We start from the raw sequence: 72,089 nt of genomic DNA on the forward strand, positions 1-72,089 counted from the left end.
ACTGGCTTCCTACGACGTAGCTGCCTAAATGTAAGCGTGTACAAAAATCGTCTCATGACCTTAGAATGCATGTGAGGAGTGTATGCTTGTCAAAGTTTTTTTAAATTAGTATCTTTAAAGTATATTCACAATTCAGGATCTTGTATACAAACAGCTTTGACAGCTCGCTATCTAAAAATAGCCCAGGTCAAAAGTTTACATCACCCTGATCATTAATACTCTATGACGTTACCTGCACGATCAATGACAGTTATTATGTTTTGTCATAGTTGTTTAAGGGTTTTCTTAATTTCCCAAATTTTCCAGATTCTGCCAAGGGGGACGTAACTTTTGACTTGAACTGTATATGGTTTTATTAGACACATAAGAAACTCATGTGAATGTAGGAAATTACCACAATGTTGAACAAATATAGAAAAGCTTTGATGCTAATTTGGTATAACTGCACGTTAAATGAAGGAATAACAGTAAATGGCTCATCTTAACAATATTCATACTGTCAGTTACGTACAACAGAAGGCAAAACACTGAAAACATCTCATTTAAACATTATGAATCAAAATGAATGAGTCTTACTCTATATAAGATTATGCACTAATCCATTTAGGAAATGTATGACATTACCCCTTGTTAACTCCTATGAGTTTCTTGCATCCATTGAAGCACATAAAACAAAATGTATTGTTTTATAATTCATTAAATTCATTTAGAAGATATTTGTGTGGGGAAAAATTCGGAAGAAATCTAACTAAACAAATTGATCTCCAGACGTTTAGACATTCATTTATGCAAACTTATCACAACATATTGGGAGATTGTTTTGCCGGCATATGGGTCTATACTGATCTGCCCTTGTAGATGAATAGCAGATGGGGGTCTATGGAACATATTAATTATCTGTCATGTTTTGAGACAAATTAGTGAAGATAGATAGACACATGATAGCCTATGTGAAGGAGGCAAATGGAGCAGATGGAAACTTGGTGATGAAGGACAACAAGAAGGCAGGAAACTGCTAAAAATATACAGCATCTCTTGGGCAAAGACGAAATGCTTATGCTGGGAGTGGTGGAGAAAAATTTGGGCCGATAACTGATAGTGTACTGTTTCGGTCCAAGCTGGTTCCAGTTCTTTATGGGTGGTAAGGGCTAATGGTTTTGTTGCATTCAAAATGTATGTATATTGATGTATTCTCGTCCACTCCTACAAATAATCACAATAACATAGAAGTGTCATTATTGGCCGAATGGTTTCACGAGGTACTGTAACATCCACAAGTTTCACAAGTTTAACAAGATTCTCTAGACTTTAAAAAGATAAGGAAGACATTTTAATATTTTAAAGCGGCCCTAACTCAGACAGTTTCTGTATATCTCATGTTAATCTTGAGTACTTACAGAATAGTATCGCATCCTTCAAATATTCGCATAGTATTTAGTTTGATTACATTCATAAAAGACAGATATAGCTGTACGATTATTTCCGAAAACATGCGATGCGTGGGGCGGAACTAAAGCATGTGTGCCAAGAAAACAGTTCTTACCGCGTGCGGTTCATGTTCAGAGACTTTTAGCTCTGGGACCGCCGCTCCATCTATCAGTTTCAAACGATCTCCAAACCAAGCGTTATATCCACCGTTTATATAACATTCATCACCCAAATGCAGCAAGCAAACAACACAACTGAAATTTGTGTACATAGTGCTCCTTCTCCCGCTCTCCATGGTTGATGCGTGGGCATGCCGCGTGCTTTTCTGGGAGAGTTATCCAATAAGGGACTATGAAAAGTTGTTACATAATGATTTTTCATTTTTGAAAAAATCTTTCCAAAACGAACACTGGGGGAGTGTTTCGAGCACAGAAATACTACGTAATAAGTCCAACTGACAAGTTTACCATGTTAAGCATGAGAAGACAGCACATTTAACATAGTAAGGAAGTCAGAATGCATCGACACCATTGCACCACCTCTTTAATAACCTTTGACTTAATAATTTTTTAGGCATCCAAAAATAGTTATTATGTGGGATCGATGTGAAGACCTTTTGTAGCACAATGCATCCCCTTATAGAGTACTGCAGAGATTACGTATTTGTAGGCCAACCTGGAAGTTAGCACCGTACTGGTTCCTATGATGATAGCCTATGGCTTTGTCCCATAGACTTTTGGAAGATCGCAAAAAGCAAGCAAAAATATTAGCTTTTGGGCGATGGAACCGGAAGTGACTCGCGTCCGGGTTTTACATGCAAAAACATGTCTCTACAGTACTCTATTGACAACTTTTTCCTGGCTTTCTTTAAAAAAAACGTGGAAATTGTTGTTGTTATACAAAATGGTACTTTTTTATATATTTTAAGTTCAAGTGACTTGCAAAGCCAATTTTTTATTTAACTTAAAAATGTAAATAAATACATTTTATAATAAATTGTATAATAAATTTGAACAAAGGTTGAAATAGGTGACATTTATTACAGTGTATGTATGTTTGTAACAGTAAAGCTTTGTAGAAAAAAGCTAAAGTTAGATAAGCGATTTGAACTGTTTATAGCTAGCCACCTGAATACTAACACCAACATTTGAAGGTCATATTATCTCCCCATCGAATGCTGAGATTTGTTACACAGTAACACAAGAATTCATGTTAATAATGTACAGCGGATCATGTGTTTGCAGCACGTTGGCCAAGACATGTCACGTCTGCGTTCACGTTAGAGTGTGTTTCTAATTCACATCTGCTAAATGACATATTAGCTTGTTATAATGCATCAATGATCTCACAGAAAATAATCTGTGAAACTCTAGCAGCAGATAAGCAGTGTCATAAAATAATAGAAGCAGCCGAATAGCTACAGCTGGCAGGCAATGTGACAGCAAACATCTTACAGCGACATGCACCCATGTGTTTGTGTGTTCATTCCATCCATATGAAGTAGCTGTAAAGGATTAGCATTAAACCTTGAGCTGATATCTGGTGGGCAGCGACGCTTATCACAGCTGTTTACTTTAGTCTTCAAACGTAGAGGAGGTTGTTTTTAGCTCTGAATTTCTGTCTTCGGATAAAATGCAATGGATCTACCTGTATTTAAAAAAAAAGAGTACTGCAAATGCTGATGTCTTTGTAGTGTAGTTGAAAGTGTAAAACAAAGTTTCCCCGTCTATGCATAATTCATAGGTTTAAATAATATGCCATTGTAGGCTAAATAAAGCGTTTTATAATGCAGCCTAAGTTAATTACTTTGACTTAATTTCTCACAATTTCAGACAGTTTATACAGGGAGTCATTTACCATTCCATATAATGAAAAGTGAATGCCACATACTTTGTATATAAGGAATTTACAGACAAATTTGGCCAGAGCACACATCTACGCAGTGTCGTTTTTTTGTCAGTCTGCATGTGTGCTTCATTATTACCATTCAACTAAAATAAAACTAATAACAAATCCAACTTCAATGTATATTTAGTTTAAAGTTTTACCATTACACCAAATCAAGTGTGTCTGGTTGTTACTTTCCTGATCTGAATGTTTAACGGGATAGTTTGACCAAAAAACTGTCATCATTTATTTACCGTGATATCGTTCAAAACTTGTAAAATTACTTTTCTGCAGAACACAAAAGAAGATATTTTGAAACATGTCTCAAAGGTTTTGCGTCCATACAGTGGAATTTTGGTTCGGTTACAAATCTTCTTTTGTGCACTTGATCTCGGGAACTCGTAACTCGTCGGCTTGGAATTATAATCTCATTATTTATTTTGTGCTTTGTAGATAAAACCTTTTTCTTTTCTAAGAAAAAGTCAAACACTTGCAAGCTACCTAACTGCTCAGAAACCAGATAAATTGGAATTTGTATACATTTTAATGATGTGAATCATACAAAAACATGATCAATTGCAATACTGAAGCCCCACCCCTAAACCTAACATCACTGGCGTAAAAGCAAATCGAACTAAAACATCAGTAAGATCATATGAATTAGCCTCTTCGTAAATAGTTACAAATCACGCCAGAACCTGTTGGTGTCTTCATAAGAAAGTCATACAGGTTTAAAATGTATACCTGCAAACTAGTCGCTTTTTGGTATAATTCGCCGTTTTGAATCAAAATATGCCATTCTTCAGAATCTTGTAGATCCCAAGAGTTTTTTTCAAGAGCTGTGCCCTTCTTAGTGAGTAGGGCTCTTTGTTGCAATTGATATTTGTCTAAAATTTCAAACACAGAAGCTGTAGAATCCCACTTATTAGAAAATGTTAGCACAAACCAATCGAATTACTTCAAAACACACGAATATGTCGCCAGGAGCCGTGCGGATTACTTTCATGCTGCTTTTATTTGCTTTTTGAACTTTCGGCAACATGGTACCTAAGGAGTTGAAGGCCTCAGAAGATGGTCTGGGAGTGAGTAAATTAACCACAAATGTTCCTTTTTATGCTCTCCGAACAGGTAATGAAACAATAACTGTAAAAGGATGATTGTGCTGACCATAATTATGTGTAACATCAATGTTGTTTGCTAGATATATAGTAGTAATAATGCATTTTTTCAAGTTGTATTTAATAGTCGCGAAATTACAATTGGGTGTTTAATATTTGCGTATGAGCTTCATTTTGGTCATATGTCATGTGATTGGCTGCTGCTACAGTGGATGTCATTTTGTGGACTTGAAAAACTTGTGCAGGCCAAAACATTTTGATCATTGGTCATGGGGGCTGTAGGAGGATCCCCCAAGACCCCCGACAGTGATTTAAATTGTGTGTGGCACCTTTTTCACCTCTCGCGAGTTTGCAGGTCTAGAAATGATATGAGGGTTATAAAATATTTTCTATTATTCTATAAATTCTATATATTTCCTTTAAATCTGAGACATTGCTACACTAAACATGCTGAGCAATCTGATACAGTTGGAATGCCTCCACAAGTGTAAAACTGTGCCAGGTTCTGCCTTAAATTCAAATTCTCTGACAGACTCCAACCTCCCCCCCAGGTAGCTTGAAAGCAAATAGTGAAAGATGCTTGTTCATGTCACCACGACTCTTGTAGACTGTACTATGATGTTTTTATTCAGATTTAAACAAATATTTCGGACACATTCTTGAGGTTTTGTCTCTCCTCATTTTAAAGCATCACAGATAAACCAAGACGTCGTTGGAGCTGCTATTTTTGAACATCTCCGATCATGTCAATCGGCCTTGGCGATAGTCCGCGAGTGGTGCGGTCGGAAACCGTTACGTAAGAGATTGGAACAGAGCAAAGACAAAAAAGTAAGGCCACACGATAGATTGCACACTATAAAATACACCAACGATTGACCCTCTCCGCAAATGGATCTATTGTTCTGCTCACCCTGGAGTACTTTTCTTCGATGAGTATAATCCAAGTCTTTTGGCAAGAAAAATGATTACACATAATAACGGCCTAAGACGAACATCATTGGCACTGGCGGCTCTCCGCGGTGATACATTTCACATGGCTTTCCTTCTGTTGCTGTTCCACGTGTCTTCCTGCTTTGCATGCTCGGGTTCTTTAGGAAAAAAGCTCATGGACTTACAAACAACATTTTACACATTGTACACAGGGCAGTGCGCTACAGCCCTTTCCTCTGAAAATCTCTTGCTGAACAATCCGTGTCTGTGGAAATGAGTTTAAAAACGGCACATGTCAAGATTCAATTTGATCTGTTTTTCTTTCCTCTAACTAAAGAAACAATTACAGTAGATATAATATTTTTGTTATGATCAAGGCTGTGACCATTATTGTACTCGGGTGAGGAATAGCGACAAGTGTTTTTTCTTGGATGAAGTCTTTTTTTTAACGGTTGCTGAATATCTGACAGGGAAAATATACAGAGATGGGTCTGCTTCTTCTGAAACTCGTGGCTGTATTTTGTAGCATGTTGGCTACCGTCGTCCTTGCAAGAAAATATTCAAGTCTTATTCCACTGAGTTCTCAGAACTGTCAGCTTCACAACATCCACGTCACTTTCAAACCTCCGGTGGCTTTCCTCCGTCTCTCTCGGATGGGGCAGTGGTGCTACGAGGAGTCTTTTATAAACGCCTCGTAAGGTTTTGTTGTTTTCTGTTGCGACTGGTTTTTAAAGATGCCGTGTGATACACACATACACACACACATACACACACTTAGAGAAACAGAGAGAGATCAATGTCGTTTTCAAGAAGTTCTGTGATTGAGGTCAGAAGATTCCATCAGATGATTCCTGGAGTTGTGGAGTCAGACTGTGTTTACTGAAGCTGATTGACCAGCACGCAGGCTATCGTCAGTGTGGCGACAGAAACGCTGATTGAAGTCACAGCTGAATGTCTGGCTCTGTTGTTGTCTGTCTGGTGTGACCCTATTGAGTCAATGGAGCCCTCCATATTGGGGTTTAGCACGTTCTGCAGAAACATTACAAATGTCAAGTGCAAACTTTATAAACGTCTATAAAAGAGAATTACCGTTATAAAAAAATGTATTCTCAAAGCATTTTAACTTAAAACATTTTGATGAGAGAAATGAAAAAGAAATGTATGTTGACCCAGGCTATGAAAAGCAAAGCACATTGTCTTCTACATAAAATCATCCTGCATCAACTTGATATATGTAGTTCACAAATATCCCATTAATGTGCATAGCAATAATGTAGAAAACAAGCTGCAATAGTATAATATTTTATATGATTACTATTTAGATTTATAATATAAAATAATATATAATATAAATCTTCATTTTAAGGTTTCAAAATCTTTGCTGTCACACCGTAGGACACATTAACAGTTTGTCATCTACCCATATCTTTACTATTCACTGAGTAAGGACATGTGAAAGATTGCAGCAAACCTCCAGTATTTTTTGTGCAAGTGATAAAACGTAGTAGTTTCTGTGTTTCTCAAATGATAAAGGAAAGTGTTTTTTTCTATGGCTATTTTTATTTTAAGGCTTCTAACCCCATTATTACATTGTTTGACGTAAACCTGCATTACACAGACATGGCCATGTGTTATAGGGTTATATTTTATCTCCCTCCGCGTTTACTTCATTGTGATTTTTTTCTGCATATTTAAATTGAGTTCAATATTGAATACCCTAAATGAAGACATACCATATATGACAGGGACATAAAAATATACATGACTCTTCATTTTGAGATGAATTTGGGTGAAATGTGGCGTACCTCATCAGCACATTCAAAACTGCTGGAGGGAGAACACTTCTCCTCACTGTCCTGTACAAAAAAAGAAATGATTATTAATATTAATTATAATTGATTTATTAATCTAACCATGAACTGTGTACAGTGTCTATTTTATCCCATTCGGGTCATGATCTACACTGAGAAAACATCGGATTCGTAATGAGTATTTTTGTCTTTTGTTTTCTTCTAAATAATATACACATTTCTGTAAAACAAGATCAGCATGCCAAGCTGAACAGCATTAAATTGTAAGAGTTTTTATTCAGAGATTGTACTCTGAATATGAGTTATTTTGTTTTTTTGATAATTTATTTATGGTTCCTTAATACTTCATATTTCACAGTTGGTCTTACGCAGTGACGAATCTGGTGAATTGATCTTGATTTGGGGATGTTAAAGGGGCGATGAATCAAGACATACATTTTAATCTGAGCTTTTGTTATATAAAAGGTAGTCGTATTCAAGTGAACATCATCAAGTGTCAGAACTGAAAAAGCCAAATGTTATTGACACCAGGCCCAGCGAAAGCCAGGTCCTGAAATGCACCTATAGATAAGTTGAACACCACCTCCACAGAAGAATATCAACCACTACTTATCTAGCCCCGCCCACTGGTTCGCGAACAACAGTAGACGACACAAGTGGCGTAGAACCAGATAGAGCGAGCAAGCAATAAACATGCTGTTGAGAATATAGCTAAATATTGTGGAAGAACACCGTTGATGCCTAACCTTCCTTTGGATTCCGACATTAAAATAAAAAAATATCTTATGTGAGTAAAACATATTTGTACTATGCGTCACTATTGCTTTGTTAGAGATCCCTGAATACGTATTTCCTGAAAATGTGTAACCTAACTTTACGTCTCTAACCAAATTCACAGAAGGCTCCAACTAAGTTTACTATGCAAACTGCTATCCAATCATAGCGGTGGCCATTCACTTCCAAGTCTTCAATGCGGCACGCCCATAAAACAGAGCGTTTGTCGAGCTTGCCTCAAAACCCGGGTAGAAAATAACCTATTACTTAGGTTTTCGAACGTAAAAACCAGGCAAACTTCCCAATTGACCTCAGACGACAGTATAAAATAATAAAAACGCAAGTTAAAGACACCTATAAGAATTTTTAGTTTGTGATGCATTGCCACATACTTCCTTATTGTCGGTAATTTTTTTAAGTATTGCCTAATTATATACCAAGCTGTTGTGGGACTATAGAATACAAATTTATAAGGAGTCTAATTTTTCAATGTTATACTTTTTTCATATATACCGGCTTAATATAACAAGACAACTTTAAGGACGGTTGATTTTGTCCGTTACAGCTTAACCAATGGGGCTGACCTATCTTTTTTATTGACCAATGACAGACAGGGGTGGGGTTTCTGTCTGATGTCACTAGTGGTGCAGAAGTTACACACTATAGTTTCAAAGAATGTAAATGTCAGTTATTGGTGCGGTTGATCACCCTGAAGACAGAAATTATGTGTGGCATTCTTTGCCAACTGTCGCTGTCATTTCAAGGTGCTTTGAGCAGAAGATCTTAAAGCACTGGAACTTGTGATATATTAATAAAAAAATGTTCTGGTTGCTATTGTTTATTTAATCACAAAAACAGTCATAAATGTTCTCTTGTGTTTTCTTGTTATTGAAAAATAGCAACCGCGGCATCTTTATAAAGTCAACAACTGCAGCTTATTCACCATAAAACCATAATTAGGACGTTTTGCATAAAACGAAGAAAAAAATGCACAATGGTTTGCCTGATTGATTCTTTGAAATGCTCTCCCCACAAGGCATGCAAAGATTTAAGGTTGTTTTATGGTTCGGAAGGCAGTTTTTCTGAACGCAATCAAACACAAAAGAGAGAAAAGAAAAGCAGGCCTGTGGGATCCACATTAACATCACTGAATACAGAAATTTCGCACGATAAAACATTGACTTTCAGACGGATGATGAGCTGCTTAAAACAAACAACAACTAACAAACACAAACCTCAAGCAAAGCACCATGAGCAGATGAGCCAGAACAGTTGCAGTGCCCTATTTTAACAACATAGTCTGCATCACACCAATCTTGAAAAACATACATTTTGTTTTGTGCTTGTTTGTAACCATTCATTGCATATTGACGTTTGAACATGTGATCATCTGATCGAAATAAACATGGTCAAGTTGTTCTGCAGAGTGAAACATGAACCATTTATCATAACAAAAAAATTAAGTCAAGTAACAGAAACTTTATATAGAAATATTTTTATAATAGAAGGAACAACTTCTATGACGGACTGAAATAATCAGAGATTTGATGTACTGGGCTGCGCGCACTTATTCACGCAGCGTTTTCTTCACTTAGTGTACTGTTGCATAAATTCAACACAATCTTACTGCACCAAATCATCAGGCAGATTCAGGTCTATCAGATTATCACTTTTACAGATTCACTATTTTTGATTCCTACTACTATTTCCTGAGACACAAATTAAACAAGTTATTTCCCCGGTTGACTCAATGATATTTCCATCTGTGAAGTTTTCGTAATTTGTTTCAGCACGGATGAGAGAATACAGTCATTTACTTCTGCACCCAGGGGCTTATAACTGACTCCTGAGGAGTTAAAGGGGGAACTGCAGGGCTCGATATGATGGAGGTGGTCGGACAAGGCGGTATCTCTATAATGCAGCCTCTTTCAAACTCGAATTAGCTTTAGAGTTATTAGAATTAGAGTTTATGATGACATCACTTGTAAGGAAAGACAGAGCTTCACGTGGAGGCCAAATAACACTGCTGACCAAACCAAACATCTTCTGTCCTTCAAACACAACAATTAAAATGCATGATATTGCTGAGTTTTTTCTTCAAAAAAGAGCCAGGGGCAAACCTGTATTTTCCATTTGAGTATACAGGCTTGAGTTTTCTATATGTGTGTGCATTGACCATTAGAGGTGTGTAAACTAAAACATGTTGGATTTTTTTTAACCCAGAGTCAAAAAGGGACAACCCAATCATTGGTTAAATAAACCCTGGAAAATGTTTACATATGACCAAACAATGGGTTAAACAACGGGAAAGCTATTCCAGAGGTGCTACGTATGAGAAAGCTCGACCCCATGGATTTAGTTATTCTGGGTGTTATCAAAAGTCCTGAGTTTTGAGATCTTAGAGAGCGTGATGGGTTGTAGTGTGATAGAAGCTCTGTTAGGTAGGTAGGGGCTAAACCCTTTAAGGCTTTATAAGTGAATAAAATCATTTTAAAGTCAATGCGATACTTAATGGGTAGCCAGTGAAGGGTTGATATCATTGGGGTTATGTGATGCTATTTTCTGGACCTGGATAGAACTTTGGCAGCTGCATTCTGAACTAACTGTAGTTTGTTTATTTATGATGCAGGACAACCACTAAGTAGCGCATTACAGTAGTCAAGTCTTGAGGTCACAAATGTATGAATAAGCATCTCTGCGTCAGCAACACATAGAATATTTCAAGGTGGAAGAAGGCTGTTTTTGTGACATTTCAGATGTGATTTCGAAAAGACAGGTCGCTGTCTAATATAACGCCTAGATATTTTACTGTATTTGTTGGAGTAACATTGCAGCCTTCAACTTGCAGGTTATAATCGGAAATATTCGGCTTACGTGTCTTTAGTTTGATAAGTAATATTTCTGTTTTATTAGAATTTAAAAGAAGGAAATTACAAGTCATCCAAATTTGTATATCTTCGATGCATTCTGCCAATTTGGATAGCTGTATATCTCATAAAGATCATATGATTCCTTCCAGCTGAGTATCATCTGCATAACAGTGGAAGATAATTCCATGTTTTCTGATAAGGTTTCCTTGTATATGGAGAATAGCAAGGGTCCTAAAACTGATCCCTGAGGTAATCCATAATTTACTTGCGTTTGATGATTCCACATTTAAATGGACAAATTGATTCAAAGGACCGGAGTCAATTATTCCACTTATACCATGGTCATTTTTCAGATGTTTTATCTCAAGACATTTTTTTATGTTTTCCACGCTTATTATAATGCCACCGTGAGTGGGGAACTATTTTCTCACCCGAAGCCGCCGGTAATTCTAAATTGCACATGCACATGTGATTGCAGTAATGACAAAACCCTGTGAACAAGTAGGCTTGTCAAAATAATAATAATTCCTCTGTTGGTATTTTATAGTTATAGGCATAATGTAAAACAACGGAACAAGTATTCAATCAATGTTTATTTATTTATTCAGTAATTATTCTTTGCATGAGCTGAAAAAAAGTGGAACATGTCGTCATGATCATTTTCTAAAGTACTGTATGCCGTCATTGGTGTAAAGTGCTTTCATTTTGCTGGAGGTAAACAACTAGTTACCACGTGTTGAGGGGTAAACGCAGACAATTGCTTTTACAGTGGATGGGAAAGGGTCTTGTATCGCTCCCACATCATATTATGTAAGCTGCATTTATAACAAAGAATGGCAAAGATGCTATGTCATGTTAATGCACACACCTTGTACTCTGCTTGTGACGTACACTTCACTCTGTGAACTGAAGAATGCGCTAAATTACGCAGCCTACCGCCATTTTCATAAATAGAGTTTTAGAGAGGCCTAAAGCGATCTCGGATTCCTGTACAAATTACAGAATTACTCAAAAATGTTTAGGGGGGCTAAGCTAGACATTTAGGGTGGCTAAAGCCCACCTGAAAAGGGCCTAGTAACGCAACTGCAGTTAGCATACTTAATTCCTTTCTTAACTTAGGTTTTGTTAAAATTCAGCTTTATTTTTCAGTGACTACTGTATTGAATTTTAATTCATTTCTATGCATAAGGTCCCATTTAATCTTGAATGTTGTCATATCACAAATGTTTTTGAAAATTCTTAATGTTTTAGAGATAAATCTGTTGTTAATTTCATTGTAATCTTGAATCCAGCATCATATACATTCCCTGATTGCGCGCATACATCTCCAAGACGTATGTTTTTGATTGTTTGCTCATCTGCAATATGTCTCTGGGACAGGAGATGTCTGTAAGATGGTTATGATTAAGAATGTATGTAAAACTGCCCTTTCCAGGACGTTTTCCAAAAGGCACAGATACTTCTGTAAGATGTCTGCTAAAGATCTGGAAAACATCAGCCGTGTAAAAATATCTTATAAATGCCAGTTTTACATACAGTGCTTTCTAAAATATTAGAAATCTTACAAACATCTAGATGTCTACATGACATCTCTCAAACAATCCAAAAAATATGTCTTCCAGATGTTAATTCAGACATCAAATAGACTTGTCACAGATGTACATGCATGTGTATACATTTTTCAGATCTTCAGAAGACATCTTGCAGACATAACTGTGCTATCTGGGTACAAAAACATGGGCTAAGAGTATAGTATCAACGCAATGCACAGCCATTCAGCCATCCTCTGTGTTAAAGCCTCAGGGCTTTGCTCATTTTAATGGCCCGTTGTTCTTTCCATATAATGTCATCGTTCCCTTTTGCATTTGCAACAGTTACAATGTGATTGCGTAACTTCCATTCTGGAGCTTGTCTGGTCCTCTTGGTATTTGCAACATTCTGAGGTCAAGAAGCTCCTTCCATTAATAACCATTCAACAATAGCAGAGGAACTGCCATTGAGATTGACGAGAATCGTACCAGACAGCTTTCTGCAGGTATTTCAGAGCTCATTGGTGTGGAGATCCATGCCTAAAGTCCGCTCTGAATAGGCCTGCATGAGCCCATGAATGCTCTAGTTTTATGAATTATTCACCTGCATACTGAATTATACAAAAGTATTTTACCTTCTGCTAGACACTCAGCGTATCTTCAGATAAACATGGATTTTTCCCCCAAAGAGAGATTCTGCTTCCCTCAGTTATTTTAATGACTGCAATAGTTGCTGTCCTCTAGGTTTGTCCTAGATTTTACCATTCAGGGTGTAATGGATTTTTGTGTTTTGTCCGCATTCGCAGAGAAGTGATATAGGTTTTACTACTCTGGGTTTGGAAAATGGGTGTTTTTCTGTGCACACTATTGGTTTCTTGGATCGTAATGGATAAAAGAGACAAAGACAAAATGTGTTTGAGAGCCCCACCGAGCTGCAGTGTTCTTTACACGTTCAACTGGGATCTAAGGCTTCTGATGGAAAATCACTCATTACAGAAACACGCGCAAATAAGGGATCTATAAATTATCTTATTCATTTTATAACATTATTTTTAGATTACGTGCACTAATTTAGTGTGTTAAACTGACAGCTCTAATATGATCAAACTGTAGCTCATCGTCATCATCATCAACATCAATGTCTTAATTTTTATCCATGCAGTCGCTGGGCAAACAACACTGCTGTGCACAAAAATACCTGTAGACTAACCTGAAGGTTAGCGCATGTGGAGAAAACACATGCACTGTCGATTGGCTTAACATCGTTTGAGCCGATGACGTGTTTGTTGATGATAGCCGGCTGCAGGTTGGTCTGTACCGACGGCACCGCTGACTGTGACTCGGTGATGGGAACTATACCTCCATCTGTACCATATCCGAACGCCTGGATTGCATTTTCTGCACATTAACAAACACAAATGATCTAAACAAATCAGAATATGTGGAATATTGTGTCATCATTGACTCTTAGCGTTTTGTCATTTTGAACCGGTGTCATATTCTTACGTGAAAAACAAAGGGAGACATTTTGAAGAATTTTTCTTGCCACATCTTTCTATATAATTACAATAAACAGGGCCGTGGCTTTTTCGTGCAAATATACAAAATTAAAACAGCAAGACACAGTGTTTCTCATTAACATTCTATTGAGGTTAAGCCCTTCAGCATGTCTGGTCAGGGCGTGAGGTTACGTGAGGAACGTCTCATCTCCACTTACTCAGACACGTGTTCTCTCTGAAGTCCCGCAGGAAGGCCTCGCATTCCGCTTCATGATTTCCGCTGCCTCGACAACCACACCAAGGGGAAATGGTTATGTTGGTATGGCTGGAGTCCACGTAGTTAGGAGTCACATCTGATCCTGTAAGGCCAAGGATAGAGATTCTCATAAATATTCATGGTAAGGGAGCAACGTTGCTTTATAGATGTGGCTGTCTGGAGGATAATGTGTTGTTTGGCTGAGTGTAATGGCCAGAGGTTGTTGGTCTGCTCTGTCCTTGAGAGGAATTTGTTTGCATTATGATCAGATTTAGATTTTTTAAAACCCCATGATTATGGTTTGTAGCTTAAGTTCTAAAAGCAGTTGTTTATTCCTGAAAAAAATCCCTTAACTGTCAGTTCACCATTGTAAATTTAGTCATATTAGAGTGAAGAAACAGGCAGGTAACATCATTACGGACCCCTCTCACCCCGGCCACAACTCCCCCTCAGGCAGACGTTACAGATGCCCCAATGCCATCATCAGCTTAAACAGCTACCTACCAGAGAATTGTTACCTGTTTTTATTACCATATGTCTTTGTCTTTTTCTCTACAATTCTTTTCTTTACTCCTAATCGGCACCTCTCTCGCAAGTACTATTTAAATACATATGTACATTTTTTATTTATACAGCGGTATATACTGTAAATGCACACATCTGTACATAGATCTTCCAATTGTATAAATTTGTGTTATCATTATAAATTTTTTTATTATAATTCTATAGTCATTTGTTGCATCAGACAGCGCAAGTGCTAATGTTTATAATCTGATGCTTAACTGTGTGTTCACTTCCGTTCAACAGAGTGATGCGTGAAGCTTTAAATCAGCGTGGAATTGTAAAGCATGTCGATCTACAATGACACAAAAGACGCATGTATTCGGATATGACGGTTCAGACTGATGTCGCATTGCGAAACATCAAGGGCTGCGTTTCCCGAAACCTTCTTAGCGCTACGTCGTACTTAAGTTATACTTAAAGCTGTACCTTATCGTCAATACGTGTTTCCCGAAACCTTCTTAGCGCTACGTCGTACTTAAGTTATACTTAAAGCTGTACCTTATCGTCAATACGTGTTTCCCGAAACCTTCTTAGTTAAGTATACATTCTGTAAGCCATACTTTCGTAACGTTGGTTTGGAGCGCTCTTAGCTATACCTTATCGCCTTTGATGGTTCATACCGCTATGCAATAAGCTTTTCTACATTGCAGTTTAATTTCACTTATAAAGCGATACAGCGAATAGTTGCCTTAAATCAAAGACGGCGCCATCCGCAGAGCCGATTAATTTGTGTATTTGCACCATTTCATTAGAGAACATGTTAGTCCATTGGCTACCATGTCAGAAGAGAACATTCGACATAAATTAAGCCTGCCACGGAAGAAAATTCTGAAACTGTTGCATCTTCTTGGCCCAACTTTGTCGAGACAAACTCGAGGGAGCTACACCCTCAGCCACAAAAAACATGCGGCTGCATGGCGGCTCTTAATTTTTGCCCCAAGGGGAGTTTTCTGGAGGTGTTTGGGGATGAATATGGTCTGTGAAAGACCTCGGTGTGACGGTGCGTTCACTTAGTGGCAAACATCCTGCCACCGATTATATACACCTTTAGCCAGGCACAACGTTACGGAGGCACATGAAGGCTTCCATGCCTTTGCGGTTGTGCTGCGAGTGATTGGCATTCTAGATGAGACACTTATCCCTATACACAAATGCGTGATTTACGCCAATAAATGTGAATCAACACAGATCGTGGAGAACATTAACACACAATGGCAAACTATGGTTTCGCTGGTTTTTGAAAGGGTCATTTATATTCTCAAACAGCCAGTTATAGCCAGCGTTTCTTTATAATAAACATTGTTTTCTATATAAAGAAATGCACTCATGATGCAGGATGCTGAAAACCACTGAGATGAAACACGACTTCTAAATATCTGAGTCTGCATTTGCATATTAAAATGAATTATAAATTAACTAGATAAAAACAATTATTAAAATACAGCAGATTATTGAATGCTTTTGTTTGCCGCAATGTTTTGATGATCAATTCTTTATTGGAGTAAATTTGTAGATGCAATTAGTTCAATCAATAGTATAAATTCACATCATATAAAATTTTTATTAAAATTTGTATATGCTATGACAATCTCATTAACCAGATCACTAAAAGTCGGCGTTATCTATGTGCAACACAGGGTCTTCTGTTCTTCATGATATTTGGCTAGATGTCTCACTGTATAAAAACCTCTAAAGATAGCAACAATACACACCGCAGTTAAATCAGTTCATTAAAATGCAATCGCAAATTCCAGCGCTTTATTGCCGTGAAGCAGATTTCTCCCATAATCACTCACCGATGAGTCCAACGTAGGACACCAGACAACCGTGGTAGTTATCATTAGGACAGCTTGTTATGGAATGCGCCGTCGTCTGGCAATTCATGTGGAAGTCTGCCAGTCTGGATCTAATCCAAACAAACAAAACAAATGATAGAATTCAACATTTTTAACACATTTGAATGAATAGGACTTAGATGAAAGCATGAATAACCCACCAATCCATCCAGATTTAGAATTCTGTATTACAGAAATCATGCATAATCATCCACTCATATAACCGCAGTGTGTACTCCCACCGACGTCAAGCACCTTAGGATAAAGCTAAAGGAAAATACGGGAAGGATTTATTCCCACAGTTATTTATCACCGCTGTTGGGTTCCAATTGAAGGCTGTTTTCTGCTGGACTCTATGTGGTCTTTCTCCAACTCAAGCAATCTGCCTCAAACAGCCACTTCCTAGGGGGCCGCACGCATTCACAAACAGACCCAAGTTGGGCAGGGGGTCACATTAGTACTTATTCTTGAATATGAAATCTCTCCCTCCACACTGAACAACAGCCCTTCCTTCAGATAATGCTGGCGAGATGGATGTCTCGTGCTACGCAACCTCCACTGGGACCCCGATTAACGTCGAATGTTAACTGCTGTACGGACCGCTGACTCCCCGACTCGGCCTGCCGTGAATACTAACCGCGCTGTTTTGACCGTCGAGCGCACTCGGGAGGTGTTGCCTGCTGGGTGTTTACCTCCCGGAACAAAGAACGGAATATGTGTCACTCTCATGGGCACTGGCCAAAAAGGTCATCCTTTCTACTCTGCTTTATTGACATGGAAATGGATGTTGCTGTGATGCTGTTTTTTCCTGTGTTGTTATTTATTTTTAAAAATTTTTTACACAAGCTATGAATTTATTTGACATTGACATTGGCATTTTACAAAAAGAACACAGACACTTTTTCATTATTGAACCTGCATGTATTATACACTTTTTAAGAATAATTTAACCTTAAACCTGTGTACGACTCTTTCTTCTGAGGAACACGAAAGAAGATACTTTGAGAGATGTCTCAATGGTGTTCGGCCCATACAATGGAAGTGAAAGTGGGTCAATGTTGTTTGGTTACTTAAACTAACAAAACCTATTGACAAGGATCATTCACCCAAATAATGAAAACCTGTATGAATGAGTTCTGTGAAACACAATGAAGGATATTTGGAAGAATTTAAGCTACTGAGATTTCTGGGACGTCATTGATGACCATAGTAGAAATAATTAAAATGGTAGGCAGAGGTGCCCAAGAACTGTCTGTTTTTCGGAATTCTTCAAAATATCTAATTTTGTGTTCAACAGAAAGAAAATGATACTATGGTAGTCAACGACGCCCCAGAAATCTTAGTTGTTCACATTCTTCAAATATCTTTCTTCGAGTTCAACCAAACCAAGAAATTTATACAGGTTTGGAACCACTTGAGGGTAATTCATGACTTTAAAAAAGACCTTTAAAAAGATTTGTGCACAGAATAACTCGTTATTTTATGTGACAGCTGTGGTGTTAACATTTCACAGATGTTATTAAGTTTCATATGTGATAAGATATTTTCAAAAGGCAACGCAGGAAAGGGGCACACGGGCCAGCTTGTTTTTCTGTTAAAACCAAAAACATAATAACAGCACTCAGCTAAATTAACAAAGCTCTCAGTGGAGCCGATGATTTACATTGTTAATTACATTCTGCCGAGCTCAAGGAAGCACAAGGGCAGGAGATGTGTAAATGAAGGCCCCTGGTAACAGATTTGCAGGGTTGGAGTGTTAACTGTTATCATCAGCATTAATATTACCATCACCCCCGCCTCCCTCAAGGCACCTGCTATGTCATTAAGGGACATCACTAAATGGATGTCAGCCGTTATTTGCACGACATCGTGCGCAACAATCTTTCCAATCACGTGCGAGTGTGAGACAGACGGTGGTGACTCTCTCTTAAATGGTGGGCAGGGGTTAGAGAAAATGAATGAAAGGGTTTGGATGTCATTTCTCTTTGTGACCAGCTTGTGTACGTCTGGCAATTTAACGTCAAACTGATTTAGCAAATCCTCTAACCGATCTAGCGAGTCACTGAACATTTGTTTCAAAAAATATGCGAAGCACTCATGCGAGGCGGATAAAAAGTTACTTTTGGCTGCCGGCTCTGTTTTTTTATGCTTCATTATCCATCGGACCTTTATCACATTTCCCTGACCGGTAAGGGAAGCAGTGGTAGCAAAGCAACAAAGTTAAATCCAATGGCTGACTCCGCTAACCAGTGTTACTGCAGCAACCGGCTGCTTTAAAGCTGATCATCGACCTCCTAGCCTCAGTTTTCACAATGTCTTGACCCAAAATAATTGAGGAATGCATGGGTGAGAATGATGCTGTGAAATGAAGTGCCTTGCTTTTAAACTATCATGCGGAAGGATATTTGTGTGCAGTATGCACTTGCTGAAATGTTCCTTTAAATAGTATTTCCCATCCAAATTCACATTCTGAATGATAAATGCATTTGTTTCTTTACCTCCTACAGTCCTTGTTTTCTATTATGGATATATGTTATTTGAATCGATTGACTGATAAACAACAATTATGGAAACTACACATGGTTTTAATATATAAAGTGTAGTATATATTTTTGGTAAACCCATGGGTATTTTATAGAGCTTGCATTTTCTTAAGAGCAGTATTGCTTACGTGTGTTGTTAGTCCTTAAAATTGCTGAATATATATTTTCCAATACAAAGAACCTTTTGTGAAACAAAGATTCTTAAGATGTTAAAGATTGTATTAAGAACCATTCAGCCAAAATGTTTCTTCTCTCCCTTACACAGATACAGTATTTTTTTCCTACATACCATATATCAGCCGTTAAGTAATTGTTTATATTATAAAATAATATATTGCAATTATACAATTATATTGAATAAAACATAAATAATTGCTGCTTTTCTTATATTTAAGAATATAAGCACTTGGTTCCAATATATATAAATGTATAATTTAATTATGTCGAATTGTATTTTCAGTTATATTCTCATATTTTTTCATAAGGGTTGGCATCATAACTTTGTTTAGGTTTGCACTGCATTGCTTGTTCGGATAAAGAAATAAATTCCCTGATTCATATGTACCACACGGTAGATTCACTTTATGCGACGTTATGCAGCTTCCCTAATTATAAACGTGGTATATAGATGCCAGAGGAAATATCAATCTCAATTTATTTACTAAATGTGTGTAACATTTCAAAACATTCAACACACGCCTTTAAATAAGGGATGCAGAGAAATGAAAATTCTTGGCTGAAGCCAAATTTAAAAAAACTTGGCCGAAGGCCAAATACTGGACATGGTTTTCCTCATTTATTTTGCCAATTTCTTTACTAACTGAGTGGTCAAAATGTGCTTTTTTTATACTTTGTCTTGCTTTTCAAGATAAGACGGGGAACATTAACATTCCATTTTACCAACGAAGCACAATATAATTTCAAATAAAATTGCGCTAAACAAGTAAATTAACAAGATAAACCAATACGGCCTCTCCCTTCTTGAATAGCCTATATTTGTTCCATAACTGACTGCTGCAAGAATGTAATGATCTCCGTACACCTACAACAAAACAGTTCATTCAAAAGTGTCCTTCAACATTATAAATTAAAAATACAAGTAAACGAAAACTGCTGGATTATTATAGGCTGCACTACAAAATGATTTGAAGAAAAAAACATCCATGCAAGCAATGCATGTTGACGCTGACAACCCTTTCAGTTCACGTCTCTCCTCCAACTAGGACCACTACAGCTGACCGCCCTGCCAGACTCTCAAACCGCCCTCTCCTGTCTGTAGGTCACAAGAGTTAAAGTTTGGAATTTACTCCGACGCCACGTCTTTCTCTGACACTTTAAACTGCTGACGTGTTTGTTTAATTTATAAAGCATGCTCGTCTCTCTCTGCACTGGTTGATGCTTGATCGCATCATCAAAAACTTCATCGTTCATTAAAACATGTTCAGCCGTTTGATTTATTCAGCAAAACATCCGAACATGCTTTTTTGCTTTTTTCAGCTGAATAATCACGGTTACCGAGCAATTGGTGCATCGCTACTTTAATTAGCGTCAATGTAGTTTACATGTATGGCAGCCTGCTCATTTTCCCATTAAAGCGCTTATCACTGATGATCTCTGAACAGATGGTTAATGTTGCTATTTCTCATCATACTCTGGCCTCCGCCCAGTAGGGGTATGTACAGACAATACACGCAGTGCATTCCAATGAGCGGAGTATCAAGGCCAAATATTTCAGGAAAGGGATTATTTTAAGGGTGTGTGTCTTTCTTCTTTACAGCAATTTCGTGCTGTGATGGTAGATGTTCCCTCAGCTTTCATCAGAGAGATGCTGTCAGTACACTTGCACTTTAGCTTTGTCTTCTTCGTAAAGCTTATAGTTCCTTATTCTTATAGTGATTTTCGATATCTTTTCAGCGCCAAAGTGATTCAATAACTGGACAATTTTTGAGGAAAATGAGTAGAGATTTATCAATACTACATTTCTCCACCGATAGCCGATTATAAAGTGATATCTGCCGAAACCAGGTCTGAAGATTAAATCATATTTCTTAACTTTCTGAATGTTATTAATTCATACAATATTAAACATCAAACTGGCGATGTTTCTTAACATTTTGTCTATACAGAGCACAAGTTCATTGCATTTTCCTATCCTCTTTTGATTGACAGCATATATCGATCCTGATCAAATAAAAGATCACGTGAAAGTGTGAAAAATAGCTTTTATCGGCCGACACAGATTATATATCGTTCACCTCTAAAGATTAGCATTTGCATTTAGGGACTTGACCGTTTTCGAACTCTAAACCTAATATTATTTATTTCCTGCATGTGTGCATGTTCACGCCTGTGTGGATAAATAATTCTCTTGAGAAATCTAGTGGTCTGAGGGATTTAGGACCACGTCTGAGCAACAAGACCATGATTGATTTACAGAACTCCTGTAGGCACACAAAGTCTTAAATGAGAGCATATAGGGCAAGCTTTCTCAACATATAGCTTAAGCTTAATCCGTATGCTTGGTCTAAAGGATTGTGGACAATATCAAACACACAGAATGATATTTTTTACAGCATTTTTACAGATATGAAAGAAACGTACATGTAATGTGTTACAATGCACTAGTAAACAGAAGGTGAAAATGAAAGAAAATCCAAATACATCACAGTGTAACAAAGTGTTGTTTCAAGCGACCTTTTTATAGTTCTTGTACAATTCTGTGGTGCTAATTATTGTGATAATACTTATTTTCACGTAGCATCATTGTTTAAGTGTATATTTAGCTCAAGTAAATGTTAAGCTTATAAAAAATTACAATTGCATTTGTCACTGTCAGAAAACTCTAGATATTTCTGTAGCACAGGGAAGGTGGGATGAAGCAATGATGGGTGACTATGTCTGGAGCTTGGTTCGTGAGGTCGCTATTAGTCATAAAAGACAAAAACTATCAAGTGTACACTTCTGACGTTTTGGGCGACTCACTTTTAGTAACTGTTGTTTTGAGCTCAGTGTTGTGCCAGTATGTCTGCGTACGAGTAATAATATACGGGTACTCGGCCTGGTCACTGTGAAATGGTTCGGTTGTTGGATGTCCTCCAGTGTCTTGCTGTGAGAAAGGCAAGGTGACTTGTGAAGGCTATAACAGATAAAAAGGGCAGCCAAAGTCCTAAGGGTTGGCATGGTGGGGGCTTCTCAGTTTATACATCATCCAGCGTTTGAGGACAAAAAGCCGGATGCCAGTGTCCTTTCAGGTAATATAAGCAGGACAAGGGCTGGAATCCAGTGGACAATTTTTTTGAAGGCATGATAGATTAAATCTCATATCAGAACGTGCTTTCTCAAGCTTTTTTGTGTTTTGTATTTTGTATAGTGGTCATTTTTCCTGTGGGCTTGATACCAATTTCCGTCATTACTTTTGTTAACAACGAACAAGTACAAGTTTCTTCAGAATGTGACACCATATTGTTTAGGTGAGAAAACAACAGCGTTGTATCTAAAACACCGCACAATGTTATATAAAACTACATTATGATAATATTAAAGTTTTATAGGAATTGTGAATCCCTCAATGAGCAGTTTCTAATTTAATATAAGTAGCTCCTAAATGGATAGTTCATGATGTCATTATTTATTCACTTTCATAGCGTTGAAACCTCTACATGACTCTTTCTTCTGTGAAACACAAAGAGAGAAAAATGTGTCAGTGGTTTTGTGTACATACAAGGGAAGTCGGTTACCGATGTTCTTCAAAATATATGTGGTCTGCAGAAGAAAGAAAGTCGTGCAGGTTTGAAATGACATGAGGGTGAGTATATGCCTTTTCATTTTTGGGTGAACTATGCCCTTTAATATCCATCCTGTTGCGTTGCATTCTGTTCATTTTTTTGCCACGGTTAATGAAATCTAACCCAGCTATAGTTAATACAGCCCGAGCTTGAACAGAGCATATATCTATAAAAATACTTCATACCTTTAATGAAAACATATGCATATGCATGGTAAATAACAGCAATGTCCCCTAGTGTTTTATAACAACCATTATTTTTCGACAACAATCAGGATTTGTTATAATTGCTTCCAATGTTTCCTCATCTGTAAATCGCTTTGGATTAAATCGTCTACTAAATGACTAAATGTAAATTTAAATGGAATGACATCGACATTTCATTTTAACCAGCACAAACAATGAAATCAGTTCAATCAAATCTTAACCACAACCCTGAACTTTCTTTGTAAGCATGCGAACGATGCGATGCTCTCATTGCTTTTGGAGGAGTGAGATTTGTACACAGGCAGTCTTTAGTAGTCCCAGCTGATGGCTGACGAATGACACGTGAACTGGAGAAAGGTGATTGTGGACTCAATGGGGGGCGTTTCATTTCAATCGATTGATTTTCTCATAGTTCACCACACTAGGTTAATTAACACTCCCTGGTCAATAAAACCTCTATTGCTAACAGATCGCAAGTCTTTTTTGGTTACGTGTTTAATGAATGATTTTTTTATTCTTTGCATTAAGAGATAAGAGATAGTTAAGATATGATATGTGCTGATCTGATAAGTTTATCGTGACGAAACCCCTCTACTTTACCCATGCATTCGGCCGTGTAGATCAATAGTATGCTGTTACTTCTTGTCCATCAATGTGTGGATCAATAATAAGCTTTTAATGGGTTGTGTGTCCTTGACTGTATAGATTATGTATTGGTTACATCTGCAGAATTGCTTTTTGACCGTGTACTGATTCAATCTCTACAATGTTTTGGAGCATATCTACTGCGAATTAAATGTTTGGCATGGGCTTCAGGTTATAGCTCACATATAAAGGTCCAACCTCTTCCAGTTTCAGTTGTCCATTCCAGTTTATGTGGACTTAGTCTTGCATAGCCAGCTTTTTGACTGTGTCTGGTCAAATTGCTGCTATTCTGGCCAAGAACTGCCCACTTAGACAGAAACAGACCCTCTGACCGACATGTTTAATACCCCACCACAGTTCATTTTACTTTGACTCTCTGTTTCGATGTGGGTTTATCTGAAATACATTTTACTACTGTTACTGACCAAACAATTATTGAATTAGCCAAAGTTTCCCAAAATGTTTACATAATTAAAACAAAACCATAAAATAATAAAATAAAACAACTTTATTAAAAAATAAAGTAAAATATTGAATGTAAAAAATTGAATGAAATAATGACATAAAAATAAATAAAACAATGACATAACAAATTTAACGGTTACATTTAAAAAACAAAATAAAACATTTAAAAAAAGATTTAACATAAATTAAAATATAAATTATGATACAAAATAAAATAAATAATATATCAAAACAATAAAATGGAAAGTGAAAAATGTATACAGTATGTACACACCGTTTTAAACCAACTATTAACCTAAAAAACTGTCTGCTAAATATTGAGTTGCTCAAACAAAACTCAACAGTTTATCCTATTGCGTTTTCTTTTTAAAACGCATAACTCTTGCTACGATTTCACCTAGTGTTTGCACTACTCCGGAGTTTTTTGACCCGAAAACTGAGACTTTTGTAAAGTCCCCGTCTTAGTTTGAAAAGTGCAGGGCTGCGTTTCTGTGTAAACGGATGAAAAGAGACTTCGATCATTGACAAGTCATCTGTATCATTACGTTTACTGACCTGATTTGTTAAGCCCCTGTCATATGAGCCATTACATTACCTGAAGCCTTGCACGGACAGTGTAAACAACAGGCTTGTTTGACTTCATGCAGCGCTGCGTACACTGATCGACCAGGTGACATTACAGAAGCACGAGAGAGAATCGAGAGACGTCTGCTCCGTGTGCTTTTGAGAAATGTGTCTGTTGTTTTGTGTCGATACAATGGACGTCAATGGGGGTCAGTGTTTTTTGGTTACCCATGTTGGACAAAATATATATGTTTTGTGGTCTGCAGAAGAAAGAAAGTCCTGCAGGTTTGAAATGACATGAGGGTGAGTATATGCCTTTTCTTTTTGGGTGAATTATGCCCTTTAATATCCATCCTGTTGCGTTGCATTCTGTAAAAAATGTGCCACTGTTAATGAAATCTAACCCAACTATATTTAATACAGCCTGAGCTTGAACAGAGCATATATCTACAAAAATACTTCAAACCTTTAATGAAAACATAAGCATATTCATTTTTTAAGTGCTACAAAACAGGAATGACCCCTAGCGTTTAATAAAATGGTGCCATTATTTTTGTTTCATTTAAAACAGCACAACCAATTTAATCAGTTCAATAAAATCTCAACCACGACCCTGAACTGTCCTCGAGAGCCGTCTGCTCTGTGTGCTTTTAAATCGCTCTCTCTGTACAGCGATGTCTTCTGTCGATCATGAAGTGTGGCGTCTGATAAAAATCAAACATGCCTAATAACATGGACGGAAGTCCACCCAACGACAACCGTGCGCATACAACTGTTTAGATTTGTGTGCGCATGCCCAGCGTACCTGACTGGTCATGTGACGTGTGTTTTCGATAAACAAAGTGTAAACGCAGATTTCTTTCTGAAACGCATGTGAAAACGGCAATATAAACGAGGATCGTTCTCATTTTAAAACCATTTTCATGCAACAACCGGCTAGTGTAAACAGCACCTAAATATCTTGCGAAGACTTGATGCCCCAAACATACATGTAGAAACATGTTTGACATGAATCAACCTCTTCCTTCAAAACATGACTTGTGAAACATAAAAAGCTTTGTGCCCTTACTCACAGTTTCATAAAGTTAGTCAATCAAATCTATCTGGTGCCGTGACCCGGACTCGACCACCTTACCTGCAGAGCGGATCAGAGCGACAGGTCCTCCTTAGCTCCAGGCAATTGGGTTTCGTCCTCTCCTCGAACGAGCAGGCAGGCATGACGGTTTGCCGGCGACGTTCTGCACACGCTTTGTCCCGGCATGAGCAGAAGAGCAGCGGGTAACTGAATTCCGTCTGCACTCGGTCGAAGAACTGCCGGAGGGCCTTATGGCAGCGCTTTCGATTGCAGGGTTCCTGAGCTTGCTGTATCAGAGTGGGACGGCTGCAGGTGGCCATGTACATCGAGCGTTGCCTCTTGCAGGTGTCGTTTAGGTTGCAGGCCTTCGTAGCATCCAGGCAGGGGTTACAAGTCTTACCCGTATCCAAACACAGATTCCCTTTTACGGAGGCCGAGTCCATGGCTGTCGGCAGACATGAAGGGAAACAGTGTGGGTCAGCATGCTTGGTTAAACAGAATTAAACACAGTCAGGTGGAAATACGCCTGCTTATCCTGGCCGCATGCGGTTGCTTCCTACTTTTGACTTGCAGATGTGTTCTTATAATAAAGCCGTTTTTCATTCATGTATATGAATATAATGTATAATTTAAATCATCAAAACAAGCTTATTAAATATGTAGTAACCAAATTTGCTCTCACAATCTTCTTGAAAACTTTGACATATAATGACCTTTTCTGACTTTTTGATAAGATTTAACATGCTCTAATAGCTTTCTTCAGCATGCGCAGACGGTTTTGTGCTAGTCAGGTAGTCTTTGTCTTTTGAAGCGTGTTTAATTAGATTTTACCCAATGAGAATTCTGGGATAAGCTATTGTTAGGCATCTCGGGTGGTACAGTGAGGAATTGCTGCTGCTTGTCATTTAGGAGATACTGCAGGTTTCTTTTTCTCCAGGGTATTTTAAGGAACAAAATGTGATTCCTTTCTTTTCTGAATTGAAAATCCTGTAGTTACAGGCTGCTCTGGGATGGGTTGGTTTTATCACACTTCAGACTAAAACTGGTCACACATGGCATGATTTGAATAAATGTCTTTAAATTCTCTTCTGTTTAGTTAAATAGCGACATTAACAAGATGTTTTAGCTTGATGTACCATTTGACTTGGATCAGAGCCTCGCCAACTTCAATGGGGTCCTCTATAGACCCCTTTGAAAGATGTAAACACTGGTCCAGCAGCACTTTCATTGTTTTTGGTTTTGTTGTAGTTATCTCGCATAATTAAATCTTAAAGATATTTGTTTGACCATACGTGCCATTTTTTCCGGACACATCCTTGTGTGGTCGCATTTGTCCACCGCATGCATCCTCAAGGTTTACCATTTCAGAAAAGCAACAGTTATATTTTAAGGCAGGAATGAAACTACAGTGATTATATGTCTTAAGGGAAATAAATCTTCATTTTATAATGTTTTTTTGTGTGAGAAGTTTTTAGCCGAATTAAAAAATATATTTTGCCCCCCACAATTCAGCTCTTAGCCCAACCCGACTCACAGTTTGGGGTGCGCTGGTTAAGAGGTTTAAGAAGCTGACGTGAAAGGTCTTTGTTACATCTTGTCCCTTGCTTTCCCCTTTAACTATCAGAACAACCATTGCTTCCAAATATACCTGGATGGGTCTCCCGCATCGAGACTGTAATGTCATGATGCATGTCAGAGTGTACCTACTAGGGAGTAGGGTTGGGAATCGAAATTATAAAGCTAGATTTCGTATCCGAATTAAAATGTATTGGAATCGGATACTTGAAATTAAATTTCCATTCCTCGGTGCATATTCTCATAAATGTGCGTGTTAACTAGTGATCTGCTGATATCTCAATAAAAGCCCTCATTAACCTTATTTTTCATATACTAAGCATACTGTAGTTTAACTATTAACTTTAAACTATTAACAATAAACTAGTAACTTTGTATTAGCACCTATCGTACTATTGCTCTTTGTATGAAATATCACTTATTGCTCCCCGAACTCTTTGTAAGTCGCTTTGCATAAAAGCGTCTGCTAAATGACTAAATGTAAATGTAAACTATAATATTTGCAGTAAAGCACACAAACCACAAATGTAACATGGTCTCATTTTAGTAACTATAGTTTGACCATGATGTAGTTAAACTATGGTAATACAAATTGTCATAAATGAGACAAAACATGGATTGCTATGAATGCTAATAAACCAGTCAATAAGAAGGCTAAATGACCATACATGTTGATATCTAATAGTTTTACTTCAACAGTGCAATAAAATTCAAACGATACCCAACCCTACTCTACGGAGTCTTAAAGTTGATATGCGCAATTGCATGTTACCAGTGTTGTAAATGTCGCTGCATAAGCTTCCCTACGGGCAGTGCAATACACGTGGATTTGTTTACTAAGCTGATGAAGCCGGCGAATCAGAAACGTGCACTGTCGCACTCTTCCGCAGTTGGTGGGTCTCTGTGTACCGACCCGAACACAGAACTTGCAGAATGTGGTTGTACCCGCTTTGAGGCTGCTCAGGCAGCAGCGGCAGTAGAATGCATCTGGTTAAGAGTTGTTAAGAGATATTATTTTAAGGTCTTAAAACTACAAAGTGTTCCTCTTACCCCCGAGGACCACTGGCCAGCATCTCCTGAATGCTTCCAGACATATTGTCTAATTTTCAAATACACTGACGAAACTCACAGCCTGCACAGGGTGAAGCTCTTAAAGTAAAAGCTTTTCATGCCTGACGAAGTGCTAAACATTGTTTGCATATAGAAATGCAATGGCCAATTAGCACAACGCCAAAGCTACCTTGCTATCTCCCTGACAGACAAGGTTTTAACAGTTTCTCGGGCTCAGCGCTGTCTCCTGCAGTGTGCTCACACATGTTTTATTAAAGCTAAAGGAATCGGGCAGGGGCTTCAAAACAGATCTCACTGCAGCTTTGCTTCTCACAAGGTCATGTAAGTGGAGAGTGTACCTGTCCGCTGATTGCTTCTCTGGCAAAAACATCCTTGCATCCCTGCTCGACTTTAGCTTCCTCTCAGCTTTCCCACTTCTAAGCACAACGATTGAGGATACAAACACAATCTCATTTCTTTTCCATAAACATCAGGATGAGAGAAACCTGTACAGGTTTGGGCAATGATCATTTTCACTACACATGGCTGGAGGGATGCCGTGGGGTTTAAATGCTGATTTGGGTAACATCATTCTTTTAGATGATGTTGGTTTTTTATTTATCATATGTGATTTACTACATTTAGAGCAGCAACAAGGCATTACTTTCAGTAGCATCCAGATAGTCAATGAACGACAGTAATAATGCTTCTTTATAATTGAATGATATTTCTTATTATTTTCGTTACTGAATGAATGGCATTGCTGACCTTTTTTACAAAGAAGTTGACATGATACACATGTAACACATTTGCTTATGTCTGCTTATTGTACAAGAATCTGAATCTTGACAATCTTAAAACAAACGTTCTTACTGTTTTAATCCATATGTTTCTGTAAAAAAAATTGTAACACATTTTCTATGTGGACCCTATCATGTATTCTAGATTCAAGACAGTTTTTTATACTGTATTTCTAGTGGGATGTTATTTAAAAGACTTTTTAGCATTTTAGCCTAATGATAAACTCATTAAATGAGAATTACACAGTTGTACCTATTTATTTAGCATTTGAGTAGCTATGAGAATTATGTTGTGACTAAAGATGCAAATGTACTTCTGGCATCTGTTTAGGATTCGTAATGGCTACTTTTTCTTCGTTTTTATGTCATACATTTTAGTAAATAATTATTGAAATCAAAAATGTAATGAAGGAAATTCATTCGATGGCACAATTGTATTTTTTTCTGCATAAATTATATTATAATGATAAAAGACAAACGGAGAATAGCGTGGCACCAAACATTAGTCCAAATATCAACACATCAAGTAACTTTTAGGTGCGTAAACGATTTTTGGCATGCTTTTTGTGGCGATTTTGAAAGTCAAAATTTAAGTGAACTTTATTCATAGAAAAGTTCCTATTTGGGCATACACAAAGCTTTACTCACAGACGTATAAACACAAGGGGTATTCGTGTAAGACTACCCTGATTTTGAGTTTGAGTGGACTGTATTTGAGAATTTTTGTGTTTATGTGCTCTTAAAAACTAACAAATGCCTGATCAGTCTCCTTTTCATTCTGACTATAAACCAGTTGAGTGAAATCTGATTATCAAGCATGAAGCTTGTATTAAAAAAATTAATCCCTGCTACCCAGAACCTTTTCTTGCTTTCAAATCTGCTAGCAACTGCAGTGCATAAACACTCTTTTAACATCACTTCCATCTTAGCTGGCTGTTCCGCAATAATCGATTGGCAACAGTTGCTGCAAACATCCTTTAATGTTCCACCGCTTTCTCTCGTGTGGCTATTTTTTTAAAGTCCCATTCTATTATCCTCTTATCTGCCCTTTCTGTCTTGAAAATCTATCATACCCTGGTTGAACAGCATTTCTGCGGTTTAAAGAGGCAGGCAGATATGAGCGGTCATCTGTTCATTGATAAATGAACAGAAATGCCGCGTAACAAGATGTCTGATTATTTTTATGTTATGAATGCTTTTCCAGTTCTGCTTTTGAAGCACAAAGAGTGCTTGGAGGTGTGTTGTTTTGGTCCCGATATTCATCTTATCTCTTGACAGGCGGAATAGGTTCTCTAACAAATCTTCAAGGAGAGCCAGATTACGGGGGCTTCACCAGAGGTGGAGGGAATTATTGGAGTAAAAAACTGTTGATTTAAGGGTCAGTTCTTTAAAAAATGCCCTTGTTGACCTCTGTTTGCTTAAAGGGATAGTTCACCCCAAAATAAATCTGCCATCGTTTACTCACCCTCTTGTGATTTCTAACCTATATGACCATCTATTTTTCAGCATAACACAAAAGAAGATATTTAGAAGAATGTTGGTAACTGGCCCACATTCACTTGCATTGGTTTTGTGTCCATACAATAGAAGTGAATGGGGTCCAGCGCTCTTCGGTTACCAACTTTCTTCAAAACATCTTCTTTTGTGTTGTGCGGAAAAGAAGGAAAGTCATAAGGATTTGAAATGACAAGAGGGTGAGTAAACGATGGCAGAATAAAATTTTTTGGGTGAACTATTAAGGATAGCAACTATATACAATTGCATACATGCATTTCGTTTTTGTTAATTTTATCGATTTATTACAAATAGAGAACGTGAAGCTACGTCACGCTGTGTTGAATATTGCGCCATCTTGGGAAAATGGCCGCTAGTGCGTGCTAGTGAGTTTTGTTTTTCTTGTTTGATTAGGAAATTTAACTATGGTAGGTCGGTTTTGCTGTGTTAAAAACTGCAATAGCATTACGCAGTGTCGTTCTGGAAAAGCCCTGGTTCTTTCACTTTCGATTTCTCCATATAACAAAATAAACGGTAACGGTACATACTTTATCAAAACAATAATAGCAGGGGAGTATGATCCTCCCAAAATGGCGGCGCTGCTGCAACATACAAAAGGTGGAGGAGATTCCCCCATTCGAGTACCCAGGAAAGCTATATAAATGTAATTAATTATTATTATAGGGTGTGAGAGACATCAGCTTCACAATCTCTATATTCACTTCTAACCATACCATATGATGAATAAGTCATTTTGCTTGTAATATACACATAATATAGATTTTTCATGTCCCTAGAGCAAAGATGAAATATTAAAGTCAAAGATACTTAAGATATTTTGATATCTAGAATTCTCTCTGCCATGTCCTGTACATCATTCAAGATGTACTGTATATACAAATATATATTCACATTCCCAGTTGCAATGCAACTTTGATTTATTGTAAAAGAATTATCATATCTGGAATATGTTTGTTGTATTTATAAAGTCCTACATGGTTTATATTGGTCCGCAGTAACCAAATGATGAATGCAATTCTTGAAAATTCATTTTAATCAGAAATGATCTGCCTTTGTGTGAAATATTGTGTTTTCATCAAAAGTCAAAAAGCTCATCGGAAAACAGTGAAGTTCATTCTGCTGCAGTAGAATGTTTGTTAACATTTCTGTGTAAAATGGCCCTAGAAGAGGTGCGGGGGACCGTGGTCATAATTCAAGTATTTATTCATGCGTTACATACACTTTTTATCACCGTTTACGGGTACTTAAGAAGTACTGCACGGTCAATGTACATTATGCAAATACAGAGGGATCTATGTCGCCCCATGTATTCAGGTCACTTAGTAGATCACTACAAACTCAGAGATGTCGAGGGTGCTTTTCATTTCATGTGTCGATCCTTTAACCTTGTTATGTTATTTTAGCAGGAAAATATTTTTAAATATACGTTGCTTGCTATTGGGTTATCATAAGACAAATAAAAGTGTACTACAATTTACATTTTGTGCATTTTGTGGGTAAATTAAAGGGCAGGGCAGCATATATATTTCTTCTGCATTCACATAGGAAAACCTAATCATTTTCAGCATAGATGCACGATATGTGCCTGTATGTATTCTAAATCATCGACAACCCTAGAGATGGGACATCTTTTTGAGATGGGTATTATATAAGGCTCGAGATTACCTCTGCTGTGATTTAAAAAATGAGAAATGTAAACAGTCACATAAGAAATTGGAGGGAAAATAGCTTTTTTGTGGCAGTGTGGGGGATAGCTTTTGTTCACACTCATCAGCGAGACAGCAGAGCGCATTTTATTTTCTCTATTTGCATCCTGTATGCCTCTTTCACCTAAAGCCCACAAACTGGTTGCAGCTCCCCAACAAGCCATATCTGAGGGTGCAGGTGGATTGGAACCAAAATGGAATCCATCTCAAATCAACAATAAATGACAACCAAAAACTTCTTTGAGGTCAAAGCTATGAATCATAGACGCTGCGGTTCAAAAGCTGCAATCATTGTTAATGCATTCATTTCGTTCCTTGGTGGTCTTTTTGAATGGCCATCATGACTAATACACGTAGTCCAATTTACATTGTTTAAAGTGAATCAAGGCTGTGCTTCATTGAACAGTCAGCTAACACAGCACGATTATCATATAGCATCTAATTACCCTGGCCAAGAATAGCATTTGTCCTTTATTTCAAGTGTTCTTATAGCAATGTGTTTGTATAAAGATTGTAATTGTTTGTGATTGCTTCATTCAGAAGCCTATAAAATAGGAACTGTATTTGAAAAACCCTCCACAATTCAAATAAAATCTCTAGCCTGACTACAAGTCTGTCAGGAATATTTTCACTGCATATTGCATCATTTGTTGCATGGCAACATTTCTGTATAAATTTATATTTCATCCCATATGCAATGATTCATCGTCATTCATCGCATCCAGAATAAAAGTTATTTACATAATACATCCGTCTGTGAACTGCGCATATTCATTTTGTGTTTATAAACACATGGACGTGTATATACTTGAGAAAACATAAAATACATAAAGCGGGTTTTTGAGTAACGTATATGTGTGGAGAGTATTCCCTCAACATTGTGATCTTATTTCTGACAGAAGTGGCTTTTGGAGGGTTTTGCATCTGAACTCTTACAATATATACATGCAGATATTTTCTATATGTATACACATGTATGTGTATGTGTTTATAAATACACAATTATTATGCACAGTACACAAACAAATATAATGTAAACACAAACATTAGGGCTGCACGCTTAATCTGGAAAAAGCGCACGTTATTTGGCAGATGCCAAGCTAGTCTTTGAAGTACGGTTAAATGCAGCTGCTTCTGAACGCCAGAGGCTTCCAGTGCTCCATAGAAGAGGTACCACACGTTCTACCAGAGAAGACCCGAAATGCCATGTACATAAACAGGGCGTCGCTCGTGTATGTGTGGCTGGATGCTAGGTTTATTTACATTCAGCCAGCTCAGTCAAGAAAACTGGATTAAATTGCGTCTTTATCCTGAGTTTTCGGTTGCGCCATTTGCCTGCAGACACAAATATGTCGAAGACTTTTACATTCTGGTCCAGTCCAGTTCCAGGTCTAACTTTATTTGGTCTCTCTCGTGTTGGGTCTTTCTCCTCACAAAAATGGTGATAAAAAGTGATTAAGGTTATTTTGGATCGGGTAAACATCTTTGTACCCAAGAAGACCTCTACCACACGTATAACCAGGAAACGCCTTCTTCCTATCTGGCATTTTTCTATCACTGTTTTTCAAGCCTCCTCGGGTATTTTCATGATAATAAAGTATATTTATAATGATGGTGTTTGGCAGGTGATGCTTTTTGAAATGCCCATTATAAACGACTCAAACTCACAGCTCTTTAAGTTAGAGCAGTATTTCAACCTGATCTCAGAGCTGTGCTTCACGAAGAAGCTGCGCATAAAACATAATCGCAGCCTTCACAATCGCCATAGTCACATCGATTTAATCACGATTTGAATGGGAATTGTGATGTATCGTGCAGCCCGAGTGGGAATCAGGTTGTGACTAAACGTATAAAAAAAATGAATCTATGTTATTTTTCAGCATCTTCAAAGTAGTCGTCTTTTGCTTGGAACCAGCAAAATCGTACACTTATCATCCAGCTTCTCAAATCTTAACCTGGGAAGCTTTTCAAACAGAATTGAAGGAATGTGATGCTGGACACTTGGATGCTCTTTATTTATTATTTGGTCCAAGTTATCCATTTAAAAAATTAAATTAAATTTTTATGAAAGAAACATTCTCTAGGCACATTTTATGTCCACAAAAGTAATTTAAAACATTGAAGTAAACACCATGAGGTTAAAGATTTTAAAGATCATGAGGAGCATTTTTGTCAGGTAATCCCTGTGTACAGGTTAATATGTCCAAAAGTTTAAATAGTTACATAATTTGTATAATGCGCAATGAGACAAGTCAAAATTAAAAACTTTTCATTTATTTTTTATTTCATAATGTGTCCTTTGATGTGGAGACTGTACGTTTGCATAACATGTACGCAAAATATTACATTGAGAGAGGATTTGTTACAGCTGGAATATTCTTTTCAGTGTCACATGTACTCTATTCAGACATTTATTTGACATTTTCGCTGTTTCTCTTTCATTTGCCTTTACAAAGATGCATGAAAATATATTCAGTCTAAAAGGCCTGAACTTAATGGAAATTTAATGAATAACTGAATGGCTCTTGCAATCCCAACTTTTGCTCACCAACAAAATAATTGTTAAGCCTGGATGTATAGATAGTGAATAGCTCCTATCCAATTAATAGTTTCTCGTACGGTTGAGTGGATACGGTTCGAGGTGTCCTACATTTCATACTGTATGAGCTACACAAAGTCATTCTGCAACCTGACGGTCTATAGATATTAAACTGTCATGGAGTATGTGAAGGTTTATGAACACAGCACTAACCTTTAAAGTACAATGAAAATCATTTCTATAACCACTGGCCAGCACAGGAAGGTCATAATATTTCTTTACTTACCTGAAATAATGGAGGCAAGTCGGAACTCGTCAGAGAGATGCATTGGTTCATATGGAGAGGTCTCGTATAATTCTTCTCCTACAGATATAAATAGAAATATAAGATATTGTTGCGTCCTAGACAGAAATCTATGCATGTGATATAAGCTACAGACAAATAACTTGAATCTGGAATTGGTTAGGATATTATTTGATATTTCATGAATGCGTCTACACCTGATAAATGTTGTGTGAGTCCTGTAGATATTAACACTTGGTTCTTTAAAATGATATCTTCAAATATCCAGATTCACAAACTCTAATCCAGGCCTTCCAGCCATAGGCCACAGAGCGATGCAACCAATCTGCTAAGTGGTCCCAGCAGAGGCACAGCTATAACAATAAAAGCTATGACTTTAGACCTTCCACCACCCGATGTGATCCTCTCAAATGAAGACTTTCTAGGTTACCAAGGGGACTGCTTTCTTTCATGGTCCAGCTCATTTTTTAACTTTATCACCCAGAGAAAATAAGTTTTTGTTGGAAGAGCACACAAGCGCTAGAAACATAAAGCCATGCTGAGTTTCAGGACATGCATCATGTCTCGATCATGTCGAGGTCAGGCCTCCTAAAAAGACTAGCCGTACTTCGTATAAGATGCTGCCGGCCTGTTGGTGTTCTCTCTAGGCTTCTTAACTAGCTTAGTCAGCAAGACTTTTATGGTCAGCTACTGAACATAGCTGGTTGTAAACCAGTGTTTTTATGATTTAACGGCTTGTTATCTTACCGGTACAGTCAATTTTTTTAGCGTGATTGAGCTAATTAAACCAAATTAATAATATTATTTTGAGCATTATTTATTGCTGATTAGTACAAACAAAAAAAATGTAATTGAAATGAAATGTAACCTACCCAGTTAGTCTTTTCTACTTTAGTTCAAGTACACTATATCGACAAAAGGATTGGGACCACCACTTCTAATGAAGCCTCAAAAAACACAAAAGAAGATATTTTGAAGAAAGCTGGTTACCAAACACTGGCGGTATCAATTCCCCTGCATTGTATAGACACAAAACCAATGCATACCGGTTACCAGCATTCTTCAAAATATCTTCTTTTGTGCTCTCTGGAAGAAAGTCATACAGGTTTGAAATGACAAAAGGGGTATTCCTTTTAGTGTAGTGTGATGAATTTATAAAATTATATTGTTTCAATTTGCAGTTAGACTCTTTGTGTCTTGAGTTTTTATGCATATGATCAAAGTCAGTCAACGGAAGTCGTGCCACTCGGCGGCCATGTTTGCGGCGCCTCTGGGCAGTTATTTATGTCATGTCAAGTCCACAGTCCTATCTACTTGAATGGTGGAAGGCAGACATATCTAAAATCACAATTAAATAGCATATTTCCAATCAATGATTAAACCTAATATAGACTACTATAAATTAGGTTTGCTAATCTTAAATTCCTTTCACGATTGGATCGTTAAACTAGAAGGCGGGGCTTTCTTCGCTAGAGCGGGCATATTGAGTGCTTTATCCTCTCCATTCATGTAATTGCAGTTGCACATCTTGTCAATGTATATTGTCTTTGACATGATGTCTGGGGACAGCAGTGTCGCCGATTGGGTGGTCAAAAGCAGGACGTAAGCTATTATTATCACACTTTAACTTTGTCCAGCTTTAAGTAATAACACGCTTAGTGTGCATCTGTTGGGTTAGATGCCCAGCGCTTGTCAGCGCATTAAATTGGGATGCCAGGTGCACCCCCATCGTCCTGTGATGAACTTCTCAACATCATCACCCCAGGCTGTGCCTACGTATTCCCAGCCCGCTGGTTTCAGAGGCCCTTTGGACTCAGCGGCTTTGTACGCACCCAAATGCACCCCTGGCTGGGCATTCTTTTAAGGGATCATCCTGGATCAAGAATTTATCTGCTATGTCACTGTAGCCCTCCGCTATCTGCCTTCCAGCTTTGCTGCAGTGTGACCACCTTTATGTGCGTTTCCTCAACGTGTTAATCCTGAACACACCGCCTTAATCTCTGCCATGCCAGGCCCGCAGTGCCTGCTTTTAGGAATTATTGTTAGCCAGTATAACATAAATTGACTAGTAAATCTACAGATAGAGCCGTTTGTCTCAGTTATATTCACGAAGTGTACCAGGCACGAATTTAGCATAAATTAGGTGTGCGTTATCTTGAAAACTTGATCCTGCTGAGAGCTTTTAGCAGGGCATCTGAACGCACAGATGCTGACATGATGAATGCAAATACATGCAGCAGCTATTGGCTGGGAGTTACTCAAGTAAGCAGATTTAACAATTGCATCTCTCCGTCACAGAGGAGACTAACGTGCATCGTCATTGCCCTTGCTAGGTTCGTCCTTTGCGCTGTTAAAAATGCTGTCTATTATCAGTCTGAGAGTTCAACAGACGGAGAACGCTGCCAAGGTGCCAAAATAAGACTCAGCGTCAGAATACTAGAAAGCTTTCCCTTTCACGTAATGCTGGAAGGTAAAGTCATACAAGTGACCTACAGCATCAGGATTTGTTCCCCGTTTGTGAGACTGATGAGAAGTTTAGCAGTGGAGTAGTGTACGTGATACGCAGGCATACGCAGTATACCCCCTAGAAAGGATAAAGGATTTCCGCATACGCATTAAAAAAGCGTGAGGATACGTGACAACACCGGTTTATGTCCGAAAAGTGTGAAGCACTGACTTTTGGACCGGTGGTACAACCGGGAGAGATGAAACAAAAGGAGATCATGAAAGGGAAGCATTTAAACTACACTTTCTGTGTTTTCATAAGTCTGCCCCGGAAGCTACTGCGCATCAGGTGACGCTGCCGCAGGTGTTACAGAAAATGAGTCCGGCGATGATGTACGCGGGGTCCCCCTCCGTCGTCACAGCATTATGGGGTCACAGTCGGGCACTTTGTTCACCGGTGAATTTTTCTTTCTGCTGATAACTCACCCCCGCTTTTAAACCCACTGCGTATTCTTTAAGAAAATGAGCATATTTGTTATCATAAACATAGCTGTATGGGGATTGTTGGCATATTAAGTTGTATCTAACTAGCCAACTTCACAAAGCTCTGTTTATGTTATGTGAATCAATAAATGAGGGAGAAAGAGAGAGAAAACTTATACTACAATGTTCATACAGTATTTGTTTTAGATGATAAAGGATGAGAACTCCTGGCCAGCCATGTGAAAGTCAGGCTAGAGACACTACCAGCAATCTATAAGTGCAACGGTGCTTGATAAAACTGCACAAATGTTCATTGGTGATATTATCAATGTCAATAATAGCACAACTTGCACTCATAGGTGTGACCCACTAGTTAATAGTGACGAGCGTCAGAGTTTGACTTTAACATTAAACATTAAAATCATGTCATAGACAAATATGTGGTTCATAATGGTATTTTAATGGTACTACTGCTTTTAACCGTCATGAATGTTAAATGATGCTGATCATCAGTCTCAAACCCTTTGCTAACTACTATCCCCAAATTTTGTATGAAATTTATTTTTTTATTGTTTTGAAAAGAGCTATTGTTTATAGCATGTGCATGGTATTTCAGAATTTTAAATACTTGAAATTAATTTTAATACTTTAAAAACGTTTAAAATATGTTGTTTAAATAAAAAATAACTATGTAAACATATCTTGTATCCATGAATCCATTTTTTTAGGAAAGCTTGTAATGCAGAAAGTCTTGTAATAATGTTAATCTTTTATTGGTATAGTGTCTTGACAGTATTGTCATATTGGAAAATACTGTATGTTCTGTGAAGAGTCCAATTCACTGGCAGTCTGCCTTGAAACGTAAACATTTTAGAAAGATTTCATCACAATGACCTTAACCATAAAGACTACTAATATCTTATGTTCATAAGATGCAGAGAGGCAAATGCGGACAGTTTCCTGAACATATACTTTATTTTAAGAACAAATAGTTTATTTGCAAAAACAGATTGCTTTTTAAGTTTTTATTGTTTATTTAGTTTTATTGTGTTTGTTAGCTGGCTTTTTGATATTACTTAATAAAAAACCAACTGCAGTTTGATTTGTATTATTTGGAAAGCACAATAAAAAACATAATATTTGAAAATAAAAATGTATAAAAGTAATATTCTTTGCAAGTTAACTTTTTAATTCAGTATTTTAGCAGATATGTTATAATTTGAATAAGGTTACAATTATACTTTAAATAAATATTTGAATATAAGTACATTTGTATTTTAAGATCATCATTTAAGCATGTCAAGATGATACCTCGTTCTACAATATTTCTATGATTTAATGACTGACAGAGACCCATCACCTATCAGCCAATCACTGTGGGCATAGTCAGTAAGCTTGCTGACATCATCCATAGCAACGCGGTCAACCCCGCCCTTTTTTTGGGAGAAACTGGGCCAGCTCAACTCTGATCTCACTAAGAAAAAAAAACTAAATGTGTTCCCATATTCTGTAGTTGTGTTATCGACATTGCAAAAGCAGAAACCAACAAGAGCTTTGAGTTTTCATGGTAACCGAGCTGAAGAATATTACGTTTATCTTGGATGGCTACAAGCCGTCAGATGAGAGTCAAAAAGCAACCGAGCCAACCTGATCTATTGTGCCATTTCATCTCACGCTGTCTTTGTCTCCCAAATTTTAATTACCCCGCACAATAAACTTGCCATAATTTCTAATTAACCTCTCCTTCATAAAATGCACTCTGTGCTTTTCCCTTGTAAGCAGGGGCCTTTGTTGGAGAAACATCTTCAATAGCATATTTCAGATTCTCCAAGGGAACCCAGCTTTCAGATAAAGACTGCCCCCATCTAAGGGTTTCAACTGCTTCTGTCTTCTCAGAAGAGGCGGAGATGTAACGGCATTTCCACTCGTCAGCCAAATTCTCCTCTGTATTATTCCTCCGCTTGTAGTAACTGCAAAGATGTCTGGAAATAATATCAGGAACTCCAAAAACATCGACGTCACACCAGTCCATTAGGGGCCATTTACACAAAACATCATAAGGCTCAAAGTAGCACCTAATTTGGCGATTTAGGTTTAACTCTTAAAATAATGGACGTGTCACTTTTAGGAGTCCTAAAGGTATTTCTCAAAGCATTTTAGCATGACTTCAAAGTCACTAAGAGCAAATCACAATAATCCTATATGACTGCAACAACAGCAATCTGGAATATCATCAAACTGTTTACAAGATGAAGACTGAAAGTGAACTAGGGGTGTCACAAGTCACTACTAGATTGTCAGTAACCGTGATATATTTAAAACAAGATTACCAATATTATGAAAATTTTAAACATAATAATATGTAAATAATTCAACACTCAGTTTTACCTTAAAAGCTACAATAGCTACAACTCTCTCTTATACTTCAACTTTAATGCTTGAAATTCTTAATTCTTGAAAGTTATCAAGTATGATCCAAAAAACACGAACAAAATAAACTACATAAGGAATGAATTAAACTAATAGCAAAAAAAATAGCATATATTGCTAGCATTAATTATTATGGCCATGATAACCGCAAGAATAAAAGCAATACTATTGAAACAGCCTAAGATGAACATATTGTCTTGTTTAAAATATAGTGACATCTTTTACAAAATGGCAACATGATACTTTACTCTACAATATTTATATGATTCAATGACTGACATAGACCCATCCCCTATCAGCCAATCACTGCGGGCTTAGTAAGTAAGCTTCCTGACATCATCCATAGCAACCATGTCAACCCCTCCCTTTGAAAAAGATTTTTTCTATTCCTTAGTGAAACTTGCTCTCAGCAGCTTCATAAATAGGCTTTAAGAGGTAACTCTTGACTATATTTTACTGTTAAGATAAAACATGTTGTAACCCTGATGTCTAATACCTGCACTGGTGCTTAATAAACTACGGATGGTTATGTGCTCGCTTTCTAAATATACATTGTCAAAAACACGTAACTTATTATAAGTCACATAACTCCATTATATGACCACTTAAGGGGAAGCAAAAGCTGTAACCGCCTTTAGGAAAATGTTTGCCCGCTACTCTATAATTTTCTAAAAAGAGTCCATTAGTCTGAGCCATTACTGAGAAGGACCAGAGCCTGATTGAATAAAACCTTCAAAGCATTTTCAAACCGTACAATGAATAATTATTGCATGTATATGCACCGCGGTTAGATTTTATGCAAAATAGAAAGTTATTTAGGTTGACTAGGTATTTACGGACTGACCACAGTTGCATTATCGGGTGGGTGTAGACAGTGAGAGAGGTCTGTTTGTCTTGAGTGTCCTGGTTATGCGTTATATGAATTATTATTATTCTCATCAGAACCGGTTTAGTCCGGCTGAGCACTTCTTTTCTCCTGCCACCCCCAGATGTGAACCAAACCAGTCAGCAGTAATCAAAGCAACAAGAACGCCGTGCACAACCGGGGCTTTGGGGTTCCTTCTGAAATTGCTTTCTTTTTAGGAAATCAATTATACAACATTCCCGTTTCCTTGTGGACAGGGCTGGACTGAGACAAAAAAAGGGCCCTGGCATTTTTACTCAGACCGGCCCACCACAATGGGTCGGACACAACCAACCAGTACACCATCCTTGCGGTCCCTGTAGATATGCATATCTACTGTTCCATTCCCCCAAAAACCTACAAAGCTGAGAACTAAGTGCCATGGACCAGTGTACCACTGCAAGTGGACCAGTGTACTCACACTCTCTTGACTGACTTCCTTGTGATAGACCTACACCTACTTGTGGTGTGATTCGCGCAAATTGAGCGTTAGTAAGGGAAGCCAAACAATCCAATAGTGGGATGAGACAGCGGGGTATTACAGAGCTCGCGCCGCGCTGACATGTCATCTGCGCGATTCAATTTCCTATCGCCAACCGATGGGCAGCATGGCACCAACCAATCGCTGCACTGACCACTTAAAACATATACAAAGTTAATTTGGTGCCACTCATTTACATTTTACCCATAAACCTCTGCTATTATTAACATAAATAGTTGAGGTAAAATGGCTAGGCGCAAAACGTACTACAATAATAAAATAAATTACCTGAACATGTAAACTGTCCGATATAATTACCAGGAGGTTGGCGTGCTCCTCAAGACTACGATATTGGAAGTCATTGAAGTTTCTGCTTTGTACAGGTCTTTCCGTAGCCTCTATAGTATAGAGTCTATACATATGTGCAGTTCTTCATAGTATCGATGCAAAACACTACCGTTTACTTGTACACTATTAAAGATAATAATGTGTAAATGTAAACAAATGTAAATGTTTTTAAGGAATGAGGGGTTTCTTTATTGTACATTTGAGTGTACGGTTTGCGCTGTTTAAATAACGTGTACGCTGACGAGGAGTCGGCTGGCTGGGCGTTTGAATCGCGCAGATGACATGTCAGCGCGGCGCGAGCTCTGTAATACCCGCCGTCTCGCCCACTTTTGGATTATTTGGCTTCCCATAGTTCGCGCGAGTTGAAAAATCTGAACTTTTACGAACCAGGAGCTTGCTCTAGTAGGTACGTGATTATGACATAGCGAGCGGAGGCAGGAATACGAAACAACAATGAAGGACTGCGCCTCTGAAGGATTTGATGGACCCAGACATGGCGCCGAACGAGTCTACGTCGTTCTTCAGCCTTCCATAGCACATAATGCGCAGCTATCCTCTTAACTAAATCCATGTCCGCCATTTCGCAATTAGACGGGCGCCGCCTGACAGAAGCCCCTCCATGACGCGAATGAAGCGAGTAAAAGCAAAATGTTCAAGCGTCCAACTAGACGCTAATAGCGCAATTTATTTACTGCGTTTGGTGTGAACACTCTATAAGACACTGACTGCATCTGACACGAGAAACTGGGGGGGTGGAGTCTGTTAAGAGACGATTGGGCCAGCCCAGTGTCAGTATGGAAAATGAACCAATGGGCCGCTGTCCCTGCTTTATGGGCCGGTCGTTGGCCGATTAAAAAAATATTATATTATATTATATCGGCCCCCAAGTGCGTCGGCCCACCGGGCATTTGCCCGGTTTGCCAGATTACCAGTCCAGCACTGCTTGTGGACATCTTATTGTTTCGGGATGACTTGACAAAACAAGCTGTATGCTTAATTTATTCACTTACTGAATAATCATTGACATCATTTAGTCAAAAAGCTAAATGATGTCATTGTTTTTAAAATAATGAGAGTTTTAACAATGTACCTAAATGCAGATTTGGCACGGGTTGAATTTTCAAGTAGCTGGTTAACTCGAGGTAAGACAAAATGTAGTTACGGTATGATTTATTATGAAAATAACTCCAAAGAGTCTGGGGACAGTTATTATCTTATTTTCATGAGGAAGGTAGGGCTTGCATTTACCCCATGTTGTGCCTGGCGTGAATCAAAGGATGCAATTTGCAAACAAAGAACAATTGGCTGATACGTCGCCTCGGCGGACGAAAGTAAATCTCGGTTGTGGAGTCTAAGCATGTTCATTAATCCACAAATACCAAATGACTTGGCAGCGAAGGGCTCAGATTCGCTTCGCAATTTGTCAGGTGCACAATAGCTAATGAATTCTGCCCTTTTACCATTCTCATATCTACACGCTTGTTTAATTAAAGCTTCGAGAGAAGCTGGACCACACCGATGTTTGATTAAACATGCTGTTTAAAACAGCCACTGATCTCGGGCTATCTACCATCCTTTGCTAATTTCCTTCAATCAATTTAGGCCGCGAAATGTTTTGTTGGGTTAATGCTAATCTTCAGATTAGCTGTAGGAATGTAATTAGATGTGAATCACGCTTGTCGGTGAATGTTTTTGACTCGTTGATTCATGGTGAGGTTGATGATCATTCATTGAGCATGTTGCTCAAATTAGTGCTTAAACGGGGCATTAGGAAAATATGTCAATATTGAATTTCTCATGATTTAGCGATCAAGTGGAATGCAGTGGCATATTTCCAATTGTTATAAAACTCTCTTAAATACTTGATTCTGATTGGTCAGGCTTTATTGCCAGTCCTCTGGCCACCAGACCGGTTCTTACTGTAAACGTTCAAAGATAATGTATATTAACAAGATGCACCACTGCCGCCATTACAATGAACAAAAAGGAATGTAATGCTCAATATGGCCGCTGGGGTCTGCTGTGGCCTGGTGGTTAGAGAGTTGGGCTTGTGATCAGAAGGTTGCTGGTTCAAATCTCAGTGTCAGCAGGTCATGACTGAAGTGCCCTTGAGCAAGGCACCTTACCCCTGATTGCTCTGCAGTAATGTGCAACTGTAAAAAAACTACTTGTAATTCGCTTTGGATAAAAGCGTCTGCCAAATGAATAAATGTAAATGTAAATGTAGAACGATCCAATCGTCGTTCGGATTTAGTGAGGCACTCGGCAGCCTGTGTGCATGCGCTGTAGCTGAAGTGATCTCGATCACATTTTAAACGCAATTTAAGCTTAGCAAACCAAAGTTATGGCCCTTTCAATATCAGGTTTATTTGTTGATTGGAAATATCGTAATAATGCGATTTTTTTTTAAACGTCTGCCTTACCACAATTCAATTCATGACTATTTACTTGCTGTGATGAAAGAGTAAGAGTAGAAAAGAGATCTAATCGGTCAGGTGTGAACGGAAGAGATGTGTTTCCAGTCGATTCTTAAAGATGGCTATAGAATCTGCTGATATGCTCAGAGGCGTTGCAAACATGGCCGCCGAGTGGTACGACTTCCGTAAACGGACTTGGATATGTTTAATGTATCACTCTGCTGTCTTTTTTTGACATGTCAGTCATATTTTGAAAGGTTCTTCAAGAGTTTACATTTAGTCATTTAGAAGACGCTTTTATCTTAGTTCAGGGAGCAATAAGCGATATGTCATAAAAGAGAAATAGGACGATAGGTGCTGATACAAAGTTACTAGTTTCATCAAAAGCTAGACCACTACCTGTTGAGAGAAGAGAGAGGGTAAGTGTTTTTTTTTATTTTAGTATTCACAGAAGAGTTGGGTTTTAAGTAGTTTTTGGAAGGTTTTGAGAGATGTGGTTGACCGGACCGAGTTAGGAAGAATAAGGTTCTTTAGACAAACATGGTTCTTCTATGGCATCTTGAAGCACCTTTATTTTTAAGAGTATACAGAAGAAAAATGTGTACAGATGGATTGTGAATAGTTACTGTATATCAGGGATTGATGTTAAGAAAGTAATTACGGGACATTTTATATCTAAAATGACATTTAGTCCATTTGACTGATTTTATTCAAACAACATGTCATTGGTTATCTATTGTGCATATATAGAGGACATGATGATGTAGCTCATTAACGCTGAGTGTTGACGTAGGAGTGCATCGAAACAAGTGCACTGCAACAAGCTTATTTCACACAGTCTTGTCAAATATATATACAACTGTAGATTAATACAGATTTTAACCTTTACCGTCACGTTATATTCATCCATTTTAAAAGATGAATCCATTGATCAAAGTTATTTTCAGTTTTCACGCTGTAACCACAACTGTTCCATAATGTGCTTGCATAGGTTGATGTAATAAATGTAATTGAGTTTTGTGTTAAATCAGTACAGTAGCTGGAGGCTTTGTTATCTCATGGGGGTATTCGGAGTTGCTTTATTTAAATTTTTAAGTCGTCTGGTTCAACCTCTGGTATAATCTTCTAATTAACATGGACTGCTATAATAGTATTTGCATAGGCTCAGGCGGGGGTCATAGGCTGCCGATCTCACTGTTATTACATAATTGCCCTCCGTGTTCTCTGACAGAGATACAGGCTAAATACATGCAAGCCAAAATGAAGCCATTCCGGCTTTTGTGCATTTTACATTGTTCATTTTATTCAAACTTAATTTGTGTAATGTTCCATAAGTGCAGTTAATGCTTGGTCGTATATATTTGTGCACTTAATAAATACACAAAGAAGTGCAGCATAAATGTACAGTGCTTCTCTCCAAAAGGAACAAATATGCTTAATTACTCTCAATTATTTGATAATAACAGCATCCATTATCTTTCCATTAGCACAAACCAGTCATTAAACTTTGAAGTACTTGCCTAAATATTTCTTATTGATGCATTCATTAGCATTCCTCGAAATTTATAGATAATAACAGAACAAACACGACCCAGCTAAAACTTATTTAAGCAAATACAAACCACAAATGTATTGCGTAGATTATGGTTCGGTGGGCAACTCGGGTCATTTGATATTTATGAAATGTGAGAAAAAGCCTCATTTTGTGTTGCATAACTGCACACTATAAATTCGGGGTGGCCTGCGTGATCACAAATCATGGTACATGATTACATGGTAACAATCGAACACACCCAAAACCACACTCAAGATGATTGGACACCTTTTTTTAATAATACGCTCCTCCCTCGCTCATAATAATACATTCATTTTGCACTCTTCAAATGAAGGTGCTTTATGATGCTCTAGAATTACCTTTTTTGTCTTAATGTTTCCATAAAGAACCTTTAATATCTGAACGACCTTTCTGCTTCACAAAAAGTTCTTCAGATTACGAAAAGGTAAGAAAGAGACGTTTCTTTAAATAACATTTGATAGAACGGTTCTTTGTGCAACCAGAAATGGTTCTTCTGTGGCATCGCTGTGAATAACCTTTTAAGCACCTTTATTAAGCATCTTTATTATGCGAGATACATTTAAAATATTAATGTTGGGTATTAAGGTGGCTTTTCATGGTCCTCTAATCAAAAGACTAGAATTTGCACACCCAAAACACTGAATTTAGTTTTAAGAAGAAACTAAAACTATGACATATCGCTTATTGCTCTCTGAACTCTTTGTAAGTCGCTTTGGATAAAAGCATCTTGTAAATGAAGTAACACGTTGCATGTAATCACTTTCTCCACATAACATTTGGCCTCATAAATCCTGTGTCACCGGTCAGCTTGATTCTACAAGACAAAGAACTTCATATAAATAAGCCAGGCTTGTGTTTGTAAAACCGGAGCACACGTCCTAGAATCCTTGTTGGCCAAGCGTCTGTCAGTGATTTCCCCTCAATGCCACACCATCCCTGTCTGTGTCATGGATCAGGCTGAGTATTGTCCATGCTGAGAGGGCTTTGACATTGCCAGAGGGAGCGAAAAGAGGTGAAGGGGTTTTGCTCCAACAGAGCGTTGAGCTCCAGCATCCCTCCTGTATTGGCAAACCCTCAAACGGTCTGCAGTCTCCAGGCTGACTTTCCCAGACCAACTGCTTTTTCTTTATTGGTCACTCATTTTTTCTACCTGCCAGCTTATGAAATGAGGAGGCAAAGTCACCTCTGTCTTTTTTTGTTGTAAATTTGTGTTCTAGTTTTATTTTCACAGGCTATATTACATGTGAATGGAACAAAATGTACATTATACCACTAATAAATAAATCAATACTGATATCTCTCATATGACCTGAATTTTGTAAACCAGACAGCACAACTTTACCAAGACCAACTTTACCAACTTTGTTTAAACATTATTCCATGTTGTACTTCATAATATTATACATAATACATAATCAAGTTTTGATACATTATGTTATGAAATTTACCAGGCCTAAATATCTAAATGGAACATGATATTTGCTTCATATCCTAAAAATCTATCATTTTGACCCATACGTTGTATTATTGGCTATAGCTATAAATATACGTGTTATTTCAGACTGATTTTGTGGTCCAGGGTCACACTTGTATTCTTTGATTTTCCAACTGTAAATTATTTTCTTATCAGAGAACAAAATGCCCTCTTATTACACTCAGTCCCATACCGTTCTTTCAAACACTGTCAGAAAAATGATCAAAAATGTACCCAAGCTGTCACTGGGGCGGTACCCTATAATACAAATACACCTTTGCACCTAAATAGTACATATTTGTGCCTCAAAAATACAAGTTTGGTAATAATATTAAAATAGATATATTATTATTACATGTATTTAAATTAATATTTGATTGTATCTTAATTGTCTTCAATGAAATTAAAACCACTCAACAGTTATTGATTCTTTGCAGAGGTCTACCGGAAATTAAGTTTGGGTCACATCATGTTTGACTCAAAGGTACATATTGGTACCAAAAGTATACATATCTCGCAATGCTTCATATATGGTCCTTTTTGTCCCAGGGACAGTGTGGAGACATTTTTGACCATTTTTTTCTACAGTCCACCCTGCCTCCCGTTCTTTTTTGTAAACTTTAGACACCCCAGCGCAGCGTGACAAGATTTGACCCGGTTCTGTTTTGTTTCACGGAGGCCTATTCCTCTCAAAATAGAAAATCCATGCCGCCCCATTCAAACACAATGACAGCCAGATAAAGCTGTGATAGAGCTGCTCTTAGTTTGGGTGATTATTGGGTGCGCTTGTTGAACCGGGCCGATTGTGTGCCTTCAGTGGATTTGATCGAGTTCTGTCAAGGTTGCAATCATTGCTGCACGCTCCCTTTCCATCACTTGAGAGCAACGAGCACTTTTCTGAAGCCCGGCACAAAAAATAGCTGCGGTGGGATTGAGGAGCGAAATCTAAAGAAAACATTTTAACAAGGCAGGATGCTGTCAGTGTCCAAAGTAGGACACGAAACTGGGTCCAACCATTTTTAAATCCTGCAGCGACATCAATAGAGAAATGTTGTTTGTGTGGGCACTGTTTGTAGTTCTCTAATTGTTAATGCCCTGAATGTGAAGCGCATGTCACGCCAACCTATGATAACGCCCATGTCGCATCGTTTATCATTATCGGTTGAAACGAAGTACATTAGCATGGAATTAACTGTACGCAGCATCTGATCTGTTTATACGCGCCTTCTGATGAAAAGTTTTTGAAAGCGTTTTTTATTTTTCCCCTTACCTCAGCAGGCAGTAAGCAGGCCCAGCATTTCACAATGCCTCATTGAAATGCCAGGCTTGAGAGGGGCAGTTGCTTTAAAAGCGCTCTCTGATTACTCGCATCAATAGGACCCTATTTGTTGTGGCTTCCAAAGCAAAGATGGGTTATAATTCAGAGCGATTTGCACTGCTTAAATCCTATAATGATTCCCCAAAACTCCCAAAGGCAAACAAGAGCCATCTTAAAAGTCGGAGCGTTTACGTGATGGGCTGACTGGAAAGGGAAGCAGATAATGGTTAACACACAAGCAAGCTAATTGTCGGCGCAACACACTTACAAAAGCAACCTAATTTGTTTGTGGGAGCACCCTAAATCTACGCCACAGTTCCAAGTAAAAAGCAAATGATCAATCATGTGATACTGATACTCGCATTAGACCCCTTGTCTTCCATTGGCCGGTCAAGCTAAAAGTCCATTGGTTGAGCCGGTGTTACTTTGTCTCTTCATGTTGTTTAAACAAACCAAACCCTTGTAAAACTTAACCATGCTTTTGCCCTTACTTTCTATGATTTATTGGTTTTATACATATGTAATCTATAATATAATATAATGTATAATCTTATTATAGAATGCATTATATTCTTGTATAGAATTGAATGGTTGTCACTTAATTTTAAAGATATTTATAGTAAAACTAAAGTAATACAAATGATAATCAATTTAATAGTAAAGTTATTTTTCATTAGGGTACTATTGACCTTTTTTAGGAAACTTGAATTGCTTGGATTGACAAAGTGTATCAACAACATGACACCTTAAAAGGGATAGTACACAAAAAATCTTTGTCATCAATTACTCTTCCTCTGGTCATTTTAAACCTGTATGGCTTTCAGTTTTCTGCAGAACTCAAAAGAAGATATTTTGAAGAATGCTTGTAACCGAATGTCTGACCCATTGTCTTCCATAGGTTGTCCATATCATAGATGTGAATGGGTACCGCCATTGTTCGGTTACTGACCTTCTTCAAAATATCAAAGAAAGTCATACAGTTTTGAAATGACAAGAGGGTGAGTAAACGATCACAGAATTTTCATTTTTGGGTAAAGTATGCCTTTAATCTCGGGATCTCAAAAGAATGTGACGGCCGTACCTTCATTGAGTCCCATATGGATGCTCCAGTAGTTTTGGAGACACTGGAGCTCCCTCTTCATGCCCCTCTTGCAGCGGCAGTCATACAGCGGGCTGTCCTGCAGCACCTCGAGGGCGGCCTGACACTCCCTGTTGGCCAGCATGGTAGTCCTGTCACGACCCACCAGGCACTGACGCATGATACGGAAGCGTGAGCTGCACTGTGAGTTCTGGTTGCACATCTCGCTGGCCCTCAGGCAGTCCATTGGAGCTCTCCAGCCGTGTGTTCCCAGCCCTGACAAGGCAGAATGGCTGGCCGTCGAAAGAACCACCAGATCTGTGAGAAAGGGTGTATGAGTCTGTTTAAGGGTCAGTGGAAAAGAATCTTAAGTAATAAATGATTGAATGCCTACTAAAAAACCTACTGTATGTGTACCTATAGTGATGAATAAAGTGAGATTTTGTACTATAGACAAATGATTCACAACGGGGGCCGTTGCCCACAAGGGGCCCAGATGACTTCCAGGTGGGCCTCAAGATGACTGTTCTATTTTGCATCGACATGCATAAACAATAAAGTATAATTCTTATTTTTTTTAAGCTTATTTTTTATTTTTGGGTAGACATTTTGAGAGGAAGTGGAAGGGGACCTTAGAATATTGTTGAATATGTAGGGGGGCTTTGGTGTCAAAAAGGTTGAGAACCTGTGCTGTTGCATTTTTCTTCTGTATGTATTAGAATTCTCTTTCATTTTATAACTCACCGCTAAAAGGCTTCCAATTCCATTGTGCTTGCACAAAGCTTTATTATTCATTTCTACATATACTATTGTATATGCATAACTGTACTACTAATGGTACCAGTGAAGGCTTACAAAAGGTACAAGCAACCTAACACATAAAACAAACTGAAATCTGTAACATTTGCCTCTGTAGTCATCTCTGTTTAAATAAATATTCACCTTTAAATATGATATAGTGTAATACAGTTTGATCAAATGACATCAAACCGACTTTTCTGGCAAAACCTGAACACATTTTTACAATCTTACCGTTGTGAAACGGGCTTAGGAGAGAATTCTAATACATACAGAAGAAAAATTCAACAGCACAGGTTCTCAACCTTCTTGACTCCAAAGCCCCTCAACGTATTCAACAATATTCAAAGGTCCCCTTCCACTTCCTCTCAAAATACTCTGTGTTTATTATTGATAAAAAAAAGTTAAGGATCGCAGGTTTATTGAAAAAGCTAAAAACACTTAAATGAAACCTGTTTATTCTGGAAAAAATCTATGGGTGATTATTTATTCTAGCCTCAAATTTACAAATATTTTACAGTGATAAATTGTGACTGTGCCCAGTTGTGACATCAATAATCTCAAACGAAAGCGACTCCTGTCGGCGGGGTAGAGATTTGCAACCATCTGACACTCATTATTTCAGGATCTGTCATGTCTGATTGTCAAACACGCTCCATCTTCATTTACAGAAACATTTCTGTGCCTCATTCGAGACGTGTAGTTTTATAATTCATTCGCAGTGAGATCTGCATGTGCCTGTGGAGAAGAACGAGTTGAATGAAAACTGTACAACTAACGGAAATCCACCCTAGAAACGCAAACATAAGCAACGCGCTTTATAAAGTCAACAGTTTTCGCCGGTGTCATCAGCACCACGGACAGCTCCTCTTTCTGGCGCGTGCGATAGCAACATTCTCTCTAATACAACACAAATGTCCTCTTTAATATACTGCATCACATTTTACCTGGGTAATTCTGTATGTAGTTTTAGCGATGCAAGACGGCACTAAAGCAGCACGAGTTTTCTAGTGGAGTTCAGTCTGTGAACGGGATCATTCCCGGTACCTTGCGCTGTCAGTTAATCTATTTGATTCCACCGTCTCAAGATGACAATATGCTTAGCTATTACTCACCCAATGCAAACAGCACACTCAGAATATTCAGCAAAATCGTCATAGTTCCCATACGAGGTACAATCCCAGATTCCGATAATTTCCGATCACAACTCCAAGGTTTCACACCGCATTTCCAGTCAAAGTCAAAAGGTAGTTCAGACCTTACAATCCAACACTTCAGTAGCTCCACTTGCAACTTTTGTGAAATAAAATAGTAAGGGTTAGATCAAACTGACCAACCGTTGAAGGATTTCTTCGTTTTGGGACGAGGAGCCCGTTACAGTTCTTGTTTCCAGACGTGGGTGACGCTTTAATATACGATCGTTAGATCGACTGAAAACATACAGATGCAACTTTTAATTCAGATATGTTGCGTCACTGTGGTCGAAAAAAACTTTGTTTCTTTCATCTTATTCCCTGTTATCCGTGTATTGCACAGGCAGATATTTGAAAACCCTTCGAAGAGAAGTTAAACGTGCGCTTAGTATTTCTCCAATCTATGCGTGACAGCAGGCTAGAAAGTATAAATCCTCCTCGTTGGATATCCTCGACTGCGAACCGGACAACCTTGACTTTCATCAAAATCCTTTAGCTCGCGCGTCCCGTGCTCTTGCTTTCAGATGCGCCGTAGTTTCTCCCAGTCTGTGACAGTGAAGAAATATAGAGATAAACGCCGCTTTCACTTATCGTGCGCTCTCCGGCGGAGGAAAATGCTTTTCTCCCACGGAATTGAAGTTACACGTCCGACCCTCGGGGCTCTGTCGCTCCTCACGTCACGGCTTAACACATATCATCGCGCGCATCTGACCGCTGCGTACTGGCTGAAGCGCGCAAGGGCATCGACGAATAGCGTAGGACAGTCGGATCTGTGAGACGACCTTGTGTAGGATGGGCGCATCTGACTTGTTGACACTCCTGTTGGGATTTTCCCCTCCTCCCTCGTCAGGTTAATGTTATTAACTTGGAATGGAAATTATTTCATGTTCGACAGATTAATGGAGGAAAAATGCCATCTGTAATAATGGACAGTAAGGTTGCCATTATTGCACAATTATATCCTGAGACATCATATACAGTAATGGGTTTTCTACGAAGTACAAAGGAACTTTCACTAAATACATTGCTTAGTGTGTTCAAAACCACACAAGGCAGTTATTTGTCTATGCAAAAAGTCTATGCTACAGTAACCATGCAGTGCATATCAATCCGTCCATCTCATAATTGTTATTTACTGTGGTTTGTTTTGACTCTTTGTTTAAGTCTGTCTAAATATCTTAAGTGAAATCCATTTCAGCTTATTAACCACACACCGATTCTATATGCCTACGATATCTGTAAATGCACATAAGAATAGCATCACCAAGATCAAGTCCATGCATTATATCCATAAGCTCAATTAAACTTAGTCCAAGTCATTTGCATAACAAGCCATTTAGAAAATGATTGTTTCCGCTAGTAATTGAGAAAAACTGTTGCAACTTGCATTGATAATAAATAACTACGTGTTCTAAGTAGCCGTTAATAAAATTAAATACCAATGAGCACACGGCTAGTTTCAGAAGGGAAACTAATCATTTATTCTCATCTGAAGGGAGAAGCGTATTTGTACAGTACACTTCAAGTAGCCTTGCATTTGCCAAGTCGTCGGTTTGTGTTACTCCGCCAATTACACTGTACATTACAATCACTGCTATTTCAAATCAACAGTCATAAAGAGAAACTTGGCTACTCCACACGTCGTAAGTTAAAAGCTGCTTTTGACAAGCCCATTATGAGAAGGAAAATAATTGTCTCGCTTCTGGATAAGCAGCACCCTTCAGGGTCCTTCGGAATCTTACACAAGCGTTTTTGATGTACTTATCTAATGCATTCATCAGTAATGTACTTTTCCTCTTTAATGTATTGTTGCTTAACACGGCCAAACAATGTATTCCGTTCACCTGAGTGCAGCCTTGTGTGAGACACGTGAAATGGTTTTACTCAAATGAGAAATGGTGCCATCGTGCAGGATTTCCTGTTTTCCGACGGTTAAATGCTGATTACAGATTTGATGTTCCAAGCACTATCAATATTATTGTATATGGCATTCTGGTGTATGTAAACCGATGGGGTTATTCAAATATGTCTGAACGAAGCGTGCCTTTCCTACAGAGGAGGATAAAATATCATTATCTCAGCTGGCTGTTGTCATTTAAGTGATCTCCCAATCACTCCCATCTGTGTTTTTTCCCAGCGGGAACAAACCCCATGGTCCATCGGTCTGTTGTGACTGAGCATGGTTTGGTCACTGGTATCTGATGCAATGTTCAGATAGAACCACCAATTTTACATTATGCATACTGATTCATTCTGTGACTCAACGCATGAGCCGCTCAATGAGTTTCACTGATCGGATGAATCCGTGTGGTATATTTTAACAATGTTTTTTTTACCATGCTTTGATAACAATCTCACTATCAATTTCCAGCGGCTCTGGGTTCCAGCCGAGAAAAAGATTGTCGCCCAATCTGCTTGCTGCATGCGACCTCAAGCTGTCGTCGGCATGCATATTGTATGTAAATGAAAAACATTCCATTGCAACCGATGTGCTTCCACGAATCAGCGATGCTGTGCTTCCAAGAAACCAGAGGGCCAGAAACTGCATGACAAGGTTATTCTGAACATCGGAGAAGCAATGGCATATTTAAACAACACACATCACCTGGCAGTCAGAATGCAAGCCGCTCATGCACCCGATCCAAAGCATAACCTTGTCATCAGCAAAGACAAAGGTGATTTTAAAGTAAGATGGAAGAGTACACTGCGCCTCCTAATCTGTCACTGGCGGTGCGGTTATGTTTGTGATGATGGGAAAGAAAACAATGTGACAGACTTCTCTAGTGGAAAATTTGGTCAGTCCACATTGCTCACATGTCAGCGGGCGGCACACGCTAATGATAAACATCTCGCTGTTTTTCTTTCACATCAGTTTGACCACATTCAGTGTTCTTGTGTAATCTTGCATTACTCTTTGAATGTGTAGGCGTGATGGGTTGTGTGATTCAAGCCGATCTCGCTTTTCATTTATCTGTTTTGTTATTTGTTTGTTTGTTTGTTGTTGGTAAGCAGACAGTGCATACCGCTCTGACTTGAACCTTATGAAGCACCACAGCTCAACATCTCAAATATGTCACATTCGGGTGGAAACCTTGTCTTTCCACTTTTTTGTTAATGTCAAAGGTGTATGATTTTTAGCTCTAGTGGTGAGGTTGTGAATTGCAACCAACGGCTCGCTCCAACCCTCCCTTTCAAAGCACTACACAGAATGACACAGAATTGAGGTGTTGTCATGCTTTTGCATCTTTGCCGAAGGAGATAATATATTTACATTACGCGCTCTGTAGAGCAGTTTGTCCGTTTAGGGCTACTGAAGAAACAACATGGTGAAGATAGAAATAGCTCACTCTTTATACACCTCTGGAGACAAAGTTATGTATATTTTATTACTATATGTATACAGTATAAATATATTTCTGTCAATAGATCCTCCAAAATATTATATACAGCACCTTTAATGAAAATATAGTTCTTTAAGTTAGTTGTAATGTTAACAGTCAATTTATTTTAAAATGTATTTGTAAATGATGAAAAGATGAATAAATGCTGTAGAAGTATTGTTCAATGTCACTTTAATTAATGTTAACAAATACAACCGTATTCTAAACTGTTACAAAAAATGGCAAAATACGGAAATATGACAGTGACAATGGATGAAAAGTTTTCAGAGAGTCATATTTTCATATTCCAAAAAGGCCACACTTATTTCTAGGCTCTTTAAGTATAAATCAAGTCATTTTTTGTGACTGCAACAAAAAGAAAAATGCAATCTTTCTTTTCAGATCGTCAAAAAAACAAACAAGCATGTGATGAAGAGAACAGCATGCAGAGAGGAGCTTCCTTAAGTAATTTTGTGGTAAAGTACTTCAGGTAGAATATTTGCTGAACAACTGCTGTTAACCTGTGTGTGCGTTGGAGAGAGAGAGAGGTCTCTGCAGCTCCACGCGGAGCTTTGCTCTGTTTATAGGTCAAATATGATTAAAGTTTGAGGTGCACCACACTGTTCTGCACGTAAAGATCAGAGCAGGGAGATTGAGGGAAAGTGCAGCTGGGATTTCAGAACTGTAAAACACAGCAATTTGCCTGTTCTGACCACTTGAAAAAGTTGTGTGGAATTGATCCAGTATCAAAAGCATTTGCTTGTATATGAGGAGGCATGTTTAGCACGCAGGTTTATTTTTTCTAAACTTTTATGTCTGACCATTGTCTCAGGCAACCACCTCAAATTTCTCTTATTTTGCCTCAGTTTCGGTTAATCCGTAATTATACTTACAATAAATATCTGAATGCAGAATGCCACGATTGACCAGGGCTGTACACTGAAAGAAATAACTTACTTAATAAAATCCTCATGACAATTTGAACGAAATAGTTTTAAGTAAAATTTGCTGCTGTAATTCAAGTACAACTTACTAACCAGATTAAAGTCAATTCTATTTATTAAATAGATTTAGTTTTTGTTTAAATATCAAGTAAACGTTACTTATGTAAACAAAATGCATTACGCTGAACAAAATATTTAACACTTTAAAATCGAGTTGGATTTACTTCATTATTTTTTCAATTAAAATCACTCAAACAAAATAATTAAAACTTAAACAAGCGAATTTTCTAGATTTTATTCCCCAGATGTTTACGTTAGTTTAACAAGAAAAAAGAAAAACAGGAACATAATTATATGAAGTATATTTTAATCATTTCTATTCAAAAAATCTACCAATGCACAAAATCATTTTATCAGTGTAGTCAGTCCACCTTTGTCGGGTCCAAGACCAGGACTAGTCGAGACCGAGTCTAAAGAGGTTCGAGTCCAAGTCAGGTCCAAAGAGGTTCGAGGTCCAAGTCAAGACCGAGTCCAAATGAGATGGTCAAGACAGAGACAGAAAAAGGAATCCTCTTCAAAAGTCAAGACCACATACTTTATTTGTAATGATCAAAAAGCGGATCAAATTAGGTCATTTTATTTACTTTAGGTATAGCAATTTTCTCTAATAGGTCACATAAATCCAAAGTGTAAATTATTTTTATTGTAGTGGAACAATCACATTCTGGGCTGCCAATGGAAAAAGGTCCCATTCTCAGCTTGTTGACTTGTCACTGTTAACTGCATTGAATCAACATCACTTTTGCCATCGCAATTAATGTTGAAACAATGCAGAAGTTTCAACAAACCATCATTATTGTGATCAGTATTTGCTTTAATTGGGTTCTTGATTCTTGTGTTTTAACATTAGGTTTTAATTTTCTGTTATAACAGTGTGCTAAAATAGAATAGTTGAGGCACAGAATCACATTAAGAGTTTAATTTGGCACCTTATCTTAGCGTCGTGAACCAGAACACTCAAATCAGTCATTTAGTACAATTTCAATTATTTATCATATTTTTTACAGCTTGACACCCTTCACAAAAAGTAACACTCCGAGAGGAAAGAGAATTAACATACTGAAAGTCAAGAGTCCAACTAAAGCAAACATATATGCTTCATAAATGGTTTTACATTCAGGCATTTGGCAGACGCTTTTATCCAAAGCGACTTACATAGCATTATCCTATTCATTTATACATATCTGCAATCCCCTGGGATCGAACCCACACCCTTGCGTTGTTAACGCAATGCTCTACCATTGAGCTACAGGAAAGCTGTTTTAATTGGAAGGAGAATATATCATCGGACTCAGAGTCCAATACAAGTCCGTGAGTACAGAAAAACCTAGCACTGCGATTGACCAAATTAGTTTGTTCAAGAAAAAACGTATTTAAAGGTCCTGTGTATGAAATGTATTAGCATCTAGTGGTGAGGTTATGAATTGCAACCAACGGCGCTGTCCACCTCTCACCCCTGCCCTTCGAAGCACAATTGCGGCCGACACAGAACTAAAATGGTGACGCGTTTTCACTTCTTCGCTGAAGGAGTAAACATATTACGAAGCACGCTCCATAGAGCACTTTGTCTCCTCCTAAGGTAACAAAAACAACGCTTCATTATGCAAAGTCTTTATTCACCTCTGAAGAACATAGTTATGTATATTATATTGCATTTCTGTCAATAGATCCTCCAAAATATTACACATTGAAACTTTAAGCAGTTTGAGTCAAGACTTCACTTGAACAAATAATGCAATAGACAATTACCCTGCAAACTGCGAAGGCCTCTGAACTTGATAAGTTACTTAATAAGAAATTGCTTGCAATAGTGTTGTAACATGTTTCACCAAGCATGCCAGGAGTTGCAAACTCAAGCGCGCTGTCTGTGTTGTTTAATTACTGGTAAGCCAATTTAAACCGTATTTCCCAGAGGATTATCACATACCCCCAGCATATGCTACAGCCAGTGCTCATCCCCTCAATATAACATAAACAGAGATATTGGTGATATTGCTCATATACAGTAAGTGACTTCGTGAATGCATGGCTATGATATTAACAATATCAACATAGCGGAAATGATGAAATACTGTTAACTAACAAAGGTCGCACCTGAAGTATAGTTTTGAGTCGAGAGACACTTTGCATTCTCATTAGTTTTGTGGCAGGTGCCATGATGGACTTCACCTTGACACTGCATTACATACTGTAATGTGTTAAATAACATCTAACAAGGTATAATTATGTGTTCGTTTAGAAAATGAGCATAATTAAAAGCATATGCTTCACCAACGTACAACGTATGTACAATGGAAGTCAATCAGGTACAGTGTTGTTTTGTTGCCAACATTCTTCCAAATATATTTTATTGTGTTAGATTTCAGAACACAGCCATGAGTGTTTCATCATGCCAGGTTTGGCTTAAATCAGAATAAACATTTGATTCCAAATGAACGTTTGTACTGTGCCTCTGTTTGTGAATATTGCATTTGAAGTCCCATTTCTCTGCTTCCGATCTAATGAACATTCACTTTCACATGACAATTGTTCGGTTTATCCCTTTGGATGTACTGCAGCTTATCAGAAAAGTGAAAATTACCTTTTTGGGGGGTTTCTTCTACTACTGTATGAGCGCTTTTGGTCAGTGGACTTTAATCTAATACATTTAAGTTTATTTATATAGCGCTTTTTACATGTTACATTGTTTCAAAGCAGCTAAGAGGTAAAAAACACAAAGAAGAGGTAAATTAAGTGAATAGAGAACAATCTAAAATATGAACTTTAAAGGTGCTCTGTGTAATTTTCCGATCTATTGACAGAAATGCAATATACCTTAGTAAGTCTTCAGAGGTTTATAAAGACCTCACATAATGATGCGTTCTGTTTTTATTTCCTTAGAATGAGCTATCTCTCTCTACATTCACCCTCGGGTCCCGTTACATTCAATTCACTGTGTTGTTTGTACAGTACAACTGCTCTACAGTACAACTGCTCTACAGAGCGCGTTTCGTAAATATGTTATCTCGTTCGACATAGAAGTGAAAACGTGATGATCGTGACATCTTAGTTCTGTGTCGGCCACCGCAGTGCTTCGAAAATGAGGGGTGGAGAGGTGGAGTAAGCTGTTGGTTACAACTTTCAACCTCACCACTAGATACCGCTAAATTACATAAACTGGAATTTCCAACTAACAAACTTCTGTTAGTCTCACTAGTTGGTAACCGAGTACTGTATCTTGAGAATCAACCCCTGAGCAAACATAAGTGTCCAAAGAAATTCTAAAACGCTCTTCTTGTAGTTAGGACAAAGATAAAGAAGCATGATCTCCCCTCCCTCAGCCTTGAGCCCTCGCAATCTATTCTTATAAATCTCCCCTCAAGCTCGTTCACGTCCCGCGAGTCTCCGAGTGCTCCGTCTGCACTCCGCTCTCCCCTGCCTATCACTCAGCGCGCCACATCTTTAAGTGAGGGACAAGCATTACGTGAACCATAATAACTGCAATTTCCCTTGCACAAAATGTTCTTTTCCACGGCGGCAGCAAGCACTATTTCACTTGTCAGCCTGTCTGATATCTTCCAACAATTCTTTCAGAATCCTGTTACCAAAGCTTTTTTAGCCTTCAATATAATTAGACGGTGCATGAGTATGAACAGGAGCCGGGGGATTGTGGGAAATATGAGAAACACGGGCTCGGACTGTATAGCTCGGAAGATGAAGAACTTGATAGAAAAGTTCTAATTAAAATGCATTTCAGTCCACAAGCTTTAATTTAATTGAACTCTTTTCCCCCAGTGAGAACGGCAGATAAAATTAATTAGTTTTTTCTTTCTTCCATTTTTTTAATGTGTAATTTATAAATCTATACGTGTTACTTTGTTGATCCTATGTGAAGGCTTTATAGCGCTTCCGCAACTGAAAATTATAGGTGCAGTTCTCCATTTATACAGTATATTTACTGTTCAGTCTATATGTCAATGACATGGTTATAATAACAAAACACATGGCATCTGCTGTAGTAGTCTTTGAAAAATACAAAAATACAATACAATACAAAAGACATGATTTTTCTAAACAAGTGCAGTGGTACTCACAGTTTTCTTGTTTTGTATTTCTAAAGCTCAAGTATCTTTTTATCACCATCAAACGTGAAATGTCTTCTTTTAACTCCGTATAAAAGTGTGCCTAAACATTTAAACGAAGACATTTAAAGACAGTAAAGATTTTTTTGTGATATCATTTTGTTATGATATAGCTTTAATGATTTTATTTATTGAGATTATACATAATGGTCAAAAGTTTTAAAACACTCTTTTATATTTTTTCCACATTTTAGCAAAACTGTAAGCCCATCAAAACTGTGGAATAAAAGAAAGGGACAATTATGTCACGAACACATACCCTTACGCCCCGTTCAGACCACCAGAAACTAGCAACAGCAGAACGACACGATCCCGTTCAATTCAATGGAGAGCTAACGGCGACACGAGCGACGCTGACCGTTGGCGACAGGCAGTGGGCGTGTCCAGCGAGGGGAGTCAGGCGACAAAAGTTAAGAATTGTTTAACTGCTCCGTGGTAAATTATACAGAACTATGCGGACACTTTCATCATTTGCTCACCCTCATGTCATTCCAGATCGGAGTTTCTTTCTTCTCGTTGATAAGAACATTTTTAACCAAACAACCCCCACAGATTTCCACTGAGACATTTCTTCAAATATCTTCTTTTGTGTTTCACATGGTGAGTCAAATAAGGGTAAAAGGGATGAATGATTTGTTTTGACAGGACCGTGCGTACCTTTTAAATGATGCGTGTTAGTCACTCTGTATGAAGAGTTTGCTGCTACGGGTCATGGTCCCTCATGTTAATGAAGTACTAGAGTCAGTTAGTCAGCAGTACAAATGTCCTGTAGTTGCTGAGCAGTAGGAGTTCATTAATTGTTGAGACGAAAAACTTAGCTTTTTCTCATCTCAAAACTATTTTTCAACTTCTTTCTGTAAAACAAGTAGATCATGTTGGCTTTCTGCTTGTTTGTTTTTCACTTGGCTTTCCGTTCTGTATCTAGAAGAGTATACATGCCAAGCTCTATTCCCAAGTTGCTCAGGACGTAGTACATGTCTATCTCTCCAGAGAGAAATTCATTAAAACTCGACTAGACGGTATCTTTAGAAAGTCCCTGAAGGTATGCGTGTCCTCTGTTGGAACGTTTCTCCTGTCTGATAGTCCGTCCTCTTCTGCAACTTTCTGGTTTGAAGAAACAGAACTGATGTTGAAAGTTTGTGATAAAGGATCAACATGAACAACTAACAATCAAGTGTGACGACTCTATATGGACCGTTCTTCAGAATTCGAGCAAAAAAGCATTCAAATATTGAAATCTTAGTTTACTGAGATCCTTCTATCATCTTTCGAGTAAGCAAAATATCAGTAAGCTTATTATATGTAAAATCATCATTCATTTACTTTCGATTGGGAGGTGGGTGTCCCGAACCTAAACCCTTAAATTTAAACTTATGAAAACAATATTTTTGAAAAAATTTAATATTTTTTCAATTGTTGTTTTTAAAAATATGTTTTTGCTGAATATGTTTGTGAAGTTCAAAACATATTTCAAATTTTAAATGATTAAACTTTATGTGTCCCGGATTTTCATGTCGCTACCGAAACGGTGTATGTTTGAATCCATTGGCCGAAACTGATCTTAGAAATAATTGTTTCAGGAGTGAGAAAAAGGAACACCTAATCCTTTATTTGGAGAAATAAACGAAACTGTACGGTTATGCAAATCATTACTATTTTAGTATGTTTTTGTAGTGATGTGGTGTGTGAGCTGTAGGTTAGATATTTACTGTCAGATGGGTGTCTGCTATGTGCTGGCTGAGTATGTGCAACAAAGTTAGTTATATATTTTTATATAGCATTATATGTTGAAAGTCTGAGTCAACTGTGCAAATTAAATATTGTGATCACAACCAAATCATTACCATCGCTGCTGAAAATGTGTGTGTCACGACCGAAACATGGGATTTTTTCTCAAAAATAAAGTATATTAAATTATCAACTAAGATGTTATCATGGGTTTGGTTCTATGTATATATAAACGAATGAATCCTTAACTTTGAAATCGGAGGAGGATTGGAACTCATTCTGTAAATTACACTTGAAATATAAATGTTGTTAATTTAAATGTGGATGTTTTTTAAATAGCAAAAAATATGTTTAAAGTAGATTTAAACGAAATCTTAATATGTAAATGAAATCCTTCTTTTTCAATGATATATTGTGTTTTGGTAGTGACACAGTTTGGGGAGAGGAATAATTTTCCAAAACTTTCTGGAATTACAATATGAAAATTAACTGCACAACTACTAGAAATGTGCACCTTTGATATTATACAATTTGCATACATAGACATTTTCTGGGGAAAAAATACTTTGATGTTTCCAACTCTGATTTTCCACCTATTCTGTAGAATGAAACATATATATATATATATATATATGTATTTATATCTGAAGATTATGGTTCCAAAAGTAGCAAACGTAGTTTTAAAAAAAATCTAATATCTAAAATCTTAAATGATGATTTTTATTATGTAATCATGTTTTTATTTTGTTTTAATGTGTTAGTTAATAAAAACATTCTAAAAATGTCATTTTGGAACCAATATATATAAACAGTACGTCTCGGGTTACTTGGCTGTATCCCTGTTCCCTGAAAAAGCGGGAACGAGATGCTGCATTTCAAACGCTATGGGAGAACGTCTTTGTTCGACCGGTTGTGAAGCACGTGTGTCAAACATGGCAAAAATTATTTTGGCTTTAAATAACCTCGGTGCGTTTCAAACGCTATGGGAACGAGAATTCCAACGCCGCCGCACTGGAGGTGTCTGGACCCCCCAAGGTTGTGTGGTATGTGTGCACAAGCCAAGAGGAGGCATCAGACGTGACTCTGGGATGTAGACTCCAGGACATGTGAGCCTGGGGTAGCGTGGACATCCAGACTATAAAATCTGACAAATGTGTGCGGAGAGGACCAGCCCGCCGCATCACTCACTTGCTGCAAGGGGACACCTCTTGCTAAGGCCATAGAAGATGAAACCCCCCTTGTTGAATGAGCTCTGACACCTAGAGGTGAAGCTTGACCGCGGGCCTCATAGGCCAGAGCGATGGCATCCCTTACCCAATAGGAAATTGTTTGCCTGGTGGCAGCCGCCCCCTTGTTGCGGCTCCCATAACATATGAAAAGCTGCTCGGATTTACGCCAATGGCTAGTGCGGTGGATGTAATTCCGAAGAGCACGTACTTGACACAGTAGGTGTAATCATTCCTGCTCCGACGTCATGAACGGCGGAGGACAGAAGGGCTCAAGATCAACCGGATGCACGTTGGAGAACGGAACTTGAGGAAAATAACTCGGATGAGGATGCAGAATAGCTTGGACCATCCCAGGGGCAAAAATTTAACAGGACGGCAAGGTCGAGAGCGCCTGCAAATCTCCAATTCTCTTAAGAGAGGTGATTGCCATTAGAAAAACCATTTAAACAGTCAGAAGCTTGATATGTGCTGACTCCATAGGTTCAAAAGGGGCGCTTATCAGAACCTCGAGCACTATTGCTAAGTCCCATGATGGAACAGTCCGTCTAGAATGAGGTATTAGCCGCCTCGCTCCACGAATAAAGCGGGCGACTAAAGGGTGTTTTCCCACGGAAACCCCATCAATCAGGGCGTGGCAAGCCGAAATGGCGGCCACATAAACCCTGAGAGTACCGGGGCTTGTTCCTGAGGACAGTTTCTCTTGCAGAAACTCCAACACTGAAACAATCTGGCAGTGAATTGGGTCTGCATGGTGAACTATGCACCATCTGTCAAATATGCTCCATCTAAGAGCGTAGCTCCTTCTAGTGGAGGGAGCCCTAGCACTTAGAATAGTCTCTATTACTTCGGGCGGAAGCCCAGCACCTCTCAGCTGGTCCCCTTCAGGGGCCAGGCATGGAGATTCCAACGCTTTAGACGGGGGTGAAGTATCGCCCTGTGTGCTTGAGACAGGAGATCCCTCCTGACTGTGATCGCTCATGGTGTGTTGTCGAGAGGAATGGAATCGCGTCCAGACCCAGGGGAGCTGGATGACTCAGAGAGAAGTAAAGGGGACATTGTGCTGTCTCCTGTGTAGCAAAGAGGTCCACCTCTGCTTCGTAAAATCTTTCCCAGATTTGTCTGATTATCTCGGGGTGGAGTTTCCATTCCCCTTTCTTCACAGCTTGTATGGACAGCAAGTCTGCTCCCAAACGCATATGCCCCGGGATGTGAATCGCTCTGAGGTACAGGAATCTGCCCTCTGCCCAGGGCAGGATCTGCTGGGCCAATTTGTTGAGGTGGCGCGACCGCAGCCCACCCTGGGGATTTATGTACGAGACTACTTATGTCTTGTCCCCCCGCACTAGGACATGGTAGCCTCGTAACTGCCGGAGGAAGTATTTCAGGGCCAGAAATCATTCTGAGGCAATTGATGTGCCAATCGAGAAAATAACCTTTCCAGATCCCTTGGGATGGACGGACATTTAAGGCCGCTACCCAACCTGTGAGGGATGCGTCTGTCGTTAGCATCTTGCGACGACAAAAATGGACCGAGAGTGGGACCTAAAGTCAAAAACCGAGGTCTGAACCACATAGGAAGGGTGCGAAGCCCCTGGCGCGTCACCCTTGTATGCCTCTGGGGGTTGGCCCTCGGATTAAACCCCCTGGCTTTGAGCCACAACTGAAATGGTCTCATATGCAGGAGGCCCAGAGTTATTACTGTAGAAGCCGCCGCCATGAGACCTAGAACTCTTTGAAAGTGATGATTTGTCACTTTCTGGCCTAGCCTGATGCTCCTCATGGTGCTCTGTATGGATTCGACACGTGCAGGTGACAGTTGTGCCTGCATTGCGATCGAGTCCTGTATAATCCCCAAATCCGTTGTATTTTGTGTAGGGGAAAGACCGATCTTTTTGACGTTGAGTCTTAACCAGAGAGTCTCGAGATGAACTAGGAAGACATCCTGATGTCGAAGCGCTAGCTCCCGAGACTGAGCTAAAATCAGCCGGCGAGTGTACAGGAGAAACGGCTTCAGTCTCCCGTGCCTCGGCTAAACCGAACCGCGAACCCCAGCTCGGGAGAGAGGCGGCTCGGCCGCTCTTAAAAAAAGAACGCCGAGCACAGAGAACTCCAATGTCAAACATATCGCAGAGTTCGCATTCTCCCGCTAGCCCCCGGATAGCATGATCAACCCCCAAACACTCAAAACTGAATTTTTGTCTGTCCAGCTCATCAAGAAACCTCTGACAAGGAGGCACGCATTTACGCTCTGGACTAGACATTACTCTCTCTCTATATATATATATATATATATATATATATATATATATATATATATATATTTGTATTACTCCTTTTTGCTATATGGAGCTAAATAGCTGTAGTGCTTAGAACCTATATGCAACGAGCCTTACTTTGCGTTACGATATGTCTAAACGCTTTCGCTATATAAAACACACATGCACACAAAGCGGTCCTTGAAGACAAAAGAACCTGAAGACGCGTTCGCGCCACGCGTATTTATGACCTGCAGGTGTTGGTGTAATTAACCAAATTACCTGCCGAGGTTATTTAAAGCCAAAATAATTTTTGGCGTGTTTGACACATGTGCTTCACAACCGGTCGAACAAAGACGTTCTCCCATAGCGTTTGAAACGCAGCATCGAGAGTAGCTTTTGATAGGGAACAGTATATATACTATATATATATATATATATATATATATATATATATATATATATATATATATATATATATATATATATATATATATATATATATATATATATATTTATAGGAACAGGAATGCACCCATACATACGTGCTACAAAGCAATAACTTGGTATCTTCAACCAGTGTCTGTTTTCTAAATAACCTCAGCAGCAAATGTTTGAAATATTTGTCCCTGCATTGTTGGTGTCAAACACAAAATATCTAATATCTTCCATAAGGTTTTCATTGTAGCACATCGCAGTGTAATGCCCTTAAACAATGAATGGTTGCAGGCTTGATTGAAATCTGCATGTCTGGCATTAGCACGAACACATATCTTTCATGACACTAGACGGCATATTAAAGGAGAAGTTAAACCCAACAATGAAAATGCTGTCAGATATAACCTTGTTCTAAACCTGTATATATGTATTTGTTCTTCGAAACACAAAGAAAGGTATTTTGAAGAATATCAGTCACCAAACAGATCTCATCCCCTATTGACTCCAATATTATTTGTTTTCGTTTTATTGCATCCAAGGACCACAATTTGCTGCTAGCTATCGTAGGTTAAGATGCATTTTTTTACATATTTGGACATATTTTGCCTTTTTTAAAGGAAGGGAAAGACTGACATTTTGACTGTATACTGGAGCTCCTATGTAGTTGCATATAAAATGCTGAAAATATGGTCTTAGGGGTCGTTTACACAACATTAGAAACTAAAAAAAGGAAAAAAAATTATGCTATGGCTGTTCATTTACACAATAATGCAAACTTTTGAAAAAGGGTTTCAAAGTGGAAGTTTTTAAAGATGACGCTGTTATTGTCTGCTGAATAAAAAATGTGTTTAACAATATTATGACCAGCGGAGACATATTATTTAGACACTCCAAATCAACAAAACATACATTTAGTCATTTAGCAGACGCCTTTATCCAAAGTTATTTACAAATTAGGGGAAAATAATAGAAGCATTTGTACAAAAAAAGAACAACAAGGCAAAGGTGGAGTACAACTGGTTTCAGTTAGCCTACATCAGTATACGAAGCTTAGTTATTTTTTATTTTTTTGGGGCGGTGGGGGGATAGGAAATTAGGGAAGAAATAGGAGACTGTAGGCTACTAATGGGTCAGATGTTTATGGAAGAGATGTGTTTTTAGCCGATTATTAAAGAAAACTACACAATCCACTTATCTTGTGGCACGAGGGAGTTCTTTCCAGACTCGTGGAACAAATCGTAAGAGGTTTTTTTATCCCTTTGTGGGACGGCACCACAAGACGTTGTTCGATAGCTGAGCTAAATCTGAATTACCGAGTGAAGATTTGGGGGTGCCGAACCAGTGGTGGTTTTGTAGGCCAAGTGCAGAGATATGAATTGGATGCGAGCGACTATAGGGAGCCAGTCCAACCTAACGAAGAGAGGAGTGACGTGAGCTCTTTTCGGCTCATTGAAGACCACTCTTACCGCTGCATTCTGGATCATCTGAAGATATCTGGTTGTACAAACTGGACGACCAGCTAGTAGAGCATTGCAAAAGTCAAGTCTGGACAAGACAAGAGCCTGGACAAGAACTTGTGTAGCAGGCTCAGACAGCAAAGGTCTATTTCTCCTAACATTGTAGAGGAATCTACAGGACCTGGTGGTGCTGGCAACATCTCACATTTACACAGACGAAGGGTATTCATGCATTCATTGGCTGTTCTCAATATGCTTTTTTCAGCCATCTTGCATCCTCATGTTATCACTGTACGTCATCCTCAACCACCAAAGTCCGGTTCCAATACTCAAGAACATAAGAACAGAGAACGCTTTAATGGCTGTGTTGGATAACTTTTGATGTGTTTGGATCACATTTTCAATTATGTTTTTGTCCCTCACACACACACAGGGTTGGCAGTGAATGAAAGCATTGAAAGAGGAAGTATCATAAAGAACCAGACAGGGTTTATGCACCTGTTATATTCAGCCAAACCATGAGAGGTGAAACTGTATGGGTGCTTAGAGGAAAGAAGCGAAAACGTTACAAATTTTAGATCTGTCTAGACCTTGTAGTGCTGAATTCACAATTTCATCAGAATATAAATAGTTACGAATTCCAGCGAAATCGGATTGATACTACAGATGAACCCTTGAATTTAATAATTTCAGTTTAAATCGTTTATGGACTACAAGAGACCATCAAATAAATTCATATCAAAGTCTTTATCGACGAGTACGACACATGTCAGTTATTTTCCCGAAACACACCTTAAGAATAGCTGTGATTATTTACAAATACTGTAAATACAGGAGGGCAGTTAGGTTTCCAGAAACTGGAGTCATATTCCATTGTCCAATTTACATTTAACCGCAACTTAAACCCCCTGTGGACTCAAACTGCTGCTTCACACAGTCCAAGTAGCTCATAAACGTCCAGCGGTAATGAAAAAAGATGAATTTCTTTCATTAGCTTATCTCAATTCTAATACAGACAATCTCTCTTCAGTTTCCAATAAGACCAAAATGATCCCCAAATGAGTCGCTAGGCCAGTATGATCTGACATAGCAGAAGCCGTTCTCTGTGTCCAACACCGCAAGAGCTCACTGACTCGTCCACTTTGCGTACGATAAGGTGTGACGGCGTGCAAAACAAATATTTCAATATGTAACTGCCTGGTGATTTCTGAATAATAACTGTTTCGTGATATTCTCTCTTGCTTCTCGATGCAACGGAGCCCATTTACTGTTCGCGGGGGATTGAATGGCTACAAAAATGCATGTCCATCTGAAGAGCAGCGGGGAACTTGTATTTCCGTGGCCGAAGTATAAATCACAATTAGCATAGCAATATGTAAACACAGTTTTTTCAAGGCGCTGTGAGGTGATCATCGGGTGTCATGTTCATCGCAGGGCATAATTGGGTCTCAGCTGAGCTGTTTGACTGTTTGGGTCTATAATCACACATCATCTGTTTGCACACACACACGCACGCGCTGGAAGTTAGCGGAGCGGTTATTTAGCAGAACTTTGTAGGGCATCTGTATTAGGGTCACCACATAAAAGCAATTTCTTCAGGGCATCGGTTCAGCGGCGGAATAAATTTGTCACATTGTGTATAATGAGGGAACTCTTAACCGAGATATACTGTAATGTAGGACACGCGGGCAGAGGGAGACTGAAATGATTTACAAGCCCATTTACCGTCGGCCCTCTGCGGAGCGGACACACATGCTGTACATTTGTCTTCCATATTTTCAATATATTATCGTAATTTTTTATTATTAAGGTTGAACTGAAACAAATTAACACTTTTTGGATGTTACTATAGCTCTCATTTTCAGTTTGAAGGCAACTATCTGATAGCAGAAGTACCCCAGCACTCTTTGAAAAGTGGCACGTTATCTGTTTCAAAGAGTGCTGGGGTATTGCTGCTATTTTTGTGCAAACATCATAGGTGATGAAGGCTGGTAATTACAGTGCAAGCTTAATGGGATTGGAGCTGGGCACAAATGATGCCGTCGCTCTCGATGGGGAACCTTGGGTGCTTTGTTGAGACCGACAGCCATTTTTCATCACAATGAGATTTTTTCCTCTTTCTTTTTAGAGATATAGTAATTACGTTGATCGCGTTGATAGATGTCTTCACGTTTGCGTTTTTTTTTTCTTATGTATCAGGTGTGATATGCCACTTTATTTACAGAGGTGTCGAACGCTAAGATTCGGTGGGAAAATATAACCCTGCATAATCATTCATCTGTGAAATTACTAATTATCTTTTGTAATTACAGAACGGTTACTTCGTACTCCAAGTGCGCTACAGTGTACTTTATTTATTTTAAATAATAAAGTGTTAATAAAGTGTTTGTAAGTCAGAGATGTCATTGGCTACATTACACCGTAGTGGAATACATTTGTTAGAAGAAGTTCAGTTATGTTCACACTGAATCCAGATGTGAAGTTCTATAAGCTTTTCACAGTTAATCCGGATAAGTGGCGAAACAAAAGGACTGCAATTTAGTTTTAGATGTCACAGGAGCCAATTGCATAAGTTTCAATATATAGTTCATTACTGTCTTATGCGTATGATTCATTAAAACCTTTTTCTAGCAAAACATGCTATGGGATTGGCCGTTTTTTAATGGTTGCGATAATGAAAATAAAAATGTTTAGGCCTAAAGAAATCTAAATTGTGTTTAACTGTCAGTAAAAGTTTTCAAATAATGCTTTAAACGTGTCATGCCTTGTTTTAAATAAATAAAAAGGAAATTTGTTGATGCAAGTGTTTTTAAGAAAAATGTTTGACAATCCTGAAACCAAGATTTCGGGCAGAGACTTCCCCAAATATGTGAATGTGATGACTTTTTGGATCTTGGGTCTCTCACAACTAATGTGAAACCAGTCCTACTTTATAAGCTGCTGTGTGAACAGGACAAATCAAACTCACATACAAACTTTCTGCTTCGGTCAATCCAAAAACATAGTGAACATAGCCGTTGTCTAACCCCCAAAATGTCAAATTCACTGCATAATACTGCAAAAGTTTTAGGATCAATACATGAGCCTCATTGCGCTGAAAACTTTCAAAGCTTCTAGTCAGGTTGCCATGGGTGAGTTTGAATTGCTCATTTATGTCAGCTCTAAGCTACATATTGACCATTTCTTTCATTGTCTTTCTATATAGGCCTGTCACCGACAAATCATAATGGTTTTGTAGCTGCACACTGCTTTTCTTGCCTGTTTGACAGGTGGTAGTTATTTTTAAAGGAATCGAACATAAGCTGAATGCAATGAGGTTTTCCAGGAAATTAGCACGGTGGAATATAATCATTACAGAGATTGACATAAAAGCGTTGAAAAGATTCAAATTAATGCCAGATTTCCTCACTGTAAAATGCACATATTGTTGAAGCAGTGAACAGAACAGGTACCTCAGAAAGTATACGAGAGAATCCATTTGATTTTCTCTGTGTTGGTTTCTTTCTTTATCTGACATGCATGTTCTCTCAGTTACAGTGAGATTCAGATGGAAACTGACAACTGCTTTTGACCTTCACGATACTGATAGCGTCATAAAGGGAGAATTTAGCAAGGTTGCTTGTGTTTCCATTGACAGCCATATAAAAGTTAGATGAGTAGATATTTTGGCCGTGCCCAATTTTATGAAGGGCTCTTAAAAGCACGTAATGGACTTATTCTTTCCCCGCGTGATGTCTTTCACATCACAGCTCTGGATGGTCGCTATAGTGAAGAGCTTGGGAATGTGGTGTCTTCGGCTAAATAGTGATTTCTTGATATAATGCCATTATGTGACCTTTACGACTCCATTTTCCCAGCCAACCTTTCACATTCAATGTTCACCTACTTAAATTCTGATACATTGTGTACATTTGTGTGAACTAACTAATATAATTAAGTTAATGATAAAATCGTTTTTGAATGAAATGTTTTTATTGGACAGCTAAACTATCTTAGATCTTTATCCCATCTCATAGCAGTTTCTTAGAATTAACATTTTAAAGTTAAAATATTGGGTTCAAAGTCTTAGATTACATCACTCCACCATGGTCTTTAATACAGCTGCATGTATTTGCATTTCATTCCAAACAGACCAAGGATTTACAGATAAACTATAGGACTGAAATTTGACTGCCACACTCTTAAAAAAGTCTTTCATATACTGTCCGTGGACTTATTGTCAGAGAATTTGTTGTGCAATTTTTCTTATCATTCGCAGA

General features: G+C 38.3%; 1 protein-coding gene across 1 annotated transcript; it reads right to left on the reverse strand.

Moving 5' to 3' along the window:
• Positions 1-5,039: 5,039 nt before the first annotated feature.
• Positions 5,040-53,063, reverse strand: gfra2b (GDNF family receptor alpha 2b). Its single transcript, XM_079448459.1, has 9 exons — positions 52,141-53,063; positions 50,231-50,545; positions 35,256-35,333; positions 25,845-26,229; positions 16,463-16,572; positions 14,065-14,205; positions 13,558-13,745; positions 7,169-7,219; positions 5,040-6,392 (listed from the first exon to the last, which is right to left on the reverse strand). Exons 1-9 carry the CDS (start codon positions 52,190-52,192, stop codon positions 6,240-6,242), a joined length of 1,473 nt encoding a protein of 490 aa, XP_079304585.1. The 5' UTR covers positions 52,193-53,063; the 3' UTR covers positions 5,040-6,239.
• Positions 53,064-72,089: the final 19,026 nt, after the last annotated feature.

This window comes from Barbatula barbatula, assembly GCF_947034865.1.
Source record: "Barbatula barbatula genome assembly, chromosome: 24".
NCBI classification, from domain to species: domain Eukaryota; kingdom Metazoa; phylum Chordata; class Actinopteri; order Cypriniformes; family Nemacheilidae; genus Barbatula; species Barbatula barbatula.

Coding starts and splice junctions, on each gene's coding strand:
- gfra2b (XM_079448459.1), bottom strand. CDS start 52,192: ATGGGAACTATGACGATTTTGCTGAATATTCTGAGTGTGCTGTTTGCA. Junction 35,334..50,230: donor CCATATGGGACTCAATGAAG/GTACGGCCGTCA, acceptor TTATATCTGTAG/GAGAAGAATTATACGAGACC. Junction 13,746..14,064: donor CAGAGAGAACACGTGTCTGA/GTAAGTGGAGAT, acceptor GTTAATGTGCAG/AAAATGCAATCCAGGCGTTC.